Below are 72089 nucleotides of genomic sequence, written 5' to 3'. Positions count from 1 at the left end.
CCTATCAACATTTTTTAAAATAATTTTTTTTTAAAGATTTTATTTGTTAGAGAGAGAGCGAGTGAGAGAGGGAGCGTGGGCACAAGTGGGGGGAGAGGGAGAAGAAAACTCCCTGCTGAGCTCAGAGCCCAACGACCCCAGGACACTGAGATCATGACCTGAGCTGAAGGCAGAAGCTTAACCAACTGAGCCACCCAGGTGCCCCATCAACATTTTTTTAAAAAAGAGTAACCATCTATATTGGAAAAATGTGACTAAAACTCTAACTCATCAATTGCATAGGGGAAAAAGGGGAGTTTTCTTTCAAGTAATCAGTTCTCAATAAAACAGATTCCATTATATTCATTAAAACAGAAAAGATATATATTGGTGTATACAAACTTTAAGTCACGAACAAGTACAAGGTCTTTCAAAGTGTCTCCTATGCAGTGAAAGATTAAGTGTGGAGGTAAATATATTGATCATCATATTCCTCTCAGCACCTACCCTTTTATCTTTTTCCAGGCTTGTACAAGATACAGTTACATCAGACATAACCATATTATAAACTGGATGTTCAGCTCTTGGGACGCATCGCTGGTGGTGCAAACAAAATATGACTACTTGAGGGCCAACAATTCTGCAGCCAAGCTACAAAAAAGGGGAGAAGGTTTAGTATGTAGGAAAAGACTTCCTGCTTATAAAATTACATTTTGTAATATTTAGCAATTCTTTTTTTTTAAGATTTTATTTATTTATTTGACAGAGAAAGAGAGGGAGAGAGAGAGAGCACAAGCAGGGAGAGCGGCAGGCAGAGGGGGGAGGGAGAAGCAGGCTCCCCACTGAGCAGGGATCCCAATGTGGGGCTCGATCCCAGCACCCTGGGATCATGACCTGAGCCAAAGGTAGACACTTAACCGACTGAGCCAGCCAGGCGCCTCAATATTTATCAATTCTTTACAGAAGCTCATGACCACTGCAGAAAAATCACTAAATTGTTATAAGAAAAAATAAGGACCATTATATAATTTCTCAGACACTACTCATTAACACACATGCAAATCAAACAATGCAGTCTATCAAAAGAAATAAGCTTCAAGAGCCACATTCAGTCACAACTGCCACCAAATTTTAATATCTGAAACAAACACAGTCTTAATGATAGGGTATAGGAATAACAGTCTTATGCTCTAATTGGGAAAATCCATATATACTTTTTAAATGAAGTATCCAGCCAATCAAGCAGTTTAAAAGTTTAAGAGACTAATTAACCCCTTCTAAAATATCTATTCTTCACACAAACACACAAAAATCCTAGGCAGTTTCTACATTTGTTTTAAATACTTTGTCTTCAACTCAATGTCTTTCCAAGTAAGTATTTCTCAAAGATATTATGGGTTATTAAAAAATATGACCTTTTATTTTCATTGATAGCTGAGTTAAGAAAAGTTGACAGCTCAACATCAGCACATTGAGGCCAGATCTAGAAAGCATATGGTTGCCAAAGTCACCAAGGCATGATTGATTTAAAAGATTTACACGGTAAAAAATTATTGTTATCTTTTTGTTCAGTCATAGGAAAATTTGAGTTTTTAATGCTATTGACTCTATCTGACAAGGAGTGTTATTTCCAAAAGGAGGGTAAGACCAACAATGCTTTTGCAAAGGTGGGCACAGACCTTCCATAAATTGTGCAGATACTGCATCTACCTATTCTTCTATGTTTTCTTCTCCTTCAAACAAGAATCACTTCTTTGTAATCTGGATGGAATTACAGCCAGTTTACTTTTATTTCAATGCTTCTCTTGTCCAGACACCAAAAAAGTAATGAGTCAGTAGACTCTGGAATCAACAAAAAGAAATAAGATGGCTCATTGGTATATTAGCAACACTCATCCCCAAAATGCTTCCTTTAGGCATATAATGTTTCAGACCCTCTCTACAAGGTACAGGTACGAAAATTCTGCGTGCAAGAGCACATAGGAAAGACAATAAATAACCAAGCATTATGCTGAGATGTTTTCCAACTCTCTACTGAAACTCCTGCAATCAAACTGAGTTTAAGTATGGTAGAACTCTGTCTCTAAAATGTTTCATTACTATACCATTCACTTAAGCTAAGTGAAGTTAAATCTCCTGAAATATAAAAATTACATATAACAAAAGCCTAGCATAACATGACTAGCCTTTAAAAATGTAATTCTGGTCTCCCAAAACCAAAAGATTCCTCTATATTCATAATCTGTAAAATACTCCATGGTCAGTAAAGAACTTATGTCCACTAAAGCAAAAACAAAACAAAAATCAGACTACAGAAGGAACACATGAAAAGTTAGCAAACCTTTTTGAGGTGATCAAAGACAACGCCACTAAATGGGTCACAGATATAAAGTGACCTATCATTTTCCTTTATCTTCAAAGCTTCTTCTTCTGTAATAATCTGAAGATATTCTTCTGATTGGAACTCTTTTATTGACTGAAAGAAAAAAAATGAAAGAATGCACCTGAAATTTTTCATCTGTAATTAAGTCCTGTGAACTCTATCTTCAAAAATCCATCCCAATCCAATCTTTTCCCCCATTGAAAGCTACCATCATCTCTCACCCAGACCTCCGCAGAAGTCTACAAAGTGGTTCCTTTTCCTTTCCTTGCCCTAAATCTATTCTCCCTACAGCAACTAGTAATCTCTTTAATGATACAAACCAGGTCATGAGTCTGGCCCCTGCCTATCTCCCCACTCTTACCTTCTACCTCTCATCTCCCCTGCTTACTATTCTCTAGCCACTCCTACTTTCTTGGTAGGCCTGGAACAAGCCAAGCATGAACTCATTAGAGGATCTGCTCTTGTTCCCACTATGTGAAATATTCTCCCAGTCTTTACCTGACTTGATCCCTCACTTCAATCAGATTTGCTCAAATGAAAAGGAAAAAGTCAGAGTCCTTACCACGGCCCTTAAGGCCCTTTACATGTCCTCTTTATTCTTACTCTCTAAAGCACCCGTTAATGTTCTTCCCCCATCCCTTGTTCACTATACTAATGTATAGCCACACTAATGTTGGATAGGCACTCCAAATACTTTCTCAGGGGCCTGTGTATGGCTGTCCTGTCTGAAAGCTTCTTCCCCAGACATCCACATGGCTAACCATCTCACCTCCTTCAAGTGTACTCAATTATCTTCTCCATAAAGCCTTCACCAATCACACTCTACTTCAGATTGTAAACTTCCCTTCTCCCCCAACAAACACCCTCTAGAACTCCTTAACCTATTTTGCTCTTTTCTCTTCCCATAGCACATAGCACCCTACAACATATTATAGTTTACTCATTTATCCTGTCTGATTTAGGTCTAGGTCCTCCTGCTAAAATAGAATGTAAGCTCTGAGAAAGTATGGATCTTTGCCCGCTGTGTTCACTGATGGATCCCAAGTACTATAACAGTGCTTAATAGGTCATGACACTCAGTAATTATTTGCTGAATGAACTTTAAAGAAAAACCCGCTACAACAGTGCTTCTTAAACTTTAATATACACAGGAATTACACTGAGGATCTTGTTAAAATGCAGATTCTAACTGGTCAGTCTGAGTTGGGCCCAAGGTTCTGCATTTCCAACTCTACTGATGGGGTCTGTAAGTAGCAAGGATCTACGACACCCCACATCTTCCCACATTACACTGTACACAGTGAAACATACTGTGTACCACCAAAAAATGAAGTGTAACCAGAAATTTGAGACTCAAATTTCTTCAACATACAAAGGTCTACTCTGGTTAGTAGACATAGAAAGCAATGTAATTTCCAAGAATAGCAAGTCTGCTACTTTCAATAAAAATGTCATAATAGGACGTCTGGGTGGCTCAGTCAGTTAAGTGTCTGCCTTTTGCTCCGGTCATGATCTCAGGGTCCTGGGATTGAGCCCCACATCAGGCTCTCTGCTCCGTGGGGAGCCTGCTTCTCCCTCTGCCTGCCGCTCCCCCTGCTCCAGACACTTTTTTGGTGTCTGGACGAGAAGCATTGAAATAAAAGTAAACTGGCTGTAATTCCATCCAGATTACAAAGAAGTGATTCTTGTTTGAAGGAGAAGAAAACAGAAGAATAGGCAGATGCAGTATCTGCACAATTTATGGAAGGTCTGTGCCCACCTTTGCCAAAAGCATTGTTGGTCTTACCCTCCTTTTGGAAATAACACTCCTTGTCAGATAGAATCAATAGCATTAAAAACTCAAATTTTCCTATGACTGAACAAAAAGATAACAATAATTTTTTACCGTGTAAATCTTTAAATCAGTCATGCCTTGGTGACTTTGGCAACCTCTCTCTCCTATCACTCTCTGTCAAATAAATAAAATCTTAAAAAAAGTAATAGATTTTAGGTTCCCCGAAATACATAATCATATATTTACATCAATCCAAAAATATGTAACAACACATCTATATTAATGTACACTACAATAAAACTAGTATGAAAATAAACTATTAAAACATAAAAAGTCCAACAAATCATAAACACTAAAAACAAGAAAATGAATTCACAGCATCAAACAAGGCATTTTCAACTATTCTTACCTCAAGAGCTTTAAAAAAACATTCGGAATTGTCTGAAGACTTTAAAAATTTCACAAGAAACGGTTCTTTGTCATTTCTGGACATTTTTGAACTGTCAAAATAAAGGAACCATTAACAAGGACAAAAACACATCATGTATGAAGTTAAATGTTAAAAGCAGATATTTTTCCGTGCAGACAACAATGCCCAAAGATAGACATTCTGGCCTTGCCCGTGAATTCGTTCATTAGTTTCTAAGAAACTCTGGAATGTGGGCAAAGTCAAGGAAAAAGATGACAACACCAATCCTTGCAAATCAGAGAACGAAATTAATGTCCCTGAACTACGTTCAGGGCCTTTGTTAGGGGGCTCTAGACCCCTAAGCCAATGGGCATTCAATTGCACTTAGTTTAAGGATACACAGAATGAAACTGTCCAGGGCCCCTGACGTTTGTTCACCCCTCAGTAAACGGACTTTAGAAATGGAAGCCGGTTAGCAAGGTCACGCCCCCAGAGGCCGAAAGCCCTTGCTTGCCAGCGGCCACAGAAAGGCCGGGCTCTCGGTCCAACCGCAGCCACGTCCTCTCCGGCGTCAAAGTCCCACCTGCCGGTCCGAGGGCCGGTTACACGGGCGGGAAACAAGGGCCCCGGAGGCCAGGGGAGGTGTCGCGGCCCCCCAACTGGGGTGGGGAGGGAGCTGGGTCCTCTCTCCGTGTCTCGCTCACCTCGGTGGAGCCTGGGGGGGGTCTTTGGGAGGCGACCGGAGGGGCGCGCGGCCTGCAGGACCGTGGCTGGGGTCGGGCGCCAGCCCGGCGCACACCCGCCGCAGTCTGCGGCGCCCCCGACCCGAAGCAATCGCCGAACCCGGAAATTGCCGAGGCGGCGAACCGACTTTCGCGCCAACCGCGCGGACGCGCCCGCCTTTTCCTGCGGAAGTGACGCCCTCCGCAGCGGCGGGAGGAGGGCCGAGATGTCAAAGGTGGTGCTGGTGGCGGTGGGAGCGGCGCTATTGCCAGCTGGCTTAGGGGCTACCGGGGCTTAGGGCTTTGAAGTGGGTGCCTGGGCTCCGCTGAGAGTTGGCCAAGTGCTCACGGCCCAGGGGATGGGGCAGCAGGCCAGGAGTGCCTTAGAGGAGATCCTAACACATCGAAAAATAAAGCCCCCGGGGAAAATTAGGTTTCCGCCATCAGTATTTCACACCTACCATATGCCAGGCAGTGCGTGAGAAACCATATATTATCGCCCCAAACAGCTCTATGAGGAAATAGTAGTATGTCTGTTTTACAGATGTGAAAACGGAGGCTTCGATAAGTTAAATGATGTGAGGTCACACTTTAAATGGTAGAATTAGAACTGCATCGAAGTCTTTTTGAACCCACGGACAGGGTCCTTTTCCCTCCAATGTAGCAGGAATGTGAGCACCACCTACCACAGTCCAGAGCTCTGAAGGGAAGAAAGATGTCAGGATGACTTGAATCCCATAGCCAATGCAAGAGATCTTTGTCAAGCTCTTTAGTGGTCTCTGCCCCTCTTCAAAGGGCATCTCATTTTCTTTCTCTGTAACTCCCTGAATGCTGGGGAGACTCTGGGGTGGAACCTAATATTCAAATGGCAAAGTTCAGGGAGAGAGGAGTTAAATGGGCCCGCAGAATCTTGGCTTGTTGATAACCAGTGACAAACTTCTTAGCTGGTGTTTCTTATTTCATTCCTCACTCTTGAGATTGAGAAGCTCATGACTTTGGATTGAGTAATATGAGAGTTTAATGCCATGTATCCCGATTGTTTTTCTTTTTAGTGCCTAAGGATGGGTCTACGTGTGTAAATACACCTGTGGTAGGTGAGTCAGAATCAGTAACACTGGGGCTCAAAGGTAAAGGCCATCGTTGGGGAGAGGGTGAGGAGAGTCTTCAAAATGAAGCAAAGTTACTAGAGTTGTAAACAAAACAAAACAAAAAACAAACAAAAAACAACAAGAAGGAGGATGAGCTATCACCACTACAGCTTATTGTTAAAGAGCAAATGTGTCATGAAGCTGTGGTGATAATTACTGTTTGTGGGGTTCTTTACCGGCAACAAAGGACTCCTGCTTGCACTATTCCCGTTTACTCTCCTCAGCAATCCTCTAGGATGTGGGCATCACTATCCCGTGTTGTGGAGATGGGGAAAGTGAGGCCCAGGGCCACACAGCCAGGGAGTGGCTGTACCTGGGCTTGAGAAGAGGTGGTGTGACTGGAAACCCCTTGCCCTTCCTGACGCACCACCTCACTCCTTGTCATATGCTGCCTGCCCTTCTCTGCACCAGGAGGCAGGAGCCCACTTCTGACACTTCTGGGCCCAGTGGAGGCTTCACTATAGGAGGAGAGTCATAGATGCTCTAATGAAGAGGAGGGGGGAAATGAACTCGACCTTTTAGCTTTCAGCCAGCTGATTTTAATAGCGGAGGAGTCGATCTTGTCTTTAGAACAGACCAGGTGACAAGGTCTCCCATCTGTATCTACATAGGCAGGGAGGGTCTGTATCTGTTCCTGAAGTACCTAATCTTGGAACACAGAGCAGTGTTTCTCAATCTCGTGTAGCGCCTGGGCCGGCTGCATCAGCATCACCTGAGAACTTGTGAGAAATGCAAATTCTTGGGCCTAATCTCAGACCTGCTGAGTCAGGAATTCTGCATGTGGGCGTTCTTTTTTTTTTTTTTTAAGATTTTATTTATTTATGAGAGACAATGAGAGACAGAGAGCATGAGAGGGAGGAGGGTCAGAGGGAGAAGCAGACTCCCTGCTGAGCAGGGAGCCCGATGTGGGACTCGATCCCAGGACTCCAGGATCATGACCTGAGCTGAAGGCAGTTGCTTAACCAACTGAGCCACCCAGGCGCCCCGTGGGCGTTCTATTTTAATCAGCCCTCCAGCTGATTCTGATGCACATAGAAGTTTGCCTGAACAGCATCTCCAAGGAAAGGATGAAAGTGGTGATATGGGTTGTGGTCCATGAAGGTTTTGGTGAAAATGGGGAATGGCTGTGATTTCCCCCACAGGCAGTTGCCTCAGAAGATGGGGTTCAGAATTAACTTTCCCTTCACTTCTCTGGCATTTAGGGTCACCTTCTTGTTTCTTTGGCACTTCTGTCATCTACAGTCAGACACTCCAGACTCTGCTTGGAGTAGGATTAAAGGGAACTTGATATTTAACTGTTTGTAGAATGAAATAACACAAGAAACAAATATGACAAAATAGTTACTTTTAAAATATGGATGGAGGGAATATGAGTATTTCTTGTTATATTTTGTTACATAGATTTCTGAAAATTAAAAAATGAACTAAAAGTATGTATTTTTTTTTTAAGATTTTATTTATTTGACAGAGAGAGACACAGCGAGAGAGGGAACACAAGCAGGGGGAGTGGGAGAGGGAGAAGCAGGCTTTCCACGGAGCAGGGAGCCCGATGCAGGGCTCGATCCCAGGACCCGGGGATCATGACCTGAGCCAAAGGCAGACACTTAACGACTGAGCCACCCAGGCGCCCCTAAAAGTATGTATTTTTTGATAGGGTTTTATATTTAAGTTTCTAGTGCTGTAAATGGATAAATGTAGGGATTATAACTTAAAAATGAGATTAGTGGGACACCTGAGTGGCTTAGTCTGTTAAGCATCTGCCTTCAGCTCAGGTCATGATCCCACTGGGATCGAGCCCCGCATTGGGCTCTTTGCTCAGCGGGGAGCCTGCTTCTCCCCCTGCCTGCCACTCCCCCTGCTTGTACTCTCTCTCTCTCTGATAAATAAATAAAATATTTTTTAAAAGTGAGATTAGTAAATGATCTTTATTGCTGCAGAAATCATCTTTGCAATGGCAAAACATTTGTTTAAATTGTTGTATTAGGTAACCTACAAAGTAAAGCATACGCATATTGAGTCTACCGAGGTGCAGGGAAAAGGAAATGAAATGGAATGTTAGTGGCACGTGTTGCTACTGGCTGCATTTAATTAGGTACTATAAGAAAGAGACAAACTCAGAGAAGAATTGGCTAGTTTGTCTGCAAAAAATAAAAGGGTTTTGCAAGGTTAGAAAGGCTGCTTATATCCAGGCCCTAAAAACAAGAGATAAACCTGAGAGGGGTTTTGCACAACAAATGTCCATTACAACCTATCCATGTGGGAAAGATCTAGTTGAGAATATGGTTGTTCCACCCAAGCTGGATAGGCACCATTAACAGAGAGAGAGAGAGAGAGAGAGAGAGAGAGAGAGAGAGAGAATGTGTGGCCAAGATAACAATCAGTCTTGAAAATTAGTCTAGGGGAGAACTGTGTGTATGGCTACTACTGTGGGGAGAGCTCTGCCATGACTTCCTGGCAAGCTTGCACATATGCATATAGGGAAGGGTTTGGAATTGCAGCATATTTGATGGTGCCTCATCCAAACACCTTGTGATCCTGCTGGAACATGAGAGGATGGGAGGGCTCTAAGGAGCTGCTAGCTCAGAGGCCACCTCCCACTTGCCTTCCTGCCTCCCTGAACAGGCTGTGATTAGATAGTTTCCCATGGCCCCCCAGATTCCGATGATGTATGGGGCTTTCTGCCCCATCCCCTCAGAACAGAACTACTTGGCTGCTGTCTAGATTTGGCTCCTTGGTGGTGGGATTCCCCACAACTCAGGTTGCGGTCCTCAGCCCTTTTGTTCCAGTGTCATCCCTTTTGGTGTATGGGACAAGGACCTGGGGAGCTGGCACCTTTGGCTTATTCTTTTTTACTATCTGTGAAAGTAACAAATGATCTAAAATTGTCTCATATATCTTCACCAGGCTAATCAGTCAGGCCTTCTCCTTGCCCGGTGTGCGTGAGGTTGATGACTAACACATGAAACTGATTGGAAGCAAATAGACGTGAAGGATACTAAGGTTTTGAGATAATTGTTTTGTGAAGGCAGCCAGAAATCTGACGCAATCAAACTTTGACACAGTCTTCAAGCTTGCACAATAGGAAATGGGTGAAAAGTCATACAGCCCCCAAGGAGAACAAACTCCTCAATACCCAATCCAGATGTAGCTAGAGAAGATAATGGAGAAGGAAGACCCTCCCGGAAGGAGATGCCAAAGACCTTGGAGTGTAATGAACCAAAAATCTACTTTCAGAGAGCAGAATCTGAATCTAATCAGGCAGAGGAACCACCTAATACCTGCCTGGTAGGACTTCAAAGTTGACACTGACTAGCAACAGCTATGGGTCTCTACTCCTCCCCTTTATGAAAGGGAGTTTTATTATAGTTGTTCTGTTCCTGCTCCACCATTGCATATCAGGTATGTGATTGGGCAGGGGCGAGGAGGGGGAAGCAACTTGTCTTTTTAGTCCATATGTCACCAGACCATAGAGTAGATTCTGACAAAGACTATAGCAGACCTTTAGTGTTCCAGACATATCCGTTCAATGCTTAAGCACACTGGCAAACTTCCAATTGCCCGCATCTGTCTTTCTTTGCATAAAGGCATTCTATGATGTCAGGAGTCTGAATTACCACCTACACAGTAGGCTAGAGGGCGAGATTATGACCCATGACTGACAGGTGTACACAGACTCTTGTTTGCAAGCTTCTTGATTGGGATTCTCTACCCTGGTTCCCAGAGGTAACTGACTTGTTAGTAGGTGCTTTGGATGCTTTCTTTTCCCTGTCCCACTTTCTCATCCTCTTACCTGTGTTTCTTTACTTACCAAATAAGACACTTGAAAAGTCTTAAGAGTCTGTTTTCTAGGGGAACTCAAACTGAGACAAAAGTTGCAAGAAGTGTGTTTCCCTTTCATAGTGTGTGTTGTTGCTGGGAAGTTGTCCGGTGAGGGATTGCAATTCCCATCCTCTTTGCAGCTAGGTGAGGTCATGTGACTGAGTTATGGCCAACAGAATATAGGTAGAAGTGGTCCACGAGAACCTCTTGTACTGTCTTCCACACTTCCTTACTCTGGATGTCAACACACAGGGCAATCTGGCAAGCCCCATGTTAAAAATGGCAGAGCCTCTCTCAGTCTTGATCTCTGAATGACTGACCAGAGCTGTTCAGGTGAACTCTCCACCCCTGCCCCTCTAACAAATCCCCACCACTGCTGCCAATTGGGCTTTATTCTATTATGTTAAGTCACTGAGATTTAGAGCTTCATCTTTTATGGCAACTGGTACCAACCTAATCAATCTAAACTTGGCAAGGTTTCAGCAAATGTGTGGCCACTTCAAAAACTGTCTTTATTACCACAAAGGCCCTTGGAAAGAAGAAAGAGTAAAATTGCTCCAGAGACAAATGCCAGAGGCCACATGGGGAAGAGCATGGACTATGGAGGTGGGCTGCCTGGTTTGAATGCTGGCTCTGATGGGCACTATTGTCTGACCTTGGGCAAGTTACGTAAACTCTCTGTGCTTCACTTTCTTCCTCTATGAAATAGGGATAATAATAGCATCCACTCATAGGGTTACTATAAATTAATATTTGAAAAGCACTTATTTCAGTGCCTGGTACACAGTTAATGATAAATTTACAAATTCCTAATTTTCCAAAGGCCATCATGAAGTCTTTAAATTGTTTCCCACAATATAATTTCCTAACCTTCTGCTCTGCTATTGTGAGAGGTTGTGCCAAAGCAACAGAGATGGCTTTAGCACTTTGGATGTTCTTCCTTTGCAATATGACTTTGTTCCTGTACATAGGACATTTTCAGAGTTCGCTCCACTCAGAGGTCAGACGGCACCTCTGCCCTATTGGATTCAGGCTGTGTTAGCTTTAGGTAGATCATTAACCTTAGGAGAAATGTTCATCTCTTGACCCCATTTGGTTTTTGTCCACAGGCCTGTAGAGAAGATTGCTTAACCTGCTTTAGAGACAACCATTTATGTGCATTTATTCATCTATTTGATACTTTTCTTGAGCCCTATATAATACCAGGCACTATTTTCTTCCTTTTTTTTTTTTTTTAAGATTTTACTTATTCGAGAGAGAGTGTGTGTACGAGCAGGGGGAGGGGCAGACGGACAAGCAGACTCCCCACTGGGTGAGGAGCCCGAAACGGGGCTCGATCCCAGGACCCTAAGATCATGACCTGAGCCGAAGGCAGATGCTTAACTGACTGAGCCATCGGGCGCCCTACCAGACACTATTTTCCAACATTAGGATTAGTATGTTGAACAACAAAAATGTGATATCTTCTCTTATAAACCCTATCTCCTTTCAAAGGTATGAATAAATGAAGGAAGAGCTGGAGCAGTTATAAATGAGCACAATAACCTATAAAACTCATTAATCCAGTAGTAATATACTAGAGTCTTAAAAATAAATATTAAAAATTAGTAGCTAACATAGTCCTCACTTGTGCCTCTTTCATGAAGAAGTAGCTTATGTGGGAATTGTGATCTTGTTGAGTACATCTGGAAGATGTGAATAAAGCACCATAAAACATATATCTAAGAGCATTAGAGACTTAGAAGAGCCAAATTTCTAGAAAAGGGAAACAACCACATTTCCTCGGGGGAGTTTGCCACTTCTGGGCAGAATGCAAGAGGTATCTGGATTTGCCTGGACAAAAGGCCACTGCTGGCAGAATTTATGGCAGTCTCAGGGCTGGAGAATCAGAAATAGAGGCAAGCTCCCATTGAGAAGGGAGGTACAGAGAGCTAAGTCTGACAAATGACCAGTTCTCCCCTTAAGATATTTGGCACAAGTTGACGCTCCATGGAACAGGAGGCAAAGAAGACAATCCCAAACCTTAGTGTGGGCCCAAAGAATACACCAGGTTGTTAGCTTCCTATTGCTGCTGTAACTATTGCCACAAATTTAGTGGCTTAAAACAACACATATTTATTATCTGACAGTTCTGTAGGTCAGAAGTCTGAAGTGAGTCTCACTGGGCTAAACCCAAGGTGTCAGCTGGGGTGTGCTTCTTTCTGAAGGCTCCACAGGAGAATCCATTTTCTTGCCTTTTCCTGCCTGTAGAGCTGCCGACATTTCTTGGCTCATGGCCCCATCCCCTTCCATATTCAAAGCCAGCGATGGCAGAGTCTTTCTTACATTGCATCACTCAGACACTAACTCTTCCCTTCCCTCTTCCACATTGAAAGGACCTTGTGATTAACTTGTCTCACCCAGCTAGACAATCCAGGATAATCACTTTATTTTGAAGTTGCCTGATTAGCAATTTTAATTCTATCTACAACTTTAATCTTCCTTGCCATGTAACATAACATATTCATACTTTATGGGGTTAGGACATGGATATCTTAGGGGGGCCATTTTTCTGCCTACTGTACCAGGCTTTCAAGTGGAAGCCATGGAAGCCTACCAAAACTACAACCTTGTCTTGATTCAGCCCAACCGCGATTGGTTGAAAGTGATCAGTCTCCATTCTATCTTCTTAGCAGGATAAAGGAGTGAACACACTTTGGAAATGATGGTGTATCATCTGGAGCCTCTGAAAAAACTTATAAACATGTCTAGTTGTTCCAGCAAAAATTAAAAGGCATGCCAAGACAACTACATGTCCAGAAATTAACGGAAAAGCAACAATATAAATACATCTACAAATAACCCAGATATTGTAGTTAGCAGACAGAAATAGACCTTTAAAAACTATGATCAATATGGCCAAGGAAATAGAGAAAAATGTGATTACAACAGAGGAAAAGATGGTGAAAATAGTGGAAAAGATGGAGAATTTCATTGGAAAACTGGAATCTATGAAGAAGAAATCAGGTGGAAATTCTAGAAGTGAAAGAGGCAGGCAATTATTACACTATAGATGCAAGAAAAAGCATCCTCGTGCTTTCTATCTGTCTAATTGGAGCAGTCAAGATTGCATGGCAGAATACAGAAATTACAAAAATACAGAAAGAGAACTCTTGCAACTTGGAAATAATCTTGTAAATGGCAAAAAGATTCTTTTACTCCAAAAAACAATCTATGTGATTTTACATGAAAAGGCAATAATTGGTGGCAATTTCTCAATAAATGGATTTAACAGTACAATAGATACACAGAAGAGGAGATCACTAAACTGGAAGGCAGGTCAGTATAAAGTATCCAACTGAAGCACAGTGAGAAAAAAAAGAATGGAAATAAAGAGAAAAAGCAGTTTTAAAACGTTACTACATATATATTTACAGAAGTATAAAAGTGGAATCAACAGAGAACAGGCAAGAGGAATATTTAAACAAACAATGAGAATTTTCCAAAAACGATGAAAAATAGCCCACAGCTAGGGTAAAATCATAATTAGGCATACCATAGTCAAACCAAAGAGCATAAAGAAGATAAGGAGTCTATTTTAAAAGCAGCCAGAGAAAAAAGACATGTTACCTTCAAAGGAACAGCAGTTGACTTCTCAACAGAAATTATGCATAAAAGAAAACAGTAAAGTGACATTATTAAATTTGTGGAAGAAAATAACAGAGTTAAACATACTTGGTGGGAAAAAAGTCCTATAAAACTGTTAGTTAAAAACATTTAAAACCCTGAAAAAATTCATTGTCAGAGATTTTACTAAGGGAAAGAAATTATTTGGACAGAATAAAAATGATCCCAAATGGAAACACAGAAATTGAGGATGGAGTGAAGAGCAACGAAGAGAGTAAATATGTGCTTAAATATAAATAAATATTGACTTAATATTTATAAATATAGACATTGATTTTATGACATTCGAAATGATAAATGTAATTAAAAGTTCGTAACAATAACACAACAAAAGGGAGTAAATGAACTTAAATGTTATAAAGTTCTTAGCATTAGCAAGGAAGTTACAGAAGTAATAATGTTCCTTACACTATAATAAGCATTGTAATCTTTTGGGTACTCACAAAAGAATAGGAAAAGAATATGTAACTAACAAGTGAATAGAGAGTAAAAGATGGAGTAATTAAAAAATTGATTACTCTAGGGGAGCCTGGGTGGCTCAGTCAGTTAAGCGTCTGCCTTAGGTTCAGGTCAAGATCTCAGGGTCCTGGAATGGAGCCTCAAGTCAGGCTCCCTGCTCAGTGGGGAGTCTACTTCTCCCTCTCCCCCTGCCCCAGAGGCCCCCCACCCCAGCTCCTGCTCTCTCTGTCTCTCTCTTTCAAATAAATAAGATCTTTAAACAAATTGATTAAAAGAAGAAGAGAAGAGAGAAAAGGGAACATAAAACAGGTTAGCCAAACAGAAAACAAATAGTAAGGTGGTAGATAACACCTGAATATATCAGTAATTACATTAAATACCAACAAATTATATATGACAATTACTAAGATTGTCAGATGGAATTTTAAAAATATTTGCTGTTTATAGAAAACACTTTAAATATAAGGACACAACACTGAACACAAAAGGATTAAAATATATACCATGCATACAATTGCCAAAAGAAAGCTAGTGTAACTAAAACAAACAACAACAACAAAGAAAGCTAGTGTAACTATACCAATATTAAACAAGACTTTAAGGCAGAAACATTACCAGCGATATAAAGAGGCTTTTCATCAGGATCATAATTATAAAGGGACTAACCCACCAGGAAGGTATCACAATCCCAAGTAGATATGCACTCAAAAATACAGTTTTAAAGTATATAAAGCAAAAGTTGAGAGAATTAAAAGAATAAATAGACAAATCCACAATCATAGCAGGGAATTTTAACACACCTTTCTCTAGTGCTAATAGAAAAATCAGGTAAAAAAATCAAACAGGAAACAGCAATACAATTTTCTTATATATACACACATATGTATGTATTTTATTTATATGTAATATACATTATATATAAATGTTTGTGTTATATATACAAATACCCAACAACTATAGGATACTCATTATTTTAAAATGCACACTAAGCAGCAAAAAGCGACTGTATGGGGGACCACCAAACAATCTTCAACACATTGCAAAAGACAACTCATTCAGAGCGTGTTTTCTTACCATAATGGAACTACACTAGACATAAACAGCAAAAGATAGCTTGGAAATGACAAACACTGGAAATCAAGCAATACACTTCTAAATAAATTATGAGTCCAGTAGGAAACCACAATGAAAATTAGAATATATGTTGAATTAGAATATATATTTTAAAAATATTTGGATAATCATAAAGATATATCAAGAAAAAGAGTAAGCATTCTTTTTTTATAGGGAAATTTATAGCCTTAAATGCATATATTAGAGTGGAAGAGAGTGTGAAAATCAATGATTTTAACTTCCTTTTATAAAAGCTAGAAAAAGAACAAAACCAAAAGAAAGTTAAAAGAACGGAAATTAATGAAATAATAAATGAATTTACAATGGAGAAAATCAACAAAGCCAAAAGTTGGCTCTTTATGAAGATTAATGAAGTAGATACAACCCTGGCAGTAAGAATCAAGAAAAAGGAGAAAACATGAATTACCAATATCAGCAATGAAAAAGAGGATTGTAGCAAAAATCCCCCCACATTAAAATGTATAAGAGCTTTCAGCTTTCAGGAATGCACCCATGTATTGCTCTCCAGTTCCTCAAGGACAGAAGTTCCTGTGCTTGAAACCCTTCCAGACCTCACCTATGAGTCTCTTCATCTGGCTGTTTATCTGTACCCTTTATAATATTTTTTGTAATAAACTGGTAAACATTAAGATAATATTGAGAAAAACTTTACATCAGTAAGTTTGAAATTTAGATGAAATGGACAAATTTTCTGAAAAACAAAATTACCAATACTTGAAAAAACTTGAAGAATCAGAAAATCTGAACATTTTTCTAGCCATTAAAGAAATTTAATCTGGAATTGAGAACCATTTCACTAATAAAACTCTAGACATGAGTGGCTTCACTGGTGGACTGTTCCAAAGATTTAAGAAGAAAATAACATTACTCTTATATAACATATTCCAAAGAATGAGAACAGTGACATTTCCCAATTTATTTTATGAGTTAACATAGCCTTAAAACCAAACATATGGGGATATTAAAATAGGGTAAAATTGAAGAACAATTTCTCTCATGAAAAAAGATGAGATGGATGCGAAATATCCTAAACAAAATGTTGGAAATTCAAGTTCAGCTGTATATTAAAAGCATTATACATAACAACCAAGTGGGGATTATTCCAGGAATGTAATAGTGGATTAACATTTAAAAGTCAGAGTAGTTCGCCACATCAACAGAAAAAGGAGGAGAAATCATATGATTATCTCCATAGGTACAGAAAAAACTTGATAAAAATTCAGCATTCATTCATGATTTAAAGAAAAAAATAGGCAAGCCAGGAAGGAAGGGAGCTTCTCTAATATGATAAATAACATCTAAAACGAAACAAAACACCAGCAAACATTTTACCCAATGGTGAATTATTGAAAACTTTCCTCCTCTATCACTACTTCTATGTAGTGATGTACTGGAAGTTCTAGTCAGTGCAGTAAATCAAGAAAAAGAAATAAAATTATAAGACTTGAAAAAGAAGAAACAAAAACATTATTCACAAAGGCAAAAGGATGTACACAGAAAATCCAAAAAACTTATTATAATTAATAAAATAATTTAGTAAGGTCATTGGATTCAAGGTCAATATATAAAAACCAATTATTTTTTCATATACCAGCAACAAGCAAATGGGAAATGAACTAAAATCGTGACCCCATTTATAATAGCACCAAAAACCAGTTGATATATAGGAACAAATCTAGTGAGGATGTTCAAGACCTCTAAACCGAATACTACAAAATAGTATCAAGAGAAGAGCTAGTAAAGAAGGCCTAAATAATTGCAGGGATATACATATTCATGAATTGCAAGGGTTAATATTGTGGAGATGTCAAATCCCTCCAAATTGATCTGTATTTTTGTATAGTTCCAATCAAGTGTCTGCAGGTATTTTTTTTTTCTGGAAATGGACATGTCAATTCTAAAATTTACATGGGACTGCAAAAGCCAAACAGTAACAACAAACAAACCCAAGTCCATCTTGAAGGGGAAAAAACCAAGGACTTACATTATGAGATATCAAGACTTACAATAAAGCTATAGAAATTGAAACAGTGAGATATAAATGGAAGGATTGATATATGGATCAGTAAAACAGAATGGAGAGTCCTGAAACACATATAATTGCCTGATTTTTAACAAAGTTTTGTACTAAAGTACAGTGAGGGAATGGTGCTGGGTCCATTGGTGTCCCACTAATATCATTTTAAAGTTATAATCCCTACATTTATCCATTACAGCACTAGAAACTTAAATATAAAACCCTATCACTCAAAAAATACATAGTTTTAGTTTTTTTTTAATTTTCAGAAATCTTATCTATGTAGCAAAATATAACAAGAAATACTCATATTCCCTCCATCCATATTTTAAAAGTAACTATTTTGTCATATTTGTTTCTTGTGTTATTTCATTCTACAAACAGTTAAATATCAAGTTCCCTTTAATCCTACTCCAAGCAGAGTCTGGAGTGTCTGACTGTAGATGACAGAAGTGCCAAAGAAACAAGAAGGTGACCCTAAATGCCAGAGAAGTGAAGGGAAAGTTAATTCTGAACCCTATCTTCTGAGGCACTGTTTTCTGTCTAGCTTCTTTGTCTAAACATAATATTCATGAGCATCAACTGTGCTATTTCATACACATTCTGAGGCAGAGATATTGCAGGTTTGGTTCCATACCACCACAATAAATATCACAGTGAAGAGATTCAAATGAATTTTTGGTTTCCCAGAGCATATAAAATATGTTTACAGTATTCTGTAGTCTATTAAGCATGCAATGGCATTAGGTCTATCAAAATGTACATACCTTAATTAAAAACACTTTATTGCTAAAAAATACTATCCGTCATCTGTGCTTTCAGTGAGTCATAATCACTGATCCCAGATGACTGTAACAAATATGATAATAATGAAAAAATTTGAAATATTGTGGGAATTACCAGAATGAGACACAGAGACACATTGCAAGCAAATGCTGTTGGAAAAAAAATGGCACCCACTGACTTGTTTGACGTAGGGTTACCACACACCTTCCATTTGTGAAATATGACACACAGTGTCTGTGAAACACAATAAAGCAAAGTGCAATAAAATGAGGCATGCCTTTATTATAATTCTCATTGCTCTGTGGTATTCCAATAGTGAACATATCATTGAGGATTGATGGAAATTTGTTTTTTTTTTTCAATTTAAGGCTATTATGAGGTAATACTGCTGTAAAAATTCTTGTCTATGTCTGTTGGTGAACATGTGTGTGCATTTCTGTTGATACCGGGTACACCTATATTCTGCCTTAATAACTGCCAGTTTTTTATGTGGTTGTACAATTTCCACTTTCCTACATCCAACAGTGTATGAAAGTTCCAGTTTCCCCATATCCTTGTTAATACTCGGTTTGGGATGAAATACAAATTTATAAATTTAAATCTTATTTAAAGTTTAGCTATTCTGGAGTACATGATGAAGTTCATTATAGTTTTAATATTAATTACCCTGATTAATAATAAAACTGAATACTTTTTCATGTTTATTGGCAAATTAGATAACTTTTGTGATGTGCCCATTTTTCTATTGGATCTTTTGCTTTTTTTATTGAGTTGTAGGAGTATTTTATATATTATAGCTAAGAGACTTTGTTGGATGTATTTCAAATATTTTCTCCCATTTTGTGGCTTGCCTTTCACTCTCAATGGTGTCTTCTGGTAAACAGAAATTTTAAATATTTCTGAGTGCAATTTTAACATATTCCTTTATGTTTAGCACTTTTTGTATACTGTTTAAAAAATCTTTGCCTGTACCAAGTTCATGAAAATGTTCTGTTTCCTTCTGAAAGCTTCATAGATTTTACCCCTCACATTTAGATCTAGAACCCACCTGGAAATGATTTTTTTTTTAATACATAGATTTATTTTTCCAGTCAGGTTAAAGATAAATTAGGTAAAAAGAAGCAGATGACTTCTCTTATTGTGACTTTTTTTTTTTTGCCCCAAATATTCACTCACTGGGTCTCCTTGAATTTTATTTTTTATTTTTTAAAAGATTTTATTTATTTATTTGTTAGAGAGAGAGAGAGCACAAGCAGGGGGAGCTGCAGGCAGAGGGAGAAGCAGGCTCCCCACTGAGCAAGGAGCTGGATGCGTGACTTGATCCCAGGACTCCGGGGTCATGACCTGAGCCGAAGGCAGACCCTTAACAACTGAGCCACCCAGGGGCCCAGGTCTCCTTGAATTTAACAAATGATTTATAAGCCCTTTAATTTGTGCTATATAACTATAGTTATAAACTAAATAACTTGGTGAGATAGCATAATGTCATAGAAGACAAAGCTAAGCCACATGGCCTAGATTTTTTTGGAATTGATGTTTGTGAATGGTGTGAGATAGGAGTCTCTATTCATTTTTTCTTCCATGTATATATCCAATGGACCCAGCACCATTTCCCCAGGTGGGGCTCACAGACTTCAGGAGGACTGGGCTGCAGGCTGCAGGCGGCAGGCGGCAGGCGGCAGGCTGCAGGACCAAGCAGAAGCAGCCCTCTGGGGCTCAGCGTTTCACCTGACCTTAGTCCTCAGCAGAGGGTTGCAGGGAACTGTGTCTTTTGGACTGGGGGGTGGGGGGGGGGCTTCCGGGAGGGACCTGGAGTGGGCAGCGGAGATGCCTTCGAAGAAGAGTCTGAGGATCCCCGAAAATTGTGTTCAAAACATCGTGTGTACGTGTGCACATGCTCTCCTGAGGGAAGAGTCCCTAGGTTTCATCCTGTGGACTGCCCCCCATTCCCCTGAAGTCTGTGTTTTCCAAACATCTGAGAGCTGCTTGGCTGGATGAGGGCCCACGGGTCAGTCAACTTACGTTCTAGTAACTAACCTGGGAGCCCGGCGGATCACTTGCCTCCAGCCTGTTTCTGTGAGAAGGCGGTCAGTCCAGCGGGCTCCGAGGTTGCTTCCGCTCGCACCTCCCGCGGGCCGACCCCTATCCCGCGAGCAGAGGTGCAGCCTCGCAGCTCCGGGAGCTGGGCCGAATGGGTGGGCGCGGGTCGGCGGGAGCGTGGCTCGCAGCTTGTCGTCCTCCAACCCTGTGGAGGGCCGGGGCTGCCGGCGAGCGGCCCCTGGGAGGGGTCGGGGGTGTAGCGAGGGTGATCTGCCCAAAAGGCTAACCCTTCGGAGTAGGCGGATCCGCCCTCCCCCACCCAAACCCACACGCCCGGGCACGTAAAGCCTGCTCAGGCGCCCGGAGCCGTGACTCAGTGTCGCGTACCTGCAGCGGACTATGAGGCTCGCCATCTGCGCCCTGCTGTGTGCAGGGACCCTGGGTGAGTGCGCACTGGGAGCCGGGTGGGCTCTTGCTGTCTAAGACCCGGACTGGGTGCCAGCCGAGGGTCAGTCGTAGAGGGACACTGCACAGCCTGGATCTGAGGGGTCCGGAAGCAGCCCAGTGCCTGGCTGGTCTCAAAGTGCTTCTGCCTGTGGTGCATACGGGCTTCTGACAAACTTTTGTAGCCTAGGGCTGGGGGCCGTGTCCGGCTTGCTGGCCTGATGTTGTACAGCTGGATGAGCTAAGGATGGTTTTTACATCTTTAAATGGTTGAAAGAAGATAAAAAGAATTAATAGTTTTGACACATGTAGATTACAGGAATTTAAAATTTCAGTGTCTATAAATAAAATTTTATTAGAACACAATCATGCTCATTCAGATAAGTATTGTCTGGGGTTGCTCTCCGACTTCAAAGACAGAATTGAGTAGTTGCTACAGAGACCATATAGCCCACAAAGCCTAAAATACTTACTCACTAGCCTATTACTGAAAAGATTTATGACACCTGGCCTGGACCCTGTTGCTCCTGTTCACAGCCAAGGAAACAGGATCAGAGGAGAGAAGGGATTTTCCCCAGGGCTCGTGGATCTGTGTTAGTAAATGGGAGAGGGGCTTAATGTCACGTATGCTTGACCCGTCAGATATCTAATCAGAAGGGTTTTTCCTGCTTTGAACTGTACAACCTCTCCCATCCTTATCACACAACAAGGAGATAGAGGAACGTGTGGGAAAAGCAATCATCCTAGAATAGGATCCACCTGCCACTCATTTCTGTGTACTCCGGGCCATCCCTGGACCTCTCTGAACTGGTTTCCTCATTAGGTAGGAATTGCTTTTTTATAACCATCACTGCGAAAGTGGAATGAGATAATGTACCTAGACAGAGCTAGACACAGGTGAGTATCACTGGTAAAAATCCTGCGCATAAATGTAGGGGCCCCTTCCTGTGTTGGACAGAGGGGGCCCAGGGCTCTCGGCTGGGTAACTGTAAGGAAGGTGGGTAATGGTACACCGTTAATGAGCTCATGCAAGTGAACACCTCCTCCCCACCCCCCCACCCCCGGCCCCATGACTCAACAACTGTTGGTTCTTTCTAGCCCTGGTTCTGCCTGGCTTCAGGCTGTCTTAAATAACTTCCAGAGGGGTAAGGTTTCTTACCTGAGGAGAGAGGTAACCTGGGGACAGCAGAGGGAGGACAAGGCAGGAAGGGCAAGGAGGCCATGGTGGGCCTCCCTGGCCTCCTACTGCCACATGGGGCCACACAGCGAGCTCTGCTGGGGCTGGGGAAGGCTGGAAAGGTAGTGTACAGCCGTGTTCCACCTACAGCCACCAGGAAATCCAGAGTGAAACCCCCTGGTTGCTCCCCAGTTCCTCCTGGATAGGACGTGTGTTGTTTTTTCTTCCTCTATCTCCTCTCCTGGCAATGTCAGGCGCTGACCGAAAGCTCATTTCCCAATCGGCTCTATATTTACAAACCAGAGGCAAGAGCGGCCTACCTCCCCCCCTCCCCACCCCCCACAGTCCTTCCCACTGGGCACTGGATATGGATCAGGCTGGAGTCTAGGATGTGCTTTCTTCAAAGCTCAGTGTTCTCTTCTGACAAAAGCTCTTCTGATGGCAAATGACAGAAAGGCAACCAAAAGAGTTTAAAATTAAAAAGATCAGAAGGGAGAGGGTTGTTATTAGTAGACCTTGCAAGAGCCAAGAACCAAAGGTTCAGAGCAGCCTGTACGTCCACTTTGGCCTCTACCTCCTACCTCAGCCTCTCTGGAGCTTGAGAGGTTTCTCCACACAGTGAGCATGTGGCCACCAGCAGCTGTTCCTTCCTAGGATCAATCTGAAATATCCACAGTGGGCTCTGATTGTCGTTTCTTGAAATTGTCACATGACAGGCATGGAGTGTTATTGAATTGACCTAGGCTAGCTGGCTTGCATTCTCTCTCTTTTTTAAAATAATTTTTACTGAAGGATAATTTACATATAATAAAACGCACTCATTTTAAGTATACATGTAGTTCAATGGATTTTGGTAACTACACCTACCCATGTAACTACCACCATGATCAAGGTATAGAACTTGTCCATCGCTCCCAAATTGTCCTCTTCCCCGTCATTCCCACTTTCTGCCATTATAGGTAAGTTTTGCTGTTTCACATAAATGGAATCATCCAGTACATAGTCTGTTGTGACTGGCTTCACTCAGCACAATTGTTTAGCGATTCATCCACGTTGCATGCATCAAAGTTCATTTCTTTTTATTGATTAGTCATATTCCATTGTATGGCTTTACCACAGTTTGTGTACCTCTTCACTTGTTGATGAACTTGTAGCTTGTCTCCAGTTTGGGGATATTATGAGTAAGGCTGCTTATGAACGTTAGTGTACAAGTCTTTGGGTAGACATAGGTTTTCATTTCTTTCTTTCTTTCTTTCTTTCTTTCTTTCTTTCTTTCTTTCTTTCTTTTCTTTTTCTTTCTTTCTTTCTTTCTTTCTTTCTTTCTTTCTTTTCTTTCTTTCTTTCTTTCTTTTTCTTTTTTTTTTTAAGATTTTACTTATTTATTTGTCAGAGAGAGGGAGAACACAGCAAGGGGAGCGGCAGGCAGAGAGAGAAGCAGGCTCCCCGCTCAGAAGGGAGCCCGATTCGGGGCTCCATCCCAGGGCCCTGGGATCATGACCTGAGCCAAAGGCAGACGCTTAACCAGCTGAGCCACCCAGGCGCCCCAGGTTTTCATTTCTTTTGGGCAAGTTTCTAGGAGTAAAATTCTGGGTCATATTTAACTAGTTAAGAAAATGCCAAACTTTTTTTGAGTAGTTGTACCATTTTACATTGCTGCCAGCAATGTAGGAGAATTTCGGTTCCTCCGCATCCCAGCAACACTTGGTATTGTCAGTCTTTTCACATTAACCACTTCTGTTGTGGTATTTCACTATGGTTTTACTTTGCATTTCATTGATGAACAATGATGTTGAACAACTTTCTATGTTCTTACTGGCCACTCATATATCTTCGTTTATGAATTATGTGTTCAAATCTTGTCCCATTTTTAAATTCGGTTATTTGACTTATTATTGAGTTAAAAAGCCCTTTGTATATTCTGGATACAAGTCCTTGGTCACATAGATGTATTGCAATTATTTTTTCCAAGTTTGTGGCTTAGCTTCTTTTCATTTTCTGAATGCTATCTTATGAAGAGCAAATGTTTTACATTTTGACCAAGTTCACTTACCAAATTTTTATGTTTCGGTTATTATGTTCTGTGTCCTCTCTAAAAATATAATTGGCTGCCCGTAAAGTTGCAATATTTTGTTTTATTTTAGAAGTTTTATAACTTCAACTTTTCTATTCTGGACTATGATACATTTGTAGTTTTTGTGTATGGTTGAAGTAAAGGTTGAAATTCATTTTTCTCACATGAATATCCAGTTATTCCAGGACTTGTTTTTGTTTTTGTTTTTAAGATTTATTTATTTGACAGAGAGAGAGAGAGCACAAGCAGGGGGAGCGGCAGGCAGAGGGAGAAGCAGGCTCCCCACTGAGCAGGGAGCCCAATGCGGGACTGGATTCCAGGACCCTGGGATCATAACCTGAGCCGAAGGTAGACACTTAACCGACTGAGCCACCCAAGTGTCCCCAGGACTTGTTTTTGAAAAGGATATTCTTTCTCCACTGAATTAACTTAGCAGCTTTGTTAAAAATCTACTGACCCTGTAAATGTGGGTTACTTTCTAGACTCTCTGTTCTGTTGTATTAAGTTGTATGTCTCTCCTTGTGTCAATATCACACTGTCTTGATTACAGTAGCTTTATAATAAGTCCAGACATTAGGTAGAATAAGCCCTCCAACTCTATGGTACTACTTCAGGCTTGGTTTGGCCATTTAGATACTTTGTGTATGCATATACATTTTTGAATTAGCTTATCAATTACTATAGAAAGCAAGTTTAGTCTTGAAATATTGTTGAGATTTCATTCAATTTATAGATAATTTTGAGAAGTGTTAACCTCAAAAAAACACTGTCAGTTATTTTACCAGCAAAAATGGTTTTTTTTGGGAATAGCAGAAGATCATATTTCAGGATATGCAAGCTATGGCAAAACCATAGGCAAGACTAGAGAACAAAAGACAGGAGATGCTTTTTTTTTTTTCCCCTTTTTTTAAGAGAAAGAAAGGGGGGAGTTGGGAGGGGCTATTAAAAAAAAGTTCGGGGTGGCTGGGTGGCTCAGTTGTTAAGCGTCTGCCTTAGGCTCAGGTCATGATCCCAGGGTCCTGGGATCGAGCCCCGCATTGGGCTCCCTGCTCTGCGGGAAGCTGTCTTCTCCCTCTCCCACTCTCCCTGCTTGTGTTCCCTCTCTCGCTGTGTCTCTCTCTGTCCAATAAATAAACATAATCTTAAAAAAAAAAATCCATTGGCATAAACTGGGAATTCTAAGTGAGAATCACTTGGTCATTGACCGAGTTGTGACAGTCTCCCATTAGCTGGCCTGTTGCCAGGCAAAGAGAAAATCTCTTCTTCCTGCTGGGGTAGTAAAGTATAGGCTTCTTCCTGTTAGGAATGCAGGGTACCTCTCTTCCTGTTGGGGTTTACAATTGACAAGGAGTGGTAGGGTGTGAGAACTTCTGCTTCTGGCCTTCCTGCTTTATTTTATTTTATTTCATTTTATTTTATTTTACTTTACTTTATTTTATTATTTTTAAAAGATTTTATTTATTTTAGACAGAGAGAGTGGGGGAAAGGGGCAGAGGGAGAGGGACAAGCAGACTCCCTGCTGAGCACGGAGCCCTATGAGGGGCTTGATCTCAGGACCCTGAAATCATGACCCTGAGCCAAAATCAAGAGTCAGACGCTTAATAGACTGAGCCACCCAGGCACCCCAGTTAGCAGGTTACTTTTATTTTAGCACCTTGATGATGATATTCCATTGTCTATGACTTGTGTGGATTCTGACAAAAAGTCTGTGATATTTATTATCTTTGTTCCTCTATACTTAATTTGTCTCTTTTTCCTGGTTGCTCTAGAACTATGAGTTTATAGTTTTCATAATATTTGGAAAAATTCTGGGCAAATATTTCTTCACATATTTTTTCATGCCCCTTTCCCCCTTTTTCCCTAGGACTGCAGTTACATATATGTTAGATCACTGAGGCTCTTTTTATTCATTTTTCAAACTCTTTTTTTTCCCCTCTCTGAGCTTCATTTTAGAGAGTTTCTAACAATATCTTTCAAATTTTATTTATTTATTTGTATAATATAGGATTGAACAACTCCATACATCACCTGGTGCTCATCACCACAAGTACACTCCTTAATCCCCATTACCTATTTCACCCATCCCCCCATCCCTCTCCTCTCTGGTAACCAGCAGATTGTTCTCTACAATTAAGAGTCTGTTTCTTGCTTTGTGTCTCTCTCTCTCATTTTTTCCCCTTTGCCTGTTTGTTTTCTTCCTTAAGTTCCACATTTGAGTGAAATCATATGGTATTTGTCTTTCTCTGATTCATTTTGCTTAGCTTTATACTCTAGCTCTATCCATGTCCTTGCAAATGGCAAGATTTCATTTTTTAAGAGTTCATTCTTTTTTATGGCTGAATAATATTCCTCTATCTATCTCATCTTCTTTATTCATTCATCAATCAGTGGACACTTGGGCTGCTTCCATATCTTGACTATTGTAAATAATGCTGCTATAAATATAGGGGTGCATGTATCCCTTTGAATTAGTGTTCTTGTATTGTTTGGGTAGATACCCAGTAATGTGATTGCTGGATTGTAGGGTGGTTCTATTTTTAACTTTTTTCAGGAACCTCCATATTGTTTTCCTCAGTGGCTGCACCAGTTTGCATTCCTACCAACACTGCGCGTGTCCTTTTTACTCCACATCTTCGCCAACATTTGTTGTTTCTTGTGTTTTTGATTTTAGCCCTTCTGGCAGGTGTGAGGTGATATTTCCTTGTAGTTTTGATTTGCATTTCCCTGCTGATGAGTGATGTTGAGCATCTTTTCACATGTTTGTTGGCCATCTGGATGTCTTCTTTGGAGAAATGTCTGTTCATGTCTTCTGCCCTTTTTTAAAAAAAGATTTTATTTATTTATTTGACAGAGAGAGAGAGGGAGAACACAAGCAGGGGGATCAAGAAAGGGAGAAGCAAGCTCCTCAGTGAACAGGGAGCTTGAAGCAGGACTCGATACCAGGACCCTGGGATCACGACCCGAGCCAAAGACAGATGCTTGACCAACTGAGCCACCCAGGCGCCCCTTCTGCCAATTTTTTAATTGGATTATTTGGTTTTGAGGTATAGAGGTGTATAAGTTCTTTATATTTTTTGGATACTAACCCTTTATCAGATATATCATTTGCAAAATTCTCCTCCCATTCCATAGGTTGCCTTTTAATTTTGTTGATTATTTCCTTCTCTGTGTAGAAGCTTTTTATTTTGATAGTCTCAGTAGTGTATTTTTGCTTTTGTTTCCCTTGCCTCAGAAGACATATCTAGAAAGAAGTTCCTATGGCTGATGTCAAAGTAGTTACTGCTTGTGTTCTCGGATTTTTATGGTTTCAGGTCTCATGTTTAGGTCTTTAATCCATTTTGAAATTATGTTTGTGTATGGTGTAAGAAAGTGCTCCAGTTTCATTCTTTTGCATGTTGCTGTCCTGTTTTCCCAACACCATTTGTTAAAGAGAGTGTCTTTTTCCCGTTGGATATTCTTTCCTGCTTTGTCAAAGATTAATTGACCATATAATTATGGGTTTATTTCTAGGTTTTCTATTCTGTTCCATTGATCTATGTGTCTGTTTTTGTGCCAGTACCATACTATTTTGATTACTGCAACTTTGTAATATAACTTGAAGTCCAGAATTGTAATGCCTCCAGTTCTGCTTTTCTTTCTCAAGATGCTTTGGCTACTGGGGATCTTTTGTGGTTCCATACAAATTTTAGGATTGTTTGTTCTAGTTCTGTGAAAAATGCTGTTGGTATTTTGATAGGGATTGCATTAAATGTGTAGATTGCTTTGGGCAGTGCAGACATTTTAACAATATTTGTTCTTCCAATCCATGAGTGTTGATGTCTTTCCATTTCTTTGTGTCATCTTCAATTTCTGTAATCAGTGTTTTATAGTTTTCAGAGTACAGGTCTTTCACCTTTTTGGTTAGGTATATTCCTAGGTATCTTATTATTTTGGGTGCAATTGTAAATGGGACTGTTTTCCTAATTTCTCTTTCTGCTGCTTCATTATTGGTGTATAGAAATGCAGCAGATTTCTGTACATTGATTTTGTATCCTATGACTTTACTGAATTTGTTTACCAGTTCTAGCAGTTTTTTTAGCAGAAGCTTTAGGGTTTTGTATATATAGTATCATGTCATCTGCAAATAGTGACAGTTTTACTTCTTCCTTACCAATTTCGAAGACTTCTATTTCTTTTTGCTGTCTGATTGCTGTGGCTAGGACTTCCAGTACTACGTTGAATAAAAGTCATGAGAGTGGACATCCTGGTCTTGTTCCTGACCTTAGTGAAAAAGCTCTGTTTTTCCCCATTAAGGATGATGTTAGCTGTGGGTTTTTCATAAATGGCCTTTATTATGTTGAAGTATGTTCCCTCTAAACCTACTTTGTTGAGGTTTTTTTTCTTTTTTTCTTAAGATTTTTATTTATTTATGTGTCAGAGAGAGAGAGAAGGAACACAAGCAGGGGGAACGGCAGGCAGAGGGAGAAGCAGGCTCCCTGCTGAGCAAGGAGCCCAATGCAGGACTCGATCCCAGGACCCTGGGATCATGACCTGAGCTGAAGGTAGATGCTTAACTGACTGAGCCACCCAAGTGTCCTGTTGAGGTGTTTGTTTGTTTTTTTTTAATGAATGGATGATGTACTTTGTCAAATGCTTTTTCTGTATCTATTGAAATGATCATATAGTTTTTATCTTTTCTCTTGTTGATATGATGTATCATCTCATGTAGATTGATTTGCAAGTATTGAACCACCTTTGCAACCCAGGAATAAATCCCACTTGATCGTGGTGAATGGTTTTTTTAATGTATTGTTGAATTCAGTTTGCTAGTATTTTATTGGGAACTTTTGCATGTATGTTCATTAGGGATTGGCCTGTACTCTTTTTTTGTGTGTGTGGTGTCTATCTGGTTTTGGTATCAGGGTAATGCTGGCCTCATAGAATGACTTTGGAAGTTTTCCTTCCTTTTCTATTTTTTGGAATAGTTTCAGAAGAATAGGTAGTATCTCTTCTTTAACTGTTTGGTAGAATTCACCTGTGAAGCCATCTGGTCCTGGACTTTTGTTTGTTGGGAGTTTTTTTTTTTTTAAGATTTTATTTATTTGACAGAGAGAGCTATAGCGAGAGAGGGAACACAAGCAGAAGGAGTGGGAGAGGGAGAAGCAGGCTTCCCGCTGAGCAGGGAGCCGCTGATGCGGGGCTCAATCCCAGGACCCTGAGATCATGACCTGAGCTGAAGGCAGACGCTTAATGACTGAGCCACCCAGGCGCCCCTTGTTGGGAGTTTTTTGATCATGGATTCAATTTCTTTGCTGGTTATCAGTCTGTTCAAATTTTCTATTTCCTCCTGTTTCAGTTTTGGTAGTTATCCATTTCTAGGAATTTATCCATTTCTTCTAGGTTGTCCAATTTGTTGATATATAGTTTTTCTTTTCTTTTTTTTTTTTTTTAGATTTCATTTATTTGAGAGAGCACAAGCAGAGGGAGTGGCAGGTAGAGCAGGCAGAGGGAGAAGCAGGCTCCCCGCTGGGCAAGGAGCCAGATGCGGAACTTGATCCCAGGACCCCGGGATCATGACCCAAGCCGAAGGCAGTTGCCTAACTGACTGAGCCACCCAGGCGTCCCATAGTTTTTCGTGATATTCTCTTATGGTTGTATTTCTGTGGTGTTGGTTGTCTTTTTTCTCTCTCATCTGTGATTTTATTTGCTTGAGTCCTTTCTCTTTTTTTCATGATAAGTCTGGTTAGAGGTTTATGAATTTTTAAAAATTTTTTCCCCAAAGAACTAGCTCCTGGTTTTATTGATCTGTTCTTTTTTTTAGTTTTTACATCATTTATTTCTGCTCTAATCTTTATTATTTCATTCCTTCTGCTAGTTTTTGGTTTTGTTTGTTGTTCTTTTTCTAGCTCCTTTAGGTGTAAGTTTCGGTTGTTTATTTGAGATTTTTTCTTTCTTGAGGTAGGCCTGTATAGCAATATGTCAACTTCCCTCTTATAACCACTTTTGCTGCATCCCAGAGGTTTTGGACTGTTGTGTTTTCATTTTCACTTGTTTCCATGTACTTTTTGATTTCTTCTTTTATTTCCTGGTTGACCCATTCATTGTTTAGTAGTATGCTTTAACTTTATGTATTTGTGGTCTTTTCAGATTTTTTCCTGTGGCTGATTTCTAGTTTCATAGCATTTTGGTCAGAAAAGACACATGGTATGACTTCGATCTTCTTGAATTTGTTGTTTTGTTTTGTGAGCTAATATGTGATCTATCCTGGAGAATGTTCCATGTGCACTTGAAAAGAATGTGTATTCTTCTGTTTTTTTTTTTTTTTTTTAAACAACTCTTTTTTTTTTTTTTTAAGATTTTATTTATTTATTTGAGAGAGAGAATGAGAGAGAGCACATGAGAGGGGGTAGGGTCAGAGGGAGAAGCAGACTCCCTGCCGAGCAGGGAGCCCGATGCGGGACCCGATCCAGGGACTCCAGGATCATGACCTGAGCCGAAGGCAGTCGCTTAACCAACTGAGCCACCCAGGCGCCCGTATTCTTCTGTTTTAGGATGGAATGTTCTGGTTATATCTACTAAGTCCTTCTGGTTTAGTGTGTCCTTTAAAGCCACTGTTTCCTTGTTGATGTTCTGTTTGAATGATCTTTCCATCAATGTAAGGGGGGTGTTAAAGTCCCCTACTATGATTATATTATCTATTCATTCTTTCATGTTTGTTATTAACTGTTCTATGTATCTGGATGCTTCTGTATTGGGTGCATTAATATATATAATTGTTATATGCTCTTTTGGATTGTTCCCATTATTATTACATAGTGTCCTTTTTGTCTCTTGTTACAGCTGTGTTTCCAAGTCTATTTTGTCCCTTGTAACTATTGCTACTCTGGCTTTCTTTTGCCCATTGTCCACTATTTTAAAACTCTTTTTTATATGTTTTTTCCACATTTTTTTTTTTAAGTTGTCTAAAGTACTAGGGCAAGTCCCGTAACAGTTACTCTTTCATAGGCGGAAGCAGAAGTCCATCCTGCCTTTGGTTTTTTTGTTTTGTGTTGTATATTTCTTTTTTCTTTTTTGCTTTTGGTTAGTTCTGTGTTTTAATACTGTGTTTCTGACAAGACTTTCACTTTTCCCCTTACAATACAAACTTCATTCACCCTGTTTTACACTCACACTTAAAAAAGAAGTTAGAAGTGCAGAAACTAGTTTTAGTCATTTGGACATAAGCACAGTGGTGACTGAAAATATAGACTTTCAGAAAGACTTTCCCCCAAAGTGCATACCTTTGAAAGAGAAAAAAACTGTAGTTGGATACAGTAGCTCTTTGTATAACTTAAAAAACTGTAGCTGGATACTGTAGCTCTTTGTATAACTTAACCAGCTTACAAAGCTATTTTCATTTATAGAGTTGTATTGTCTGTACTGTTACCAGTTATTTCTAAGCACAAAATGTTTTAGCAATCTATATTAGCAAGCAGAGTAAACATGCTTTGAAAGGCTCCAAAGGCAAATGTAAGCTAATACTCCATACGTTTCTATTCTGCACAAGGGCACATGGCCTCTAGAGTTCCATTCCCTAGCTTGCTCTCCCTTCCCTGGGCTTCTACTATGGAAGACTTTTTCAGATAGGGTTGAGGGGCTCCATTTGTCATTCTGTCTTTCGTATGGGATTCTGTCTAAGGTAATTTGGCATCTCCTGTCCCATTTCTGTTGATATTTCCTACTTACAATTAAAAGGCAGTACAGATTTTGGAGTCAGACAGACTTGGGTAATTCAAATATACTGGACTTCATCAAAAACAAGGACCTGCTACTGTTGTAACTTTCATCCTCTAGATTTTATTTAAAATAACTTTTGGCTCAAATACTACAGATTTGTAAAGAGCATTTTGCCTTTGTAATATTCTCTATGCTTATTACTATAGCTTAAAATGCCAGTGAAATAAACATGCAGTGATTTTAATGCCCCAGCAATTAGTGCCATGTAAGGTTAGAGTATCCAATGTCAAAAGAAAGACTAAATCGGTAGGCTCAAGATTCCTTCCTATAGGTTTCTTTTACCATTTTTCCTGAGGTGACATTCACTAACATCAAATCAATTATTTAAAAGTGTACAATTTAGTGGCATTTAGTTATTCACAGTGTTGTGCGACTACCATCTCTGTCTAATTCCAAAATAGTCTCATCATTCCAAAAGAAAATCCTGTACCCATTAAGCAGTCAGTACCCATTCCCTTCTCCCTCAGCCCCTGGCAACCACCAGTTTGTTTTCTGTCTCTATAGATTTACCTACTCTAGATATTTCATGTAAGTGGAATCATATAATGTGTAGCCTTTTATATCTGGCTTCTTTCCTTTAACATATTATTTTTGAGGTTCATCAATGTGTAGCATATAGCAGTCCTTCGTTGTTTTTATGGTAGAATAATATTTCATGGTTTGGATATACCATATTTTGTTTATCCATTCATCCATTGATGTACATTTGGGTTGTTTCTGCCTTTTTTGACCATTGTGAATAGTGCTGCTATGAATATTTGTGTACGTGTATTTGAGTACCCATTTCCAATTCTTTGGGATATATACTGAGGAGTGGGATTTCTGGGTCATATGATAATTCTGTGTTTGACTTTTGGGGGATGCTTTTGGCTTTTTTTCTCCAAGGGGAAAGACACAATCAAAGAAATGGGAGTTGAGAATTCATGTGAGCCATGCAGCCAACCCAATTTTTGTCTGTCCTACTCAGCCAACCCTTTACCTTTCACCTCTTCTACCAGCAAAGAAAGATGAGTGCTGTGGGTCCCTTACACCTCTGGCCTCTGTCCCCTAGGGCTGTGTCTGGCTGTCCCTGGGAAAACTGTGAGATGGTGCACCATCTCAGATCATGAGGCCAGTAAGTGCTCCAGTTTCAGTGACAATATGAAAAGAGTCCTTCCAGCGGATGGTCCTCACGTCACCTGTGTGAAGAGAACCTCTCACCTCGAATGTATCAAGGCCATTATGGTAAGTTGCAGCTGCCTACAGGAGAGTGGAAGAAAATCTATACTTCCTTTTCCTGTGCTTGTTATTGTTTATTGCTTCAGAACAACTTTCTTCCCACAGGAACTAGACAATGCTTTAGACGAGAAAGAAATAAGCTGAAGACCTGAAAGTACAGGGACTGTGTGTAGAGAAAAATATAGGTGCTCAACATTCATTAATAGTAAAAACAGTAATAGTAATTAAATGACTAATAAAGAAGGATTCAGTAAAAATGCCTGCCATAAAGCAAAGCCAGAATTGCACTGGAAATCCATAGAGTCAGAAATAAACAAGAAGCTATAGTGTTACCGTTATTACTTAACATTGTTTTTGGAATTTCCCAGTAATGCAATAAGATACAAAATGCATATGATATAGAAAGACACAAATAAAATATCAATATTTTCAGATGATCGCATGCCTGGAATGTACAATGGGGTCAGGAAAAATATTACTATAATTATTTATTAATGAATAAATTAGTTTGGCAAAAGATAAACATATCACAATGTCATTGTTGTGTATCAATGGTCATTAGTTGGGGGAAAGTTGCCCAAAATTGTGACTTATTTTCATTTAAAACAATATACTGTAATTCTATTATACTATAATATATTCTATAATATAGTAGAAAAACATTTCAGGGAAAAAATCATAGGAGAGATCTGCAAGATTGTTATAATACAAAAGTCTAGAACAAATGAACAATATTTATTAATGAATTAAAACATATGCCATATTCCTAAATGGGAAGACTAAATATCATATACTTGCATATTTTCCCAAAGAATAAGTTTAATATAATTTTCATCAAAATACAGTCTTTTTAAAAAGAAGCAATTAAATAATTATAAAATCCTACGAAAAAGCACATGGATGAGAATATAAATAGTATTATCAAAAAGAAAATTAGCAAGGGAGTGGCTGAGGCCTCCCTGAAACTATAAAATATAAAAATAGCAGTGTTACAGAGACCAGGGTCCTAGTGTAGATGTAAGAGACGTGGAAGAGAACAAAATTCACACATTTAGTTACATACATTCATCCATCTACTTGTCTATGTGATATGATACAGATGTCAACTATGATCGATATCCAACATCAGGGCACTAGGGCCCTAGGTTTAATAAATTTAGGTAAGATACATGTAGATTTACATAGATATGTATGATAAGGCAAACTTTCTAAACAAATGGCTGAGAAAAGATTCTTTAGTTGGACAACTGGGTAACTATTTAGCAAAAAAAACAAGTGAAATGTTTAATCCATATACCAAAACAAGCTTTCAGTTTGACTCAATTTAACTAATATAGATAGACATCACAAGATAAATTGCAGAGGTAGATAAATTTGGAAATGAAAAATTATAAATCTCTGACAAAAAATTTTTTAAAGCCTTAAGCATCTAAAAATATATTCACCTCAGCTATGACAAAACACCATAGTGCAAAAACTAGATAAAGATGGCATTTAAATTTATAAGAAATGCTTAAGAATATCAAGCTATACACAAACCATTCACAGAAAAGAAATTGTAACTAATAAATAATATAAACCATAAAGGAAAAGTGTTCATCCTTTTTAATAATCAAATGCAAATAAATGCAAATAAAGCCATTTCTTAAAGTAACAGTTTATACCTAGAAATGTAATAACATCTCTTAAATGATAGCATTTCTTTCTGGTAGGTTTCTGTGACATTAGGATACATTGCTATTGGCATTATAAATGATAAATTATGTCATTTCTGGAAAACAATTTGGAAATATTCAGTAAGAGTCATAAATATGCATACAAACTTTTATTTATTTATTTTTCTCTAGTTCATGGAGAATGATTTGTTACAAGAATTTGACCTTCCACAATCGTGGGAGCAGGTTAAACTTCTCTATAACAGTACTGTCTTTGCATCTGCTCTTGGAGCTTGAGGAGGAGGCTGCCAGGAAGGGAAGATGTATGTAGAGTGGGGGAAGAGCAAGAACAATCTAGAACCTCAGTCTCAACCTGGAGCCCATGGGTGTGAACTGAAACCCATGTCTGTAATTGCTTCTGACCTTGATGGTGTTCACTAGGCCCAGTGGCCTTCTTGTCCTTTTACCTTTATACTAACTCCTTCCTTTTCTCAAATTAATTTAAGTTGGGTTCTGATACACGCAACCAACAGAGTATTAATTATATATAGTACATACATATGTAAATATATAAGTGTGAATACATGTGTAATAAAAAGATGGGATGGGGAAAAAGGAGGCAAGTATATAGAAATGCAACACTAAATTCAGAAAAAGCCTAGTTACTTCAACCGTCAATTAATAAATGAATTTAAAAAATGATTTCCATGATGGGTTGAGAAATGATCCAATCTCATTTCTGAGAAGAGGCTGTGAGGTTGCTGCTTCTCACAAGAAGGAAGGAATGCTGGGCTGACTAACATACTTGAAGAGGGAATCCAGATGTGTGAGTGCAAACCATGACTTCTTATGGATAGAAATATTCGACAATTCACTCATTCACTTATCCAGCAAATGTTTATTGAACACTTACCTGTAGAAGGTGCTTCTCTGGGTACAGTAGGAACCTTAGAAGGAAACACACACACACACACACACACACACACACACACACACACACACGTGTCCCCACCTTGGTGGAGCTTACATTCCAAAGAGGAAGGCAAGCTGTAAACAATGAAAGTTTGTCAGGTGGTTGATAAGCGCTAAGGAAAAAACAAAGGGGGGTCCAGCATTCATGCATGAAGTTTTAAGATATGGTTGTAGAGAGCCTCGATGAGAAGGTGACCTTTGAGCAAACACTGGGGAGGGAAGGAGGTCTGACCCATGCAAGTATCTATGGGTCAAACATCCCTGGCAGAGGGCTAGGTTAGGGGCTCCCTTCATGGTCTGGTCTCTTCTCTTTCAGGCAAACGAAGCAGATGCTGTGACCCTCGAAGCAGGTTTTGTGCTTGAAGCGAGCCTGCCCCCCTTCAACCTGAAGCCTGTCGTGGCAGAATTCCATGGATCAAAAATTGGTGCGTTCTCCCTGGGGCCCCAGGTCTCTGATTTGACACTGCAGCCATCAGGGAGAAGTCAGGGTCTCTGTCAACATTGCACCTGAAGGGAACAGAATTGCTGGAGCTCTTTGGATCGAAGGAGGCTGTCATCTACACTGCCCCACAAGGGCTGGAATGTTGACTCTCCCTGGGAAGCTGTGAACTGTGTGCATCTGGGTGGAAGTACCCTTGGTGCTGCTAGATAAGAGGGGGGCAGGGCTGTCTGGGGTCCATTGCCTACCCAGTGGGGCTGCACCATTGGAAGGCCCATCTCTGGAGACACACAGACCTGGACAGGCTCTTCCCTGTGCTGAGTCCCCTGCAGCTGCTACAGAACATGGGTCTGTGAATGCCATGAAGAGAGGTTTGCGGGGGGAGGGGGGGTGAAGAATAAGGCTTTGCCTCCTCTCCATACTTGTCCATTAGTGTCATCAGTGTGTGCGTGAGCACAGCCCACCTCCATCAGACTCCAACTTGCAGAGCCCTGGCAAAATCCTGGGGTCTCCCCTGCATCCGTCCTCTCAGGCCTTCACCATTGTGTCTGGGCTGCAGACGGAGAAGCAGAGAAGGGAGAAAAGCCTTTGGAGAGACAGAGTAACATCACAATGACTGGGAGCTGAAGATCTCCCTGAGAAAGCCCTGTAGGCCCTGTAATAGCTGGTGGCCCCCACCCCCATGTCTCTACTGGCTTGGAGGGGCTGGCAGAAAGACACTAGTGTTTATTGCCTTGAAAAGGCCCCCCCCCCCATTAATCAAAGGCTTTTTTCTTTTCCTTTTCTACCTGTTCACCAGGCAATGGTGGAGATCCTAGGATTCCCTAAAGTTGCCCGTTGTGCACACTCTGGAAGATGAGCTAGTGACAATGTGGTATCTTCCTTTAGCCCTTCTTTCTCTCTGCTCCTTTGCAGATCCACACACCTCCCATTATGCTGTGGCCGTGGTGGAGAAGGGCAGCGACTTCCAGCTGAAACAGCTCCAAGGCAAGAGGTCCTGCCACACGGGCCTAGGATGGTCGGCTGGGTGGTACATCCCCATCCAGATACTTTTTCCTTCTGGCTCTGTTGAAGAAGGTAAGCTGGCTAAGGCTGGGTGCCCTCAGGCAGGACTCCTACTCCAGTCGCCCACAGGGATTGTAGTGGGGCCATACAATCACTATCAGGCATATCAGTTTCATGAACTGCAAGATGGGGTGAGGACAACCTGCTTTAAATGTGGTTAGCTGGGTTTGCTGCAGCAGCAAGCCCTGGGAACTGGCAGCTGAGTCTTCTCTCAGCACAGGTACCTTGGTCTCTGAGCGCCCGACAGCCCCATACTCATTGTAACCCCGGTGGTTCGGCTTGGCAGGGAAGGTCGCTTAGGCTCATGACAAACAGGCACTCCCTCTGGCTTCCTAGGAAGGCTCACTAGGGATTATAGCCATACCACCAGCAGTCAGGCCTTTGTGCCTGGGGTAAGGGCTTGGGATGGGGGCAAGAAGAGAGGAGTGGCCTGGAGCCATGATTTGTGTGTGTGTGTACTTCTTGTTCAGTTATGATGAGCCAAGCGAGCCTAGGGAGCCCCTTTAGCCCTTGGAAGATGATGGCCAAATCCTTCTGTGCTTTTGAGGCCTGCCGATCCTGCAGCATTCATGTTTTGCCTGTAATAGGGCAGGGGGCTGCTGGGGTCAGATGGAGTGCTATAGCCTGGGCCACAGCTCTGACTCTGTGTGCCCTCTCTTGGGGCCTCCCTCGCCTCAATGTCAGACACTGCTGGCTGTCTGTGTGAAAGCTTGTGAGGTGGCTGGTGGCACACCCCCTTACCCACCGCCGGGCAAGTTATCCCAACCCCCTCCCATGGATTCCTGGAAGAGAAATCCCCACAAACTACCACAGCCCCTGGACCCAAAGGGGAGAGGAGTGGATGGGACCATGTCCTGAGGTAAGGAAGGATGGTCGGAGTTCCCGCAGTGTCTGGGGTTCTGCCTGCCGCACTTAGAGCCTCCGTGGTGAGTTAACAAGGTGAGTGGCCCTGGGGTTGCAGCCTGGTTCCGTGTAGGTCAGCCGCCCTCGTGTCTCGAGTGGACAAGCTAGGAAGCATCTGGTGGGCTGGAGCCCCAGGCCCACACATTAGTGTGATACCTGAACACATGGGGACCCCGGGCCGTCCACTTCCTCAGCCACGGGCACTGTCGGCCACCTCTGCTCATCCGCTTCCTCAGGATGGTCCTGGGAAGTGTGCGCAGCCTCACGGGCTCTCACATAGGGCCACTCACTCACACACATGTGCAACCTGGAGGCCCCAGCCGGTTCGTGCCCTGAGGTCCTTATGTCTGTGTTAAGCAGCCACAGCAGAAATGGCCCAGTTCTTCTCCGGCAGCTGTGTACCCTGTGCGAACAGGGAGGCGTTCCCCAAGCTGTGTCAACTGTGTGCAGGGAAAGGGACAAACAAGTGTGCCTGCTCCTTCCAGGAACCATACTTCGGCTACACAGGCGCCTTCAAGTGAGTGGGGACACCCCCCAATCCCCCACTCCTCCTCACTCTGATGGCAGGGAAACTAAGGTACAGGGAGTGGACAGGGCCTGCCCAGACCACCTAGGGTGTCAGTGTGAAACCCAGGGTCCTGAGTGCCTCCCGTGGCCTGCCCTCACTCCTAACCATCCTGAGGAACAGTCTTCTGTGCGGGAGCCCCTCTTCTCTGCCTACAGCCTAGGGTCTGTATGTTACCTTCCTGGACCAAGGAGGGCTGAAGGGACAAAACTGTATCTGGGACTCTGGGATTCACAGACACAGGCTTGGGCTTCCAGCTGGGCCAAAGGCCAGGACCTCCCCAGCTTGCTTCTTTCTCCCTGAGCATCTCCCTGTGTCGTGAACATGTGCCTGCCTCTCTCCACCTCCCTCTCAGCCCCCTGCAGGCACCTCTCCATGTCTGTAAGAGACAAGGCTACTGCTCAAAACCAGAACAAAACTGTCCAGGAATCCAAGGCTATCCTAAGTTTTTATCCTCTGTATTAGGCTTTATTAAAAGAAACAAACAAACAAACCAACCCAAAACCCAGTCACTTTAGGTTGCCTTTGAAGGGGAAGGTGAGGGTCTTGCCCTCACATCATCCCTCCCTACAGTTACCTGGGTTGTGATTTACAGAGCTCCTGCCTGCTTCAGACCCAGGCTGGCTGTGGGAGTACAAAGGCCCCTCAGATAGGGCCATGGCCTCTGAGGACACACTGAAGCCTGGGCAACTGTGGGCAAATCCCTGTGAGCCAGTGGTCAGGGCAGAGCCTTAGAGGGGTTGCATGGGGCAGGGGTGAGCTCAAATCATGGGGATTGGCCTGACGCCTGCTGTCCTGTTCCTCAGGTGTCTGCAGGATGGTGTAGGGGATGTGGCCTTCGTGAGGCATATGACAGTGTTTGGTAAGTGCTGGATGGAGGAAGAATCACGTGAACCATACTGGCCAGGGCAACTGGTTCCTGCCTGACGGTTTCCTTACATCTAGAGATGGGTGATGACAAGACCGTTAATGAAATGGGAGAGTTTCTGAACTACTAGTCTCCTCAAATAACATACTACATCCACTAATGGCAAGATTAAAAAAGAAAAAAAGGAGAGCTTCTGTACAAAAACCATTTCTGTTATTCGTACTTTGTTTAGTGTTCAATTTGTTCAGTCTGTAAATCTACTAAACAAATTTTCTGAACATTTAAAGAGTATTTACCAATTAATAAAATGAGACAAGTTTTAATAATTCAATTCTCTTAGCCACTGCAATATCCATTTCAAATGTAATCACACTCTCCTGAATGCTTCATTGTAAATGGTTCCTAAATCCTATAAATACCTTAAACAAACAAATTATAATGATTTCAGAACTTATTAGCACATCTACAATTAGATGTGTTGCAAAAGCATTATTACTGTGGACAAAAATATATTTCTTTTTTTTTTTTTTTTAAAAAACCTTTCAAGAGTTTTGGCCAATTTATCAGAAAGAAAGAAAAAACATAAATCTCAGACAAGTTGAAGTTACAGAATTTGGGTTTTATTTTGTAACCAATTAAATTTCTATCAGATACAGAATACACTTGTATCACTCAAGATGTTTAAACCAAATGTATATTCAGTATGCTAGGTTCATTTTTGAGATAAATGTCTGCTACCTCAAGGGAAATTTAAAGTCATCACTTTTTTTTTTTTTTTTATGGGCCTTAGTTCCTTACAACCTAGTGTCTTTTTCTAGCATGAAATAGGAGCTCGGTGTCCTTTGTTCCCTTGTTCAGCCATTCACAATTCACTGTTCCTTCATTATTACACACTGACCTGGTTTGTTAGCATTTTGGCAATCGAGGACTGTCTTATTATCAGTACATTTAATTAGTGGGGTCATCTAGAGGTTTCATCTCCCAGAATCGAGTTGTTCCAGATCCTTGTCCTTGTTTCTTCTGGTCGCTCCAGTGAGTGCAGTTACGTTGCCAGTGGGCAGCATCTTCTAACACTCACCCTGATGTGTTTGAAAACATCTTCACTTTCTGAAAACACCAGATTGTCCCAGAACGTCCTGGTTTATTTTTGCTGAAAGTCACTTGTCCGCTAATATATAAGATCACTCACTGCCTTTTAAGTGGCAGTTTATGACTACCCACCAGGCTTTTGGGGTGCAAACGAGTGTTGGTGGGGAGCTACTTCCACCACTGGCCCCCCGAGTGACTGATGTCGAGAAGTTCTTTCTTTCTGAAGCTAGGAAATCATATCGATTCTTTTAATTTAAATCTGACATTACTAAATCATTTAAATTTTTTCTTTCAATGTAAAGACTTAAAGAGTATTTTCTCTACAACATACATAACTAAACTTGTAACCATTCACAAGAACTCTAATTGTACTCCTTCTCTTTCAGTATGAGAATATATGAACCCCACAAACCTCTATGAGTTTGCTAGGGCTGCGATAACGAAGTACCACAAACTGGGTGCCTTAAGCAACAGCAATTTGTCTCACAGTTCAAGAGGCTAGAAGTTCAAGATCAAGGTGTCGGTAGGGTTGGTTCCTTCTGGAGGTTCCTTGCTTCTCCCCTGGTTTCTGGTGGTTTGCCGGCCATCTTTAGTATCTGTTGGCTTGTAGTCACATCACCTCACTCTACCTCTTTCCCTTCACATGGCATTCTCCCTGTGTGTGTGTCGTTTGTGTCAGGACGCCAGTCATACTGGATTAGGGGCCCACACTACTCTAGTATGACCTCATCTTAGTTAATGACATCTGCAATGACTCTTTTCCAAGTAAGGCAACATTCTGAGGTACTGGGGATTCAGATTTCAACATGGGAATTTTGGGGGGACACAATTCAACCCAGAATACCTTTGAATACCTAGACCAGGGGAACCAAAGAGCCTGTTTTCCTCACAAGGTTTTCTGGTCTTCTTTGTACCTATAGAGTACGCTGACTGGGCCTCTAGGCCTCCTTCAACTCTTCCCCCAGCTTTCCCCAGCAAGCTCTGCCTCCAGGGGGGTAGTGCCACTGTAGTAGGGGGACCTGGGCTGTCCTAACATGGCGATGCATCAGCCTCACACTGGCTGACAAATCACTTTCAGTCTCTGAGTCTAAGTCTCCTCATCTCTAGAATGGGATCAACCTATTACTGGCCTCCCCTGGTTGCTATGAGGGGATTTTCTGCTGTGCTGGAGAAAAGGCCACAATCTTTGCTGTGCTGTGAATGCTTAGAAAATATTTGCTATCATCATCCATATCAGCAGAGTTACAGATATGTGGGGATACTTGGAAGGGACCTGGGCAAGCGTGCCTCCCCAGCCTCGTGTCTATCTGCAGTAAGAACCAGTCATTTTGCCTCCTGAGGCCTCGGGTTCTTCATAGGTATAAAATGTATTTGGAAAAGATTCTCTTTCAGTCTCTTTGGGTTGTTAAAAAAAGTTATTAAAGGAGACAAATTAGGTGATACAAACAAACTTGAACATATCACGAAGTGGACAGTCTCGTTTTGGAGAACTGCAAAATGGGGCAGAAGGCAGGGAGCTTCTATAGGACAAAGAAGAGGAAGAGACAAACACAAAGAATCTGATTGGCTGGGGCCACACAGTCAACCTTGTCTGGGGTGAGAGGCCCAGAGTTGGCTTTGTGTTTGGGGACTGGCTGACTGAATATACTTTGGTTCTGGTCAAGTGGAGCATTTATAAGAACACAAAAGTCATCTAGATTTTGGCTTGCTTAAGTGGCACCTGGGCAGGAGCAGGGCCTAGAAAGTTATTACAACAAGGTCAAACAGTTTGTGATTCAGGGAGCAGCAGGGACCACAGCTCATGGTTCTGCCTGCAGTTGGCTCATCTGGGCTTTCCTCCTGCAGAGAACCTGGCAAACAGGACTGACCGTGACCGGTATGAGTTGCTCTGCCTGGACAACAGCCGGATGCCTGTGGATAAATACAGGGAGTGCAACCTGGGCCTTTTCCCTTCTCATGCCGTCATGGCTCGAAACGTGGGGGGCAAAGACGACTTGATCTGGGAGGTTCTCAACCAGGCCCAGGTATTCCCACCCTCCATCCTCACTTCCTGCTTTGTGTGTGTATGGAGGGGTCCCTGCTTAGATTTGGGGCATTTTCTTACATTCCCTTCTAGCCACTCTGAAAGTTCTTTTGGGTATCAGACAGGAACCATGTCATACATTATCTGCTTCACTGAGAAACCACTCAGTCTGTATGTTATAGACAGCAGAGGCCATGAACCCCTCACTTGGCGTCATCGACTCTATGGACCAAAGACTCCATAGAAGTGCCTCATTGCTCCATTTTTTTCTTTTCAGTTCTAAAGGGGTCCTCAGGATGTGGGGTAGATGCCCCTCCTCCATGGAGTGTTCCCCTATTATCTTACTGGCATGTGATCCTGCCCTCCTCACTTCCCTCAGTGGCAGGTTCCCTGGCCATGAGCATTGTCTCTGTCTGGTGTTGGTGGCGTCCTCTCCTGGACAGCCGTCATTCATTCCCTGTCCCTTCTCTATTAGTGCTCTCTGCTCAGCACTGGGGATTCAGAGATGAAGTGGACAGGGACTTGCCCTTGAGTTGCTTCCAGACGTGTGGGGGACATGATGAGTACACATACAAATTATCACCAGATGAAATGGTCCAACCTTGGGCACATGGATTGTGTACCTTGTAGAGGACAGGAACTGAGTTGCAGGGTATATCTAGGAAGATTCTTGAGCCCTGGGAAGAAAGCTGTGCGTACCCCTAGGAAGGGGGGTATTTGCCAGGGAGGGCAGCAGGTGACATTTCACGTAGAGCCACCACAAAAGCAAAAAGCAGACAGACATTGGAAAGAACTTGGGGATAGGTGCTATAGTCATGAATGGCTTTGGGCCAGTTAGTGGGAGTTGTAGACAAAGGGCCCTTCCATTTTTTGGAGGCCAGAAAGTTCCCAGCTGGTCCTTCAGTGGTAGGCCTGAGGTTAGAGAGGAGCCCAGGACTCCTGACCTCCAGGCTCAGTGGCAGGTGTTGGACCACCAGCCGTTCTGGGATGAAGGCCACCAGAGCTACTTGGGACAGTCGGCTGGCCAGGAGTGAGGCAGACTTCACTGCCTGCCCTGTGGGAATATGCCACTGGAGAAGGGCAGCTGCCTGGCACATGGCAACCATACCTCTTGGTGTGGAACTCGGGGAACAGCCCCTGGCTGTTTCCGTGAAGCTGCTTATGGCCAACTAGCTGGGATTTGGGTAAAGCATTCCCTGGAGAGAGGCAGGAGAACCCTGGGAACCACAGCGGTTTTGGTGGGCTGGGTGCTTTGTCTTAGCTCTCGAGTGTTCATATTTTCTCTCTTCCAGTTTTCCTTGTCTGGTTTTGGGTTTGTTTTCCCTTTCCCTTGCTATGCCAGCTTCCCTCCTTCTCTGTTTCTTTTATCCTTTGAACAGGAACATTTTGGAAAAGACAAGTCGACAGAATTCCAGCTCTTTGCCTCTCCTCATGGGAAGGACTTGCTGTTTACAGATGATACCGATGGGTTTTTAAGAGTCCCTCCTAAGATGGACGCCAAGCTATACGTGGGATACGAATATTTGGCTGCCATTCAGCGTCAGAGGATAGGTGTGTAAAGTCCTGGGAGGAAAGTAGAGCAGGAAAGCCAGAGAGGCTTTCCCAGTGCCTGCAAGCCTCACCTCACCCAAACTTCACTGGCCCATGGAGCCCAAGGGAGCTACCAACTGCACTGGGTTAGTGAGGGGATTTTCTGCTGAGCTGGAGAAAAGGCCTGAACTATGAGATCACAAAAGGTTTTTGAAGATCTTCAGATTACAGTCAACTTGAAGTAATGATGGTTCTTGCTCCTGTGTATTAACCAGGGTCACCCCACCCAGTGGCAGGTATATATGACAGGGAAAAATAGCACATCCCAAACTGAAGTGGGGACATGTCCTCTGCCACTACCAGGAGTGAAACTAGAATTTCAGAAGGTATTAATCCAACCCTTGCCTTCCTCTAGATCCCTATGATTCATTTCTTCTTTCCTTCTTTCCTTCCTTTTGTTTTCATTTAGTCACCCAATAGTTAATGAGCATCCACAAAAGTCACTGTGTTAGATGTGGGCATACTGTGGTGAACAGACATTGGGTGAGGGGGAGAGCAATCAGGCTCACCCAAAGGAGAACACATGACTACCAACTGGGGAATGCTACTGTTGGGAGAACCCAGTCCTGTCAGAGCAAACTCTGGAAGGTCCTGACCTTCTGGTGCTCAGAAAGTGTTCCCCTCAGGAGGATATACTCAAGGAGGTGAGGTCAGGAGGGTAGGGAACTGCTCTGCCTTCACTACTCTTTCTGAGTACCGAGCTCCCCATTTCTCCTGGAGGGTGATAGACAGGAATGAGCAGTGATATGGGCATGAGACATATCCACTCTGCTGCTGTCAGTGAGGGCCCCATTGGACAGCCATTCTGTAGCCAGTGGCACTAAGCTCCCAGACACATCTTCGGACTTCTTTTGGATGCCTGGCTTTTCTCCACCTGTCCTAGGTGTGGAAGACACTCAGAGGGTGCTGTGGTGTGCAGTGGGCCACCATGAGAGGGTCAAGTGTGATGAGTGGAGTGTCCTAAGCGGTGGTGCCTTACAGTGCACCATAGAGGAGACCACTGAGGACTGCATCGCCACCATCGCAGTAAGGAGGGCCCCATCTCCACAGCTGGGCTTGGACACCCAGACATGTGGCCTCTCTGCCCTCTTCCCATGTCTTCCTGTTGGCCATGAGGCTAAAATGCACCCACCCTCCAAAGACCCACCCAACTCTACTGAATGTGCCCCTGTAGCTCAGGCTGGCCCGAAACCCAGACTCCTTAGGTCAGCTCTGGAGTCCTGGGAGCTCTGAGTATTGTCCTGCCCAGGAGATGCAGGAAGGGGGGTGACATCCCAGGGGGTGGTCAGGGCCCCTGTGGATTGTGAAAGCAAATCAACCTCAATCCTTGAGTTGTAAATATAATTTTTTTTTCTGGTGATAAAAATATTATATGCTGGAAGTGAAATGAAAGATAAGATCATTCACAACTTTCTAACTCAGAGATCATTACCACATAATTTCTGAGTTATGAAGTTATGTTATTAACTTTCCATTTCTCTATGAGCAGATAATATTTTTGTGATTAGAAAAATAAATTTACAATAAAAGACTAAAAAATTGACAAACTCAGGAGACACATATTCTTCTTTAATAAGATCTTTATTTTTTTTTTTTTAAGATTTTATTTATTTATTTGACAGAGAGAGACACAGCGAGAGAGGGAACACAAGCAGGGGGAGTGGGAGAGGGAGAAGCAGGCTTCCCGCCAAGCAGGGATCCCGATGCGGGGCTCGATCCCAGGCCCCTGGGATCATGACCTGAGCCAAAGGCAGACCCTTAACCTATTGAGCCACCCAGGCGTCCTGCGTTAACTCATTTAATCCTCACAAAGAGCCTATGAACCCATTTTATGGATGAAAAAGAATGTGTATAGAATAGTTTTTAGGTATGTGTTCTTCAGAATAGTCTGATTCAGGAGGCTATGTGGTATACTGGTTATGAGCAGAAGCTAAGGAATTAAACTGTTTAAGTTTTAGTTTTAGTGAGCATCTATTGGAGAAATTATTTAACTTCCCTCTGCTTTACTTCACTAATGTATAAAAGGGGAAGAATTATAGTACCTACCTTATTGGATTTTGTGAGGAATACATGAGGTAATCACTGCAAGATGTTTAGAAAGGGCCTGGCACATAGTAAAGGCTTGGTAAGTTTTTGTTTGTATAGTTGCTACTGTTTTAAGATAGATTTCTAGAAGGACAGTTAATAGGTCAAAAGCCAAGAGTGAGTATGTATCTGTTTGTTTTTATCTCAATGATCTTATCTATCACTGTAAGTATATATTTTTTGCTCTGTTGTTGGAAAATTTCATTGATTAAAATAAGTTAATTATTAATGAATTATTTAATTAGAGAAATTGTTTATTGCAAGTCTTTGTTGTGCCAGGGCTCTGAGTATAGTGCTAATGGGATTATGGGAACAGAATTGAACTCCACCATACAGAAGAAAAAATTCCATAGAAACATAGTAAATACAGGGGCGCCTTGGTGGCTCAGTTGGTTGAATGTCCAGCTCTTGGTTTCGGCTCAGGTTCTGATCTCGGGGTGGTGAAATCGAGCCCCGTGTTGATCTCCGTGCTCAGCTTGAGAATGTGCTTGAGATCTCTCCCTGTCCCACATGCCCCCCGCCCTGCCCCTCCCCATTTGTACTCTCTTTCTCTCAAATAAATAAATAAAATCTTAAAAAAAAAGAAACATAGTAAATACAACCCCTGAGTCTGGCCATGTAGATTGTTGAGTGACAGTGGTCACAAAGAAAACATGGTGAGGGCGTGTCCAGTACTCAAGATGGGTCTAATGAGAGGTCAGAGATGCCAGGGAGCAGGATCTGGGTTGGGCGCTTATTCCTGGGTCAACATGTCCAGTTTTCTAAACCCTGTGGTGAAATGGCAGAAGTTTTGGGTGATCCATGATTTCATGAATCAAAAGGACATGTGATATAAAGCCAATGAGAGATACCTCTGAGGGTCAGTGAGACAGGAAATGGCCTCACTGTTGTGCTACTGATTTATTTCTTAACTTCAGAAAGGAGAGGCTGATGCCATGACTTTGGATGGAGGCTTCATCTACACAGCGGGCCAGTGCGGTCTGGTGCCTGTCCTGGCAGAGAACTACAGTAAGTGGAAGGGGTGCCTGTCAGTGTTTTATTTTCTCTGGGCCGTGGACATAGAAAGAAGGAGAAATGATCCAGTTCATTGTTGAGATAATAATTAACTACGGGTAGAGTGTAAGAGGCTAGCAGATAGTATCCTCCTTCTCCAGAGTCAGAGCCAATGAAGATACGGACACAGGAGTTAGCCAGAAAGAGATGAAAAGAGATATTTATTACTGAAAGGGTGATATTGGAGGGCATGGTACAGAGCTGGCTTCAGGGCTTGCCAAATTGCCCTGGAGTTAGAGTTACCCACTAGTTCAGGAGAACAGGTCTGTCGGCTTACCCTACGGCTGAGGGTCCAGGAGAATGCATATTGTCATAGAGCTTCATCGAAAAGATCTAAACTACCCTCTCCCCACTCTCTTCAATAAAGAAAGGAGGGGCTGAGCCACACCTGCCTCACTCAATACTTTTGCTAAATTTACTAGCCTGAAATTAACTCACCCCAGCTGCACTTGAAGGTTGAGTGGTGAGGCTACAAGGTCATGTTCTTCAGTGGGGATCCTTTCACATAAAAAATAAAGCTGGGGAAAAGGGGATTTCACCAATATAATTTATTAAGCACCTCATCTGCTAGGCAGTGAGCAAGAAACCATACATTATCCTTCAAAACAAAACAGCTCTGTGAAGTAAATAATGGTAGCTCTGTTTTACTGATATAAAAACTAAAGCTTAGAGAAGTTAAATGAGGTGTCCAAGGTAGAATGAAGACTGTATCCAGGTTTTTCCGACTCCATGGACTGGTTTTTTTCCCCTCCAACATGGCAAGAATATAATGATTGCCTACCACAGTCCAGAGCTCTGAAGGGAAGAAAGATGTCAGGATGACTTGAATCCCATAGCCAATGCAAGAGATCTTTGTCAAGCTCTTTAGTGGTCTCTGCCCCTCTTCAAAGGGCATCTCATTTTCTTTCTCTGTAACTCCCTGAATGCTGGGGAGACTCTGGGGTGGAACCTAATATTCAAATGGCAAAGTTCAGGGAGAGAGGAGTTAAATGGGCCCGCAGAATCTTGGCTTGTTGATAACCAGTGACAAACTTCTTAGCTGGTGTTTCTTATTTCATTCCTCACTCTTGAGATTGAGAAGCTCATGACTTTGGATTGAGTAATATGAGAGTTTAATGCCATGTATCCCGATTGTTTTTCTTTTTAGTGCCTAAGGATGGGTCTACGTGTGTAAATACACCTGTGGTAGGTGAGTCAGAATCAGTAACACTGGGGCTCAAAGGTAAAGGCCATCGTTGGGGAGAGGGTGAGGAGAGTCTTCAAAATGAAGCAAAGTTACTAGAGTTGTAAACAAAACAAAACAAAAAACAAACAAAAAACAACAAGAAGGAGGATGAGCTATCACCACTACAGCTTATTGTTAAAGAGCAAATGTGTCATGAAGCTGTGGTGATAATTACTGTTTGTGGGGTTCTTTACCGGCAACAAAGGACTCCTGCTTGCACTATTCCCGTTTACTCTCCTCAGCAATCCTCTAGGATGTGGGCATCACTATCCCGTGTTGTGGAGATGGGGAAAGTGAGGCCCAGGGCCACACAGCCAGGGAGTGGCTGTACCTGGGCTTGAGAAGAGGTGGTGTGACTGGAAACCCCTTGCCCTTCCTGACGCACCACCTCACTCCTTGTCATATGCTGCCTGCCCTTCTCTGCACCAGGAGGCAGGAGCCCACTTCTGACACTTCTGGGCCCAGTGGAGGCTTCACTATAGGAGGAGAGTCATAGATGCTCTAATGAAGAGGAGGGGGGAAATGAACTCGACCTTTTAGCTTTCAGCCAGCTGATTTTAATAGCGGAGGAGTCGATCTTGTCTTTAGAACAGACCAGGTGACAAGGTCTCCCATCTGTATCTACATAGGCAGGGAGGGTCTGTATCTGTTCCTGAAGTACCTAATCTTGGAACACAGAGCAGTGTTTCTCAATCTCGTGTAGCGCCTGGGCCGGCTGCATCAGCATCACCTGAGAACTTGTGAGAAATGCAAATTCTTGGGCTCCACCCAAATCCACTGAGTCAGAAACTCCAAGGATGGGGCCACTGCTCTGTGTTTTAACAAGCCCTCCAGCTGATTCTGATGCACATCGGGGTTTGAAAACAACTGTGGGGGAGGATTCTGAGATGAAAACAGATGCTCACTTGGGTTTGGAGTTTCTTATGGGACAGGTAAACTGGGGGAAGTGGGTGGGTGGGTTTGGACCACCACAGCCCCAGCAGCAGCTCTGGTCCCAGCTGAGCACAGGGTCGCAGAGGCCCTGCAGGCCCATGCCCCACCAAGGCCTCTAGAGTGCAAAGCTGCTCCCCTGCAGCAGCTCCCCTCCATGTGCAACAGGACCCAAGCCCTAGGATATGCTGTCCCCCGCCCCCTCTGCTTTTACGGCTAACAGTCTTCAGTGAGATGTGTCTTCATCCCCAACCCGAACGGCTGGCATTTTGTCAGCCATGCAGTCTCCTGAGTATGGAATACGTGAAGTCAGAAAGAACTCCGCTTCAAGAATGGTTGACATTTCCAGGAACTGCAGTATATGCAAATGCAGGTCAACAAAGATGCTTAGAAGACAGTTCAAGGTGGCTGGCTGTGATGGAGAAGGTTAGATTTGAGTAGAGACAGAGAGGGATCAACTCCAAAGACAAAGACACACACACAACACACACACACACACGATGGCAATAATTAATGCCATTTGTGCAGAATTAGTTACACCTCCAGAAAGGTACTGTAACAGTATTTGGCTGCCAGAACGGTGTAATAGAGCACAGTCTGGTAAGCAAGGGCTTGCCCTGGCCTCAGGAGAATCTGCCTCACTGAGGGGGGGGGCTCTGGTACTGCTTGTGCCAGCAGCTGCATGGCTGGAAACCCAGCAATGTAACCTCCCCGTGCTATCCTAATGTACAATGTGCCCATATTAGCACATCTGATCCCCCCGAAAGCCCCCCTGGATGGGTATCAGTGTCGCCATTTTACTGAGGAATAACCGGCAAGGCAAGTCTTCTACCTGCCATGTTGACTTCCAATTTTTCCAGGCTTGAATATACAAACCCGAACCATGACGGCAAGAAAGGGAGTGTAGAGGGGAGGGGGGGTTCGGAGTAGTGGTGGAGGACCACATTCCCTTCTAGTTCTGAAGATTTAGGATTCTAATCTTCTTATAAATTCTGCTTTACTGTTTAGGCCTCAGTCAATAAGTACAATTCAGTTACAGAGTATTGGGATAGGAATATATCAAATATCAGTGGTGTTCCCGTTAGAATCAAGAACACGAGAAGAAGGCCCACTCTCACCAAAGACACTTGGTATTACTTTGGAAGTGAATGCAGGATGATTTAAAAGATTAGAAAAATATTTTTAATATTGGAGAAAAAAGAGATTAAATTGTCACTATTAGAAAATGATGTTATCATAAATCTAGAAAATCAGAGACTTTAAAAAAGAAGTTATTAAAGCTCTTTCTTTTGGATTTCAACAAAAGTATTTCAACAGGCACACACTTATATGTACAAGATTTATATAGGTGATTTGTAATATGGCAAAGTGGGTCACACCGTAAATGCCCACCAGTGGGGGGATTACAAAATATGGTACTTCCATACAGTGGAACATAACTTAGGTTCAACCAATAAACAGAATGAGATAGCTATATCTACTTCTGCTGAATCAAAAAGGTGCTCACAATATATCACTGAGGAAGAATAAAGCATCTCGCAGTAAAGAATGTATAGCAGGAATCCATTGAAGAAGTATGAAGTATGTGTGTAAATATTTCTGGATGTCTGTATGTAGAAATGTCTGGAGAGCAGTAGTGTCAGACTGTTTGGCCCCATACCTAATAATGATAGTTATTGGTAGGGTCTTCTGCTAGAGTAAGGGGAGGGGTTCAAGGTATTCCGCTTCCCCGGGGAGAGTGGCAGGCAGGGGCTAACTGTAGCAGCTCTAGAATACATTTTCAGAGGGTCCTGGAGCTACTGAAATTGCATTTTGTTATCTCTGTTGCAAGGTCATTATGTCGTGGCAGTGGTTAAGAAATCAGATCCCTACATCACTTGGGGCTCTCTGCAAGGCAGGAGGTCCTGCCACCCCGCAGTTGGTACTTCTGCAGGCTGGATCATCCCCATGGGTTTGATATACAACAAAACCGGGTCCTGTAAATTTGGTAAGTGTATTCTGTGATGCGGTGCAGCAGCCCCTTCCTTGGGCCTGTACCTGTGTAGGACAGGAATTCAGTTCAATGACAAGGAATGTCAAGGGATGGCATAAATTGATAGCGGGGTCAAGGGCTGGGCAGACATTACAGGTGAGCTTCACCTGTCCTTGAGCAGGTGCTTCCCTTTCTCCTCACCTCCTTACTTCTGAGGGGAGTGGCTTGGCCCAATGGGTAGATATCAGGGAAATACCCTATTCTTTATGTTTTACAACTGGCTCAGGGAACAAGCCTGGGGTTGCAGAGTAAGAGTGGGGTGTGTGTGGTGTGTGGTGTGTGTGTGTGTGTGTGTGTGTGTGTGTGTGTGTGTATTGTTTTCCCATATAAACCAGATTGGCTGCTTTGTAAAAATTGAAAACCATATACCAGTAAGTCCTTGGGTGCTTCTTCACTTGCATCCTTATCTCCCTTAGAGTCTCAGATTTATCATTTTAGCAGTACTCTTGCCAATACCTAAAAGGCTCCTGGTGCCCTGCTTTTCCCAGCCATCTGACAAATCCCACCTCTGCATGAACCCCATTACCTGCTCTCTTCACTCGCTTAGCAGCTAAGGAAGCTTCATATCCTTAGCAGCTAAACATGGCTGGAGAAGTCACAGGGTAGATCAGTTCATTCCACTGGAAATGGTCCAGAAGCTGGCCTCAGTGGGCCTCTGGCAGTCACACCCTCACTGTGTTGCTGCTCCACACCCCTATACTTCCCAATAATTATCCTAATGTCCTCACTGTCCACACATTTCCAACCAACACCCATCTACCACCCTTTCTCAGCACATGACTCATCTCAGCTGCAACAGACAACTGAAAGGGTCAGAAAGGTTCTCCCTCACCATCCCACTGCCAAAGCTGTGGGCCTCCTCATGGCTGTATCCGCTCAGCCTCCCTCCACCTGTACTTTGGGTGTGGGCCCCTCCCCTGCTCCCCTCCCTAGAGCCTCATACCCTTGGTTACTACTTCTCATTCTAGTATAGCCAACAATTTCTTTCAACATCAGTGTTTTCCATCTTTAAAAGTCCTCCCTCTCCCAGCAGTCTCCTCCAGCTTCTGACTTGTTTCTCCTCCTCCTTGCTGCCAGACTTCTTAACAGCATGGTCTGAGCCACTCCTCTCCCACTCACTCCTCCACTCCCTGTCCTCTGGCTTCTCTGCATCATTCCATAGGAAGGACTCTGGTCAAGGCTACCGGTGACCTCCATGTTGCTCAGTTGGAAGGTCATGCTCCAGTCCATTCCTCTGTTACTTCTCTTTCTTCAGATCACCTTAAAACACTATCTTCTGGCTTTTGTGAAAACACTGGCTTGGTTTTTCTCCCACCCCTACAAAGCCCCCTCTCCCAATCTGGTTAATAAATGTTTCAATTGCTTAAAGCAACTTTCTTCCCCCACTCTAAACTCAATCTGCAGGCACTCACATCCATGCCTCGTTTACCATCTAAGCAAATAATACTATACATACAAAACTAGGCACTTGCCATTTGCAACGATGTGGATGGAACTGGAGGGTGTTATGCTGAGTGAAATAAGTCAATCAGAGAAAGACATGTATCATATGACCTCACTGATATGAGGAATTCTTAATCTCAGGAAACAAACGGAGGGTTGCTGGAGTGGTGGGGGGTGGGAGGGATGGGGTGGCTGGGTGATAGACATTGGGGAGGGTATGTGCTATGGTGAGTGCTGTGAATTGTGCAAGACTGTTGAATCACAGATCTGTACTTCTGAAACAAATAATACAATATATGTTAAAAAAAAAAAAAGATAGCAGGAGGGGAAGAATGAAGGGGGGGAAATCAGAGGGGGAGACGAACCATGAGAGACGATGACTCTGAAAAACAAACTGAGGGTTCTAGAGGGGAGGGGGGTGGGAGGATGGGTTAGCCAGGTGATGGGTATTAAAGAGGGCATATTCTTCATGGAGCACTGGGTGTTATACACAAATAATGAATCATGGAACACTACATCGAAAACTAATGATGTAATGTATGGTGATTAACATAACAATAAAAAATTTAAAAAAAACTAGGCACATAGCCAGCACTAGATAAATGTTTGCTGCTATCACTATTATTGTTATATCTATATGCTGATAACTATTACATCTTTATCCCTAGCACAGATCTCTTTTTGACCTCCACACCTGTGTATATTGAACTGCCTATCTGATGTTATCTAATTGGATATTTCAAAAGCACATTAAGCTCAAAACAAAATGTAATCATCTCTGCTGAGTCTGCTCCAGAGCTGCCTAGCTCAGTGGAGGACCCTACATCCATCCACTTGCCCCAGCTGGAAACCAAGCTGTCATTCTCCACGTACCCATCCATCACCAGTGATGTCCCCCTCTACTGTCTCCCTCCCCTTGTGTTACTCTAGTCCAAGCTGTCCTCATCTCCCCTGGACTACTACAGTAACCTGCTGCCTGCACCCCACATCTGCCCTGGATTCCATTCATCCCACTGGCAGACCAATCTTTGCAAAGTGCAGATCTGGCTATATCCGGCCCACTACCCCTGGTCCAGCATTGCTGTAGCCCTTCAGAAGCTCCTGATTTCTCTAAGGATAAAGAACAAAATTTATACAAAGGTGTAAAAGCGGGTCTGGACCTTGCCTCCTCTCCACTCACTCTTGTACTGGATGGTCTAGCCCAATGGCCTCTTACTGAACTTTCCATGCTATTTGCCCTCACTCCCCACCCCTGCCCTGGGCCTTTTCAGATGCTGCTCCCTGTCTGGAAAACTCTTGTCCTTTCACCCTTTACTTAAGTAATTGCTATTCATTCTTCATCTCTCGACTTGAGGCCTCTCCCTGATTCCCAGGTCTTTACCAGATTCCTTTATGTACAACCGTGTAGAACCATATTCTTCTTTCCCATTGCAAGCCGGGTAGGGGGTGGGGGGTACAAATTCACTAGTGTGGCTACTTGAGTTATGACTGTTGCTCATGGACTTGGGTTCCAGGAGCACAGGGCCTATGTGATGTCCTCACCGCAGTGCCCTGGGGCCCAGCACAGGGCTTGGCAGCTGAGCCTCTCAGCCCCTTCCTGGATTTGGAGTCAAGATGGAATACGTTATAAGGGAGGGCAAGGGCAGCAGAGGTCAGGGAAAATGTGGGAGAGGTTTGACCGGGTGGGGCTTTCAGTTTTGTTCTCTCTCTTAGAATTGCATCTGTGTCTATCCTTCCACACCTCCCACCCTGTGCCATTTCTGTTCCACAGACCCTTGTCCCAACTTCAGCCAGTCCCCCTTTACTTTGCTCTAGTTGCAACTTTTTTTTGTTTTATTCCGTAAGGTTCTTATTTGTAATAATATGGCACCAAACACCCAAATGTGTCTCTACACCATTCAAGCAATTCTAGGGACAAAATCGGAGGCTTTCTGGCTAACACAGGCAAGGAGAGCTGACCTCCTGTGTTTTCCTGCACAGATGAATTCTTCAGTCAAAGCTGTGCCCCTGGGTCTGACCCAGATTCCAGTCTCTGCGCTCTGTGCAGTGGTGGCAGCAGCCCAGCCCACACCTGTGCCCCCAACCACCACGAGAGATACTATGGCTTCAGCGGGGCATTCAGGCGAGTAGTGTCTGTGCACCACCTTTCTCTTGGGCACCAACCCAGCGAACCTCTTGTCCTTTCATCTTTTCCATCAGCCCAGGATCTGGCTGCTACAGTTAGGAGGAGCCAGAATTAGAAAACAGAACGGCAAATTCCCACTGGCTCTACGGACTCAAGCCCAGCTCCTTTCTGGAGCGCTTTTCTGCAGACCCAGCTGACTTAGGGCACCTGAGGAGAGGCAAGAATGAGGGGTGCAGGGTCACAACCCTGGGTCTACTTTTGTTCTTTTCTTCTGTGTGATTGTGGACAAGTCACGGAATCTTTCAGAGCCCCAGTTTAAAATCAGAGGACGGGTACTGGACATGTGCTTCTTACACCTGGCTGATGAGTACATTTTAAAAATAGATATTCCTGGGCTGCTCCAGCCCTTCAAGAAACCTTTATTGAGCACCTACTATGTGGCAGGCACTGGTCTAGGTAGAGGGGTTATAGCAGCAAGACACATGTAGCTCCCCTGTCGCCTGCGTCTTATCTCATGGGGAGAGTAGGACAATAAACATATAAATAAGGGTCAATCACTTCCTGACTGTGCTGAGTGTGGCAAAGGAACAAGGAGGGTGCTGTGGTAGTGACTTGGGTAGACCAAACGAGAGTCAAGAATTTTTAAATAAAATTATACAAGGGGAATTTTGTTTTCCTAGATATAAAAATCACATTTAATACTATATAATACTAAGACTATGATCAGTACAGACTGGTTTGTGTCGAAGAATGACAAATCAGTGGAAGAGAATAGACTTCAAAGACTTCTACATGGACACGTTATATTTGGTGTATAACAAAGATAACATTTCAAACTGGGGAAAGATGAACTTGAAAGATCAAATAAATGAGTGTGGTGAACTGGCCCCTGGATCTGGTGGGAGCAGATTCAATAGTGAGTCAGTCCCATAAGCTGATTGGCAGGGGTCAGTGAGGGTGGGGTGAAGGGGTGCTGATCACAGGTGCAGTGATTCCTTTTAGGTGTTTGGATGAGTTGGGGAGGGAGGCCCATTGCTAAGGGCAGTGTGGGATCGAGACAGGGATTATTGCTTTTCAAAAAAGGAAAGAAGTATGAATGCTGATAAAAAGAGCCAGTGAATGGAGAAAGACTCCAATTGCATAAGGGAGAGAGGATAACTATCAGAAGGTGCCTGAGAGTGTGGGTGGGGATGGGATGCAGGACACCTGGGGAGGACACTATTGTAGAGAGGGAGACCTTCACTCCTTTGTGCCTGGAGGGCAGGAAAAGAGCCCTGGAGACTTGGGCTGACAGCTTTGGCAGAGGGAGGCTGATAGAAAGCTCATGTCATGATAGCTGTATTTTCTCTGGGAAGCAGGAGCACATGGTAGAGTGAGTGTTGGGGAGAGGGTATGTGGAGAGACAGACGCGTGCAGGAATTTGAAAAACATTTTAGTCACTGCTCTGTGGAATGGGGAAGTGGCTATCTCAAACAGTGGTTCTCACCACTAGAGCACAGATTCTCCTAGGGGGCTTGTTAAAACACAGATTGCTGTACCCCACCCCCAGAAGTTTCTGATCTAGTAGGTCGGGGGTAGGGCCCCAAGAATGTGCATTTCTGACAGGTTCACAGCTGGTGCCGATGCTGCTGATCCCAGCCCACACGTAGAGAAACACAGATCTAGAGTAGAGTGAGGAAAGCAGGAATGCCCAGGAGAAATGAATGATCAGGAGGTTCTCTGCTCTGCCTCCCTGCTGAGGTACAGAGACACCTGAGGCAGACCATCATGCTTATTCAGGACTGGGATTATATGAAGGGCAGGAAGAGGAAAGAAATGGGGCAAAGGGAGCTTAGGAAAATTGAACAGGAATAATTAATCCTAGCTAAGTATAGAGGGACCTGAAGTTAGGAGAGAGAGAAAACTGGAGAGGTGCTCCTGATAACCAATCACTAATGTCAATTGCCAACTGATTGGATGTCATAGTACTGATTGTTAATGTGTTTGACATTTCTCATAAAGAATGGACCTTAAACACAGAGAACCAGTTTTCTGGGGATTAAGTGTGAACACATATCTAGTGATGCACATTCACTACTGATCATTAAGGCTGACTAGACATATGGATGTGAAAAGGCTCCTTCAAAATCATGTCTTCCATGTTGATTTTAATCTCTGGTGTGAGTTTTGATCTGACCAGAGAGTCATTCTTGAATATTCCTATTAATAGGAGAACACAAACATCTCCTCTGGAGAAAATGATCCGTATTTAAAATAAGGAACCAAACAGTGGTTATCTACAATGGAAACAAAATAAGCAGGTTTCTTCTTCTTATTACATTTCCCCTCTAAGTCTCTGGGACAGCCCGAGTGTTACAGTTGTGTGTGTGGATGTGGTAAGCGTTAGGTGTGCCCCCTGGCCTCAGGTGGAGGGGGTGTGAGCCTCTCAGTGGTTCCCTCTGGGCGTCTCTCCCTCCCACTCCCATTGGAGCTCCTCACTGATCTGACGCTTGCTATGCAGGTGTCTGGTTGAAAAGGGAGACGTGGCCTTTGTGAAGGAGATCACAGTCTTCCAGAACACTGACGGTATGTGCCTGTGCTGTCATTTCCTCCCTTGGAAAAAGTCTGAGTCTCTCCCAGGAAGTCACTCCCCAATCGGGCAACTAGGGAAGTTTATTAAAGCATGGCTGGCTCTCTTCATTTATAGGCATTCCTTATATATTCTGGATACAAGTTTTTGTCAACTGTATGTATTGACAATACCTTGTTTCTCTCTGAAAGGCTTACCTTTTCACTTCCTTTTTTTTTTTTTTTTCTTAAAGATTTTATTTATTTGACAGAGAGAGACACAGCGAGAGAGGGAACACAAGCAGGGGGAGTGGGAGAGGGAGAAGCAGGCTTCCCGCCGAGCAGGGAGCCCGATGCGGGGCTCGATCCCAGGACCCTGGGATCATGACCTGAGCCGAAGGCAGACGCTTAATGACTGAGCCACCCAGGCGCCCCCCTTTTCACTTTCTTAATGATGTCTTTCGATGAACAGATATTTTAATGTTTAATGTAGTTCAACTTATCAATCTTCTTTCTGGCTAGTGCTTTTTCAGGCCTATTTAAGAAACTTTTGCCTTTAACAGGACTGAAAAAGCACTAACCAAAAAGGCTATGAATTTATAACTATGCATTTTTCTCTCTCTTCTATTTTTAAAGTTTAATTATTTCATTTTTCTGTGTCTCTGTGATTCTCCCAGACATTGGTGGTTGGTCCCATCCCCCCGGGGAGGGCACCTTGACCAAAGCTGTCAGCTGTGGCTGACCAACCTTCCTCCTCCCCAGGAAAGAACCCTGAAGCATGGGCTAAAGATCTGAAGCTGGGTGACTTTGAGCTGCTGTGCCTTGATGGTACCAGGAAGCCTGTGACTGAAGCTTGGAGGTGCAACCTGGCCATAGTCCCAAATCATGCTGTGGTCTCAAAGAAAGATAAGGCAGCTTTTGTTAGCAGAATGCTCTTCAATCAACAGGTATGGGCACACAGGAGGTCCTTCTACACAGTCCCCCCAGCCGAGTACTCAGGTCACCTCCAGAACTGACAGGTACACCCAGCCCAGTCTCACACCCTTTCTCCCTGGGCAGATTCTCACAGCCCTGCCTCTGAGGAAAGCAGAAAGCTAGCTGGTAACTATGTTCAATTTGTGCTCTGGGGGTGTCTAGGATATCAAAATGGACTAAAAAAGCTTCGGACACATGAGTATCTGAAGGGTCTCCCTAAGACTCGCTTACCTCTCTGGGCAGACTCCTGGTATCTCCTGGACTTGTTTAGTTCCTCCATGAGAGTTATCTCTTTCTTCTTCTGTCACAGAAATAAGGGATTTGGCTCAGTGCCCTTCACACTAGGGTGAGGAATTATATGTGGGAAAAGCAGAATAGAGGCTACTCTACCTGACTTAGGGTGGGTCCCAATGCATTACTGAACCTGGGCAGGCTGAGCACTGTTTTAGGCTTCATGAAAGTTCAAAAGCCAACATTCAGACAACTAATGACCTCTACAGGCAGCCAACAAGGGCTATGAAGTAGCAGGATGCCTAAATCAAATGATCTTAAGGAAAACCCAAAGCCTCAGCTGCCTATCACACCATATGCCCCATTCCTGGAAGAGCCCCATATGAGTAATCCATGTCTTAGCTATTGCTGCCCACATGTTTAATTAGAGGACTACAACCCAGGGAGAACTGGCAAAACCAGAGACTCTTGGTCAGGGACTCCTGAAGGCATGTCTCCCAAAAGGCAAGCTGCCCCCTTGGCTGTAGGGGGCTGAACAAAGAAGAGGAGGGGAAGGAAGAGATGGAAATGGTCAGGTGCCTGGGGCAGATGTAGAGAATAGAAGAGGCAAGGCAGCAAGGGCTTTGGGCAGCAGAAGACAGGTAGTATGACCCAGGAAGTTGAAAATATCCAGCAGTGACTGGCAGAATTGTGATACAGTGGCTACAAAACTTGAAGCTTTTTTTATTTAGCAATTACTTTACATACATCATCTCCATTTACAAATGAGTAAACTGAGGCTCACTGACACAGTAAAGAAGTTTCCTAAAGTCACATGACAAGGAAAAGCTAGGGCCACGATTTGAACCCAGATGCCGTGTTTTTTTGCCATTAATGGTGCCTCTGAAACTGTTGGCTGTGTCCCAGGTCTCCCGGGGGCTGGAGCTGAGCAGTGCAGCAGACTTAGATTTTCTGAGGCAGAACACACAACCTCGTGCTCTCTGGTGCTGCTGCTCACTCTCTGTCTGTCTGTCTGTCTGTGTGTCTGACCCAGGAGCTCTTTGGAAGAGATGGGTTTGAATACAGGATGTTCCAGATGTTTCAATCCTCAACAAAGGACCTGCTCTTCAGCGATGACACGGCATGTTTGGCTAACCTTCAGGATAAAACAACTTATCGAAAATACTTAGGACCAGAGTATCTTGCGGCCATTGCTAACATGGGACAATGCTTACACTCTGGTGAGTAGAATAAAACACCGAGGAACAATACCATGGGGGTCAAGGTAAACATATTTGTATTAAGGACCATTGTGTGCCAAGCCATGGGCCAGTACTGATAGGAGCACAAAGATGGAGAAGGCTTGCTTCTGGCCCTGCAGGAGGATGCAGACCTACCAGTGAGGTAACTCAATTAGATGACAGTGTAAGAAACTACCTGAAAAATGACCAAATCATTTGAAGGAGAAAGAGAGTGCAATTGAGATCATTTGGAAACTAAACTTGTTTACTTGTGCATTTCCATTTTTTTTCCTAACAAAATGAAAAGGTGTACATGTGTGAGCACTTCAGTGTAGAGAGAGGGTTGGGAAATGACCTATATATATCACTCATAGAGGATCAATTTTCAAAGATTTTAAGTAAAATGTATAAATAATATTAACAGAAACAAAATGAAGTTAGCACTGTATGTGCCCTTTCTAGTTTTATATATATGTATTAGAACGGCATAGTATATATATGTGTGTGTGTGTGTGTGTGTGTGTGTGTTTTAGAATGGTATAGTTGCCTCAAAAAGGATTAAGTTGGAGAAAGAAAATTAGAGCTGGGATAATCAAATTGCTGGGAGTGTGCCTGAGTTTTTGTTGAATTATATTGTGTGTTGGAGATGATGAGAGCAGGAGGAAAGGAAAATGTAGGTATTTAAGGATAGCACTGACATCAATTAGGAGATACAGACACAGACACACAGAGAGAGAGAATTTAAAAAAATTATTATTGGGGTGCCTGGGTGGCTCAGTCATTAAGCATCTGCCTTCGGCTCAGGTCATGATCTCACGGTCCTGGGATCGAGCCCTGCATCGGGCTCCCTGCTCGGCAGGAAGCCTGCTTCTCCCTCTCCCGCTCCCCCTGCTTGTGTTCCTGCTCTCACTGTGTCTCTCTCTCTGTCAAATAAATAAATAAAATCTTTTTAAAAAATTATTATTACCTAGCATTTACTCTTAGAAAACAGGAACAGAATTGTGTTTAGTAAGCACAGGAAGTACCTAAAAGTCTTTCTTTTATGTTTTGCTTCACAGAACTTCAAGATGCCTGTACATTTCATGTACATTAAAAACTGATCAAAGTGGGCAACCACAGATGCTCAGTGCCTGCAAATATGGTGGGGACACATCCTCACTTGTCTGCATGTGGGCCTCTGTTAACCTCAGTTGTTTTATATAATTATGTGCTGTAACTGATATAAAAATTAAAATGAATAAAAATTATTGTGTCTTCTCAGAAAACTTCATTATATGTTCTCAGATTTTTTGAGGGGAGAAAACTATGTCTTTATACTAGATTTATGCTTCTAAATTTAATATCTATTAGATTGTACTTTCTTAAAGAACTGCACAAGACTAGCTCATCTTCCCACCCTATTCTTTATTTTACTGAAGAGGTGAGTCACTTACATAGAATTTAAGCAATAAATCTGTGTGAAGGGAGTCTGAGTGGTGATTACAAGTGTGCAAAAAAAAAAGCATCAGTGTGTGCAGTATCAAGGACTTACATAATAAAAACAAAGGATAAGGAATGAGTTTGTGTATTTAAAAATATATTTGAACATTTAAAATTCATAATGTCAAGTGGAATAAAAATCCTGACTCAGATTAATTGGAAGACATTAAAATTACTGCAAAAATCTAACCCTACTACCCTTTTACAGTCAATTTCCCGGAAGTCTGATTTATACTCAATTAAGTCAGTTTCTTAGTCAAAAATCAGAGATTTTGCCATATCTAGTATTACCATAATTGCAGTTTATGGTAATGACTCAATAAATATTGAATGGGACCCTAAGTTATATATTGTTAAATGTTAGTTTTATGAGTGTGAACTTCTGTTTCTTTCTGTGAAAGAGTAACCAGTACAGGACTTGCCCTCTTTCCATAAACAACTAAAAAACTGGACAAAGTATATGAAACAACTGTTTTCAAACATTGGACAATAGCAGCACAGGACTCCGGTCCCTCAGAGAAGGGAAAGAAAAGAGGTAAGCAGAATGATGACCCTACTTTTTGTCTGGAGGAAGTTTCCGGATGATGACCCAGGGAGGGGGAACCCAAGAAAGCCTGTCACATTGAGTTGAGGAAACAGAGGTAAGAGCTTGGGGAAGCAAGATGACTGGAGTTTGTATACAGAAGACATCTGTAGAAGAGTCCTCCTTGAATGTTTGGTGAAATACTAATCTGCATGAGTGTAGAATGAAATTGAAATCCATCAGACTAGACAAAGAATAACTGTGAGAGACCTATAAGCTGAACAATTCCCAGCGCCCACACAGAGCTAGGAATCATTTGTGTTCCTACTATAACCAGAGTGAAGAGACCTAATTGAATACCTAAGGATTTTACTGAAGGTCAGGCCTTGGATGGGAGGATAAAGTACCTGTAGACTAAGGGCTGCTCTATAACCGCACTGAGAGTGAAACTAGCCTTGGTAGGATCCAGCTGATCTGTAAGTAACTTAACTTCCTTCTAAAACAAGCCTCAATGCACATAAAGGAAGACAACAAAATCTAAATATTCGGAAACGTAGCTTATGTAATATCTAGCATCAAATGCAAAAATAACCAGATATGCAAAGAAGCATAAAATGTAACTCAGAGTCAGAAGAAAAATCAACCAATAAAAACACACCTAGAGGGGCACCTGGGTGGCTTAGTCGGTTAAGTGTCAGACTCATGATTCTGGCTCAGGTCATGATCTCAGGGTTGTAAGATGGAGCCCTGCATTGGGCTTCATGCTCAGTGCAGAGACTGGTTAAGATTCCACTTGAGATTCCCTTTGCCCCTTCTCCCCACTCTCTCTCAAATAAATAAATAAATACTTAAAAAAAAAAAAAAGCCCCACACACCTAAAAACCAAAGAGATGATAGTATTTAGACAATGGACTTGATTTTTAAAATTTTTTTCTTCAAGTTTTATTTAAATTCTAGTTAGTTAACATACAGTGCAATATTGGTTTCAGGAGTAGGATTCAGTGATTCACCACTTACATATAATACCCAGTGCTCATCACAAGTGCCCTCCTTAATACTCATCACCCATCTAGCCCATCCCACACCCACCTCCCTCCATTAACCCTCAGTTTGTTCTCTATGGTTAAGAGTCTCTTATGGTTTGTTTCCCTCTCTCTCTTCCCCCCCCTTCCCATATGTTCATCTGTTTTGTTTCTTAAATTCCACATATGACTGAAATCATATGGTATTTTTCTCCAACTGACTTATTTCACTTAGGTAATACACTCCAGGTCCATCCACGTTGTTGCAAATGGCAAGATTTCATTCTTTTTGATGGCCAAGTAATATTCCACTGTATATATGTACCACATCTTCTTTATCCATTCATCAGTTGATGGACATTCTGCCTCTTTCAATATTTTGGTTATTGTTGATAATGCTATATACATTGGGGTGCATGTACCCCTTCAAATCTGTATTTTTGTATCTTTTGGATGAATACCTAGTAGTGCAATTGCTGGATCGAAGGGTAATTCTATTTTTAACTTTTTGAGGAAACTCCATACTGTTTTCCACAGTGGCTGTACCAGTTGTCTTCACACCAACAGTGCAAGAAGGTTCCCCTTTCTCCGCAACATCGCCAATACCTGTTGTTTCTTGTGTTGTTATTTTAGCCATTCTGACAGGTGTGTCTTATCATGGTTTTGATTTGTATTTCCTGATGATGAGTGATGTTGAGCATCTTTTCATGTGTCTGTTAGCCATCTGGATGTCTTTGGAAAAATGTGTATTCATGTCTTCTGTCCATTTCTTAACTGGATTATTAATTTTTGGGGGTGTTGAGTTTGAGAAGGTCTTAGATACTAACCCTTTATCAGATACAGACAATGAACTTTAAAACAGTTGTTACAAACATTTCCAAGGATTTAAATGAAAACATGAACATAACAAAGAAAAAAGTGTAAGGCTTAAAGAAGACCCAGTGAAAATCTAGAGCTGTAAAATTTGTGTTTTTCAAGGAATTTGTCTATTTCATTTCAATTGTCTATTCTTGCTATAAACTTGTCCAAAATATTTCCTTACTATCTTTTAATATTTATAGGTTGTATAATGTATCTATTCTTCCATTTTCATACTGGTAATTTGTGTTTTCTCTCTTCATTTTTCTTGATCAGTCTAGTCATAGCTTTATCAATTTTATTGAACTTTTCAAAGAACAAATTTTTTTTTTTTAATTTTCACTATTTCCTTATTTTTTATCTCATTTTCTGTTCTATTTTTTTAAGACTTCATTTATTTGAGAGAGAGAGAGCATGCCAGAGAGAGAGAGAGCATGAGCAGGGTGTAGGGGCAGGCAGAGGGAGAAGCTGAGCAGGGAGCCTGATGTGGGACTTGATCCTAGGAACCTGGGATCATGACCTGAGCTGAAGGCAGTCACTTAACTGACTGAGTCACCCAGGTGCTGTCATTTTTTGTTCTTGCCCTTATTTCCTTTCTGCTACTTACTTTTCATTTAATTTCTTCTTTTCTTAGATGCTTATGGTACAAATTTAGATCAGTTATTTAGAAGAGTCTTCTTTTTTTTTTTTAAGATTTTTATTTATTTATTTGACAGAGAGACACAGCAAGAGAGGGAACACAAGCAGGGGGAGAGGGAGAGGGAGAAGCAGGCTTTCTGCCAAGCAGGGAGCCCGATGCGGGGCTCGATCCCAGGACTCTGGGATCATGACCTGAGCCGAAGGCAGATGCTTAACGACTGAGCCACCCAGGCACCCTGGGAATTTATAATTTTAAATGTCTATATTAGAAAAGAAGACTCTTGGGGTGCTTGGGTAGTAATACTTGTTAAGTCTATGTCATTGGATATTAATATGATTACTACATCTTTCTTGTGAATGGTGTGTGCTTGATAATATTGTTTTTCATTCTTTTACTTTAATCCATCTGTTTATATTAAGGATGGTTTCTTAGAAAGAGCACATGGTTGGGTCTTTATTCTTTCATTTGGTGTGACAATCTCTACCCTTTTAAAGGATGTGTTTAGTTCATTTATATATAATGTAATTATTAATATTTGTTTTCTATCTGTTTCCTCTGTTCTTTGTCTCTTGCTTCCTCTTTTCTGCCTTCTATTGGCTTGAGTGTTTTTTAGTATTACATTTTATCTTCTCTATTGGCTTTTTAGCTATTTTTTATTTTTTAATGTCTTCTCCAAAGTTTACAATACTTATCTTTAGCTTAAAACTAGTGTCAGATAATGCTATACCAGGATACAAAGTTAATATACAGAAATCTGTTGCATTTCTCTACACCAAAAATGAAGTAGCAGAAAGAGAAATTAAGAAAACAATAATTTTTACATTTGTACCCCCAAATAATAAAATACCTAGGAATAAACTTAACTAAGGAGTTGAAAGACCTGTACTCTGAAAATTATAAAACAACTTGAAGATGACACAAACAAATGGGAAGATAGTCCATGCTCCTGGATTGGAAGAACGAATATTGTTAAAATGTCCATACTATCCAAAGCTATCTATAGATTAATGCAATCCCCATAAAAATATCAGTGACATTTTTCACAGACTAGAACAAATAATACTAAAATTTGTATGGAACCACAAAAGACCCTGAATAGCCAAAGCAATCTTGAGAAAGAAGAACAAAGCTGGTGGTATCACAATTCCAGACTTCAAGCTATATTACAAAGCTGTAATAATCAAAACAGTATGACACGGGCACAAAAATAGATACATAGACCAATAGAACAGAATAGAGAGCCCAGAAAAAAAAAAAAACGATGAAAGAGGCAAGAACATACAATGTGGAAAAGACAGCCTCTTCAACAAATGGTGTTGGGAAAAATGGACAGCTACAAGCAAAATAATGAAACTAGACTGTTTTCTTACAGCATATGGAAAATAAGTTCAAAATAGATTAAAGACTTAAATGTGAAACCTGAAATCTTAAAACTCCTAGAAGAAAACATAGGCAGTAATTTCTTTGATATTGGCTATAGAAACATTTTTCTAGATATGTCTCCTCAGGCAAAGGAAACAAAAGCAAAATTAAATTATTGGGACTACACAAAACTAAAAGGCTTTTGCACGGCAAAGGAAACCATCAACAAAACAAAATAATCCAACACCCAAAAAACCCCAAGTAATCCAATTAAAAATGGGCAGAAGACATGAATAGAAAAATTTCCAAAGAACATACAAATGACCAATAGACACATGAAAAGATGCTCAACATCACTAATCATCAGGTAAATGCAAATCAAAACCACAGTGAGGTATCACTTTACACCTGTCCAAATGGCTAAAATTAAAAAGACAAGAAATAACAAGTGTTTTGTGGAGAAAAGGGAACCCTCATCTACTGTTTATGGGAATGCAAATTGTTACAGTCACTGTGGAAAATAGTATGGAGGTTCCTCAAAAAATTAAAATAGAATTACCATATATCTAGTAATTCTACTATTGGGTATTTACCCAAAGAAAATGAAAATGCTAATTTGAAAGGATACATGCAACCTTATGTTTATTGCAGCATTATTTGCAATGCCAAGATATGGAAGCAACCCAAGTGTTAATCGATAAATGAATGGTTAAGAAAGAATGGTATGTGCATGTGTATAATGGAATATTATTCAGCCCTAAAAAAGAATGAGATGTTGCCATTTGCAACAACATGGATTGACCTAGAGGGTATAATGCTGAGTAAAATAAATCAATTAAAGAAAGACAAACACCATATGATTTAACTCATATGCGGATTTTAGAAACAATGAATAAATGAACAAACAAAGAAGAAAAAAGAGACAAAAATACCAGACTCTTAAATATAGAAAATAAACCAGTGGTTGCCAGAGAGTATATGGGTGGGGGAAGGGGTGAAATAGATAAAGAGGATTAAGAGTACACTTACCCTGATGAGCACTGAGTCACGTACAGAATTGTTGAATCATTATATTATACACCCAAAACTAATATAACACTGTATGTTAATTATACTTCAATAAAAAATAAATTTAAAATAATGTTATATCACTTTGTGTATAATGTAAGATCCTGTAATCTTACAGTTCCACTTTCATCAGTGATTTCTGGATAAACTTTTTTTTTTAAGATTTTATTTATTTATTTGAGAGAGAGAGAGAATGAGAGAGAGAGAGAGCATGAGGGGGGGAGGGTCAGAGGGAGAAGAAGACTCCCCGCCGAGCAGGGAGCCTGATGTGGGACTCGATCCCAGGACTCCAGGATCATGACCTGAGCCAAAGGCAGTCGCTTAACCAACTGAGCCACCCAGGCACCCGATTTCTGGATAAACTTTTAACAAGCAGGTCTTCAAGGTAAAAAAAAAAAGGCCCTGATTTGTATCATTTACCAATTTCATGAAGTAAATACTTTTACCATGGATGATTTCAAGCTACCAAAGTGATGTCAATGAATTCAGAGTTTAGAAGAGATATATACAATCAACTTTTACAAACCAGCATAAACTGACTGCACTACCCCACTAATTTCCCTTTTATTTGTGTGTTCTTGCTATCATATATTTTACCTCTGCATACATTAAAAACTTGACAATAATTTTTTTTTTAATTTTTTTTATTGTTATGTTAATCCCCATACATTACATCATTAGTTTTAGATATAGTGTTCCATGATTCATTGTTTGTGCATAACACCCAGTGCTCCATGCAGAACGTGCCCTCCTCAATACCCATCACCAGGCTAACCCATCCTCCCAACCCCCTCCCCTCTAGAACCCTCAGTTTGTTTTTCAGAGTCCATCGTCTCTCATGGTTCTTCTCCCCCTCCGATTTCCCCCCCTTCATTCTTCCCCTCCTGCTACATTCTTCTTCTTCTTTTTTTCTTTCTTAACATATATTGCATTATTTGTTTCAGAGGTACAGATCTGAGATTCAACAGTCCTGCACAATTCACAGCGCTTACCAGAACACATACCCTCCCCAGTGTCCATCACCCAGTCACCCCATCCCTCCCACCCCACCCCCCACTCCAGCAACCCTCAGTTTGTTTCCTGAGATTAAGAATTCCTCATATCAGTGAGGTCATATGATACATGTCTTTCTCTGTTTGACTTATTTCGCTCAGCATAATACCCTCCAGTTCCATCCACGTCGTTGCAAATGGCAAGATCTTATTCCTTTTGATGGCTGCATAATATTCCATTGTATATATATACCACATCTTCTTTATCCATTCATCTGTTGATGGACATCGTGGCTCTTTCCACAGTTTGGCTATTGTGGACATTGCTGCTATAAACATCGGGGTGCACGTAGCCTTTCGGGTCCCTACTTTTGTATCTTTGGGGTAAATACCCAGTAGTGCAATTGCTGGATCATATGGTAGCTCTATTTTCAACTTTTTGAGGAACCTCCATACTGTTTTCCAGAGTGGCTGCACCAGCTTGCATTCCCACCAACAGTGTAGGAGGGTACCCCTTTCTCCGCATCCCCGCCAACATCTGTCGTTCCCTGACTTGTTAATTTTAGCCATTCTGACTGGTGTGAGGTGGTATCTCATTGAGGTTTTGATTTGGATTTCCCTGATGCCGAGCGATATTGAACACTTTTTCATGTGTCTGTTGGCCATTTGGATGTCTTCTTTGGAAAAATGTCTGTTCATGTCTTCTGCCCATTTCTTGATTGGATTCTTTGTTCTTTTGGTGTTGAGTTTGATGAGTTCTTTATAGATTTTGGATACTAGCCCTTTATCTGATATGTCATTTGCAAATATCTTCTCCCATTCTGTCAGTTGTCTTTTGGTTTTGTTGACTGTTTCCTTTGCTTTGCAAAAGCTTTTTATCTTGATGAAGTCCCAATAGTTCATTTTTGCCCTTGCTTCCCTTGCCTTTGGCGATGTTTCTAGGAAGAAGTTGCTGCGGCTGAGGTCGAAGAGGTTGCTGCCTGTGTTCTCCTTTAGGATTTTGATGGACTCCTGTCTCACATTGAGGTCTTTCAACCATTTGGAGTCTATTTTTGTGTGTGGTGTAAGGAAATGGTCCAGTTTCATTCTTCTGCATGTGGCTGTCCAATTTTCCCAACACCATTTGTTGAAGAGACTGTCTTTTTTCCATTGGACATTCTTTCCTGCTTTGTCAAAGATTAGTTGACCATAGAGTTGAGGGTCCATTTCTGGGCTCTCTATTCTGTTCCATTGATCTATGTGTCTGTTTTTGTGCCAGTACCATACTGTCTTGATGATGACAGCTTTGTAGTAGAGCTGGAAGTCTGGAATTGTGATGCCGCCAGCTTTGCTTTTCTTTTTCAACATTCCTCTGGCTATGCGGGGTCTTTTCTGGTTCCATACAAATTTTAGGATGATTTGTTCCATTTCTTTGAAGAAAGTGGATGGTATTTTGATGGGGATTGCATTGAATGTGTAGATTGCTCTAGGTAGGATTGACATCTTCACAATATTTGTTCTTCCAATCCATGAGCATGGAACGTTTTTCCATTTCTTTGTGTCTTCCTCAATTTCTTTCATGAGTATTTTATAGTTTTCTGAGTACAGATCCTTTGCCTCTTTGGTTAGATTTATTCCTAGGTATCTTATGGTTTTGGGTGCAATTGTAAATGGGATCGACTCCTTAATTTCTCTTTCTTCTGACTTGTTGTTGGTGTATAGGAATGCCACTGACTTCTGTGCATTGATTTTATATCCTGCCACTTGACTGAATTCCTGTATGAGTTCTAGCAGTTTTGGGGTGGAGTCTTTGGGATTTTCCACATAAAGTATCATATCATCTGCAAAGAGTGAGAGTTTGACTTCTTCTTTGCCAATTCGGATGCCTTTGATTTCTTTTTGTTGTCTGATTGCTGTGGCTAGGACTTCCAATACTATGTTGAATAGCAGTGGTGATAGTGGACATCCCTGCCGCGTTCCTGACCTTAGGGGGAAAGCTCTCAGTTTTTCCCCATTTAGAATGATATTCGCTGTAGGTTTTTCATAGATGGCTTTTATGATATTGAGGTATGTACCCTCTATCCCTATACTCTGCAGAGTTTTGATCAAGAAAGGATGCTGTACTTTGTCAAATGCTTTTTCTGCATCTATTGAGAGGATCATGTGATTCTTGTTTTTTCTTTTGTTAATGTATTGTATCACGTTGATTGATTTGCGGATGTTGAACCAACCTTGCAGCCCAGGGATAAATCCGACTTGGTCGTGGTGAATAATCCTTTTAATGTACTGTTGGATCCTATTGGCTAGTATTTTGGTGAGAATTTTTGCATCCATGTTCATCAGGGATATTGGTCTGTAGTTCTCCTTTTTGATGGGGTCTTTGTCTGGTTTTGGGATCAAGGTAATGCTGGCCTCATAAAATGAGTTTGGAAGTTTTCCTTCCATTTCTATTTTTTGGAACAGTTTCAGAAGGATAGGTATTAATTCTTCTTGAAATGTTTGGTAGAATTCCCCTGGGAAGCCATCTGGCCCTGGGCTTTTGTGTTTTGGGAGATTTTTGATGACTGCTTCTATTTCCTTAGTGGTTATAGGTCTGTTCAGGTGTTCTATTTCTTCCTGGTTCAGTTTTGGTAGTTGATACATCTCTAGGAATGCATCCATTACTTCCAGGTTATCTAATTTGTTGGCATAGAGTTGCTCATAATATGTTCTTATAATTGTTTGTATTTCTTTGGTGTTGGTTGTGATTTCTCCTCTTTCATTCATGATTTTGTTGATTTGGGTCATTTCTCTTTTCTTTTTGATAAGTCTGGCCAGGGGCTTATCAATCTTGTTAATTCTTTCAAAGAACCAGCTCCTAGTTTCGTTGATCTGTTCTACTGTTCTTTTGGTTTCTATTTCATTGATTTCTGCTCTGATCTTTATTATTTCTCTTCTCCTGCTGGGTTTAGGCTTTATTTGCTGTTCTTTCTCCAGCTCCTTTAGGTGTAGGGTTAGGTTGTGTACTTGAGACCTTTCTTGTTTCTTGAGAAAGGCTTGTATTGCTATATACTTTCCTCTTAGGACTGCCTTTGCTGTATCCCAAAGATTTTGAATAGTTGTGTTTTCATTTTCATTGGTTTCCATGAATTTTTTTAATTCTTCTTTAATTTCCTGGTTGACCCATTCATTCTTTAGTAGGATGCTCTTTAGCCTCCATGTATTTGAGTTCTTTCTGACTTTCCTCTTGTGATTGAGTTCTAGTTTCAAAGCATTGTGGTCTGAAAATAGGCAGGGGATGATCCCAATCTTCTGGTACCGGTTGAGACCTGATTTATGACCTAGGATGTGATCTATTCTGGAGAATGTTCCATGGGCACTAGAGAAGAATGTGTATTCCGTTGCTTTGGGATGGAATGTTCTGAATATGTCTGTGAAGTCCATTTGGTCCAGTGTGTCATTTAAAGTCTTTATTTCCTTGTTGATCTTTTGCTTAGACGATCTGTCCATTTCAGTGAGGGGGGTGTTAAAGTCCCCCACTATTATTGTATTGTTGTCAATGTGTTTCTTTGCTTTTGTTATTAATTGCCTTATATAATTGGCTGCTCCCATGTTAGGGGCATAGATATTTACAATTGTTAGATCTTCTTGTTGGATAGACCCTTTAAGTAGGATATAGTGTCCTTCCTCATCTCTTATTACAGTCTTTGGTTTAAAATCTAATTTGTCTGATATAAGGATTGCCACCCCAGCTTTCTTTTGGTGTCCATTAGCATGGTAAATGGTTTTCCACCCCCTCACTTTCAATCTGGGGGTGTCTTTGGGTCTAAAATGAGTCTCTTGCAGACAGCATATCGATGGGTCTTGTTTTTTAATCCAATCTGATAGCCTGTGTCTTTTGATTGGGGCATTTAGCCCATTTACATTCAGGGTAACTATTGAAAGATAGGAGTTCAGTGCCATTGTATTGCCTGTAAAGTGACTGTTACTGTATATTGTTTGTGTTCCTTTCTGGTCTATGTTGCTTTTAGGCTCTCTCTTTGCTTAGAGGACCCCTTTCAATATTTGTTGTAGGGCTGGTTTCGTGTTTGCAAATTCCTTTAGTTTTTGTTTGTCCTGGAAGCTTTTTATCTCTCCTTCAATTTTCAATG

At 41.8% G+C, this 72089-nt stretch overlaps 2 protein-coding genes across 4 annotated transcripts in view; one reads left to right on the top strand and one right to left on the bottom strand.

Annotated features, from left to right (window-relative positions):
- The window catches only part of TOPBP1 (DNA topoisomerase II binding protein 1), a 74624-nt gene extending 69195 nt beyond the window's left edge, over positions 1-5429 (bottom strand). For 2 of the 3 annotated variants that reach the window (XM_032408672.1, XM_032408673.1), the window contains exons 1-4: positions 5250-5429; positions 4546-4636; positions 2321-2455; positions 487-630 (exon numbers count right to left, since the gene is read on the bottom strand). In XM_032408672.1, the coding sequence (XP_032264563.1) occupies positions 487-630; positions 2321-2455; positions 4546-4629 (363 nt within the window). In that variant the 5' untranslated portion in view covers positions 4630-4636; positions 5250-5429. Of the gene's footprint in view, positions 1-486; positions 631-1658; positions 1822-2320; positions 2456-4545; positions 4637-5249 lie in introns of those variants that run through there. The other variant, XM_032408675.1, reaches the window with a different exon arrangement.
- A 15280-nt stretch (positions 5430-20709) lies between these two features.
- LOC116635290 (inhibitor of carbonic anhydrase-like) lies at positions 20710-61293 on the top strand. The gene is made up of 17 exons (XM_032409206.1): positions 20710-20778; positions 32835-33007; positions 35945-36053; positions 36983-37144; positions 38393-38552; positions 39407-39462; positions 42403-42581; positions 43960-44131; positions 45054-45196; positions 47173-47263; positions 48456-48497; positions 51295-51450; positions 54919-55060; positions 57564-57628; positions 58373-58557; positions 59850-60036; positions 61095-61293. The coding sequence occupies exons 1-17, from the start codon at positions 20736-20738 to the stop codon at positions 61127-61129; spliced, it is 2100 nt and encodes a 699-aa protein (XP_032265097.1). The 5' UTR covers positions 20710-20735; the 3' UTR covers positions 61130-61293.
- Positions 61294-72089: the final 10796 nt, after the last annotated feature.

The sequence above is a fragment of the Phoca vitulina genome, unplaced genomic scaffold (assembly GCF_004348235.1).
Source record: "Phoca vitulina isolate PV1807 unplaced genomic scaffold, GSC_HSeal_1.0 scaffold10, whole genome shotgun sequence".
Classification (NCBI taxonomy): domain Eukaryota; kingdom Metazoa; phylum Chordata; class Mammalia; order Carnivora; family Phocidae; genus Phoca; species Phoca vitulina.
This window is presented reverse-complemented; position numbering and strand designations above follow the sequence as displayed.

Excerpts from the sequence above, each read along its gene's own strand:
- LOC116635290 (XM_032409206.1), top strand. The coding sequence starts at position 20,736 with ATGAGGCTCGCCATCTGCGCCCTGCTGTGTGCAGGGACCCTGG. Across the intron at positions 44,132-45,053 it reads CATTCAGCGTCAGAGGATAG|GTGTGGAAGACACTCAGAGG; the intron begins GTGTGTAAAGTC and ends CACCTGTCCTAG. Across the intron at positions 55,061-57,563 it reads GGCTTCAGCGGGGCATTCAG|GTGTCTGGTTGAAAAGGGAG; the intron begins GCGAGTAGTGTC and ends CTTGCTATGCAG.